Source organism: Alligator mississippiensis, chromosome 12, assembly GCF_030867095.1.
Source record: "Alligator mississippiensis isolate rAllMis1 chromosome 12, rAllMis1, whole genome shotgun sequence".
NCBI lineage: Eukaryota > Metazoa > Chordata > Crocodylia > Alligatoridae > Alligator > Alligator mississippiensis.
This window is the reverse complement of record NC_081835.1, coordinates 34,235,170-34,307,258: the sequence shown is the minus strand read 5'-3', so window position 1 is coordinate 34,307,258 and position 72,089 is coordinate 34,235,170. Positions and strand designations below refer to the sequence as shown.

The following is a 72,089-nucleotide window of genomic DNA, read 5'->3' as shown; positions in this document are numbered from 1 at the left end:
CAACTTGAAACCTGGCAGGCTTTGAGGCCTCACCAGTGGCCACCACCACTGCAGTTTTCACCCCTCTGTGGTGTAACACATGGATGTGACATGAGTTTTGCTTTCAAGAATGTGGAGTGCAGTTCCCCCTGAACTCCTAAACCAATCTTCTTGAAGCTTGGCACGCTTCATGATCTCAGCAGAGACTACCACTCCTGCAAGTTTCATCCAAATCAGACAAACAACAACGTTATAGATATTTCATTGATTTCCCATTATACCCTATGGCCGGATCTCCCAGGCGGCTCTGAAGCTTCGGAGCCGCTTTGGTCAGATCGAAGCAGAAACCCAGTCTGGAGCTCCAGATCGGATCCCTGGCATCCGAGGCAGCCAGATCTGAAGCCAGATCGAATAGCAGCCTACTCGCACAGGCCTAAAGTTCTTCTGGGCATGAATGGACTGATGATTGAAGTCAGTCACAGCCACCCACTGTGCCTGAAAGACCTTGGCCTTCATGTAACACTGTGGCCTCAAAAATGTGGGCAATGAAGTGCCTGCCCCATGCAAACTGCCTCTGGACATTGGCCCTACCCCAGAGTGCCATGGAGTCATGCACCTGGGTCCAGTTGCGGCCTCTGGAGCTCAGGAGGGATGGCATGGGCATGTGGGTGGGTCCAGGGCTCAATGGGGATGATGTGCTGGACATGTTCCTTGCATAAGCTCTCTGGGCCCCCACACAGCTATCCGTGCAATGCCAGCCCTGGAAGGCTGCCAGCCGCACCCAGGATGGTGGCACAGACAGGAACAGGGAGCTGCACGGCGGAGGTATTTGAGCACAGTGCAAAGAGACAGAGCTGGGCTTGAGCAGATCAGAGAGCAGGTGCTGGCCCTGCTACTGTAGAGTGCAAGGCCAGCAGCCTTGTGGGGAATCTGAGGGCTGGGCAATGGACACAGCAGGTTGCAGCCCTTTGTAACAGTCACCTGTGGCCAAGGAGCATGTCCTAGGGGACAGGATGGGCAGAGGCTGCCTGGGGCCTGTCCAGGGGAGCACACAGGGCCTAGTGGGCTCCAACAGAGAGCACTGGCTCCTCTAGACTCCCTGTGCTATGTGCCCCAAGGCACAAAGTGGATTGAGGCTTTTATAGCCTGTAGCTAAGGGCTGCCAGAGAGCAGCCCAGCCCTGGACAAGGAGAAGCAGCCATCCAGGATCCCTGGGGCTGGACTGAAGATCCAGCACTGAAGATCTAGCACTGAAGTCCCTTCATTAATGTGTCTATACATGCGTTAACGTGCTTTTGCTAAATGCATCTAAATTTTATACTTGCTTCATGCAGGTATCAAATTTAGGCATGATTAGCCTAAATATACCATTTTAAAGGTGAATTAAGGGTGTGCATGTGTAGACACAAACCCTTAATGTGCCTTAAATTGGGCTAATGCACATTAAGTGCCTACGTGTAGACATGCCCAGTGGGTGCATCTATATACATGCGTTACTGTGCAGCAGACTAATTTGCTGCATAGCAAAGCGTTACCACCTACACATGTTCAGCCAGTGTAGACTAATTTACTGTGCTGCCGGATAGTCCCACCAGACACAAGTACTACCTGATGGTGGGATAAATTACTGCACTTAAATGTATGTGTAGATGGTGATCTCCAGATTATTTATTTTACTCTGGCTCAAACTGTGCCAGAGTTTATTTAGTTGCATTAATTGCACATTAGGACATGCCCAGGGTGTACTGTAATCAATCTGCAATTCCAAATACAATACCAACCAAATTCTGAGGTCTTTACTTACCCTTTAATCAAGCTTTATTTCAATCTTGAAGTCCAGGGGGGGTTTCTTAAAAGTACATACTTCTGTATTTAGCCCTGTATAATAAGATGTAATAGATAGGTGACCAAAGATGACTTGGTATGAAGCTGTGACCAAAGCAATTCTCCTGCTTTGTCAAATGTTTCCTTTAGATTGAAAAGCAGATATGAGAAATACAGCAGTTTGATACAGACTTCCATGTCAGAGAAATGGTCCAAAATTACCATACCAGGTTATTTATTCCCTGTTAAATACAGAGATACTCACTCTTCCCTTATTTTGACGTTCTCAGCTTTTCACTAATAACTGAGGTGGTTCATCAAGGCAGATCTCCTCTGATTTGCTTCCCTCTGGTTTCCTCTTCTGACTTGAATGCAAGGGGGTAGTGTTATTGCTATCCATATTTGCAACTCTGTGCTTGGTTGATCGGTGATTACAAAAATCAAGCCAGAGCCTCTTAATACTGCAACAAAATCTACATTGTGTTAGCATTCCAACTGCAAAATTTAAGATAAAAGGTTAATGCAAAATCCACAGCAGAAATAGTAAAGAATATTAGAGGTGACATGTTGGCCATAAGCTCTGCTTTGGGCTTTGGAAAAAAAATATAACAAGGTTAGTTCTAACCTTGAAATTAAGCTTTTTTCTATTTTTTTCTTCAGCCTGCAGAAGGCCTAATGGCCAAAATGTCACCACACATTTTTTGTGTATATTTCAAACATATACTTTGACCCCATTTTTATTTTTTCAGTCTTTACAGTTATCAAATAGAAAGTGGCTATTGTGATGGGTATAATCTTTTTCACTGTTCTCACAGAAGATATTAAAGTATTTCTACTTGCTTTTAAAGTATTAGCTCTGTCTCTTGTATCAGTTGAACCAAATGCAGTGATCTGGCACTTGCCAATTTTTTTCTTGTTTTTCTCTTATTCCTTGTAATTTAAAGTAATCAGATTCTAGTTATTCAGATCTTGGCATGGCATCCTATCAAGTCAGCTGCAATGAATATTTGGAATTTTTGCAATCTGCCTAAATATCAACAGCCTATTGAACTTTGAGGCTGTGGCATACTTGCAATTAAGAAAACTCCTTGAGAGTTTGTCCAGCTATGGATTTAGATATACAAAAAGTGTGTGAGCATGTTGCATATGCACAGAGGAGCCAAATTAAGGTGGTGCAGATTATTTTAATTCTGGTATTTCCTAATTATTCAGTGCTTGGCTTTGCAAATATAAGTGTTCTTTTAGCATATTTTCTTGTCCATAACATCACTGAAAATAGAGATGCAGCATGATCTAGTGGATGCATCAGTGGATTACAAGTCAAGAGATGTGTGTTCTGTTTCCAGCTCTGCTACAGATCTGCTGTGTGATTTCAGGCAAATCACTTCAACTTTATGGGCCTCCACTTCCCTTCCAATATTTATCTGATTTGCCTGTTTAAAACAGTCAGCTCCTTGAAGCAGAAAATTTGTCAAGGTATTTGCTTGTGCAGTGCATAGCACAAAATGCAAGGCTCCCATTTTGATTGGGACCCCAATGTAACATTGCATAATGGGCACATATACACATGCTATTAATTTTAAGTAGGCTTACTGAGCAGTTAAAGTACTACACAGTAAACCTACCCGAGACCATGTCTACATGTGATCCTTCTTGGGAGCAGATTTGCTCCCAGTGAGAGCAACCCAGTACAGAGCTGCTCCTGCACTGCTCCGCCCCCCTGGAGCAGCCAGAAGGAGATCCAGGCTCCCCCTAGGTACTAGCCCAGGGGCAGTCAGGGAGCCCAGGGCCAGTCTGCATATGCACAGGGCGAAGAGAGCTCTGTTGGCTGCAGTGGCAACTGTCTCCTAGCCCCTTATACATTGGAAAGGATCCTGATGTGCACAGGCCTGGGAGAAAGCTGCCACTGCAGAGCTCTTCCACCCTGTGTACATGGGGAGAAGCCCTGTACCCAGCAGGGCTTCCCTGCACAACCCAGGGCTAGCCAGAACCTGTCCCAGTCTGTGATGGCTCCCAGCCAGCTCTGGGCTGCCTGGAGACTATTCCACACAGCCCAGGGCTGGCTGGGACCTGCCCCTGCCCTACAGTTTTTTTCCCCACAGGGCTGGGAAACAGTCCCCTCCCCACAGTTCTTTCCCAGCCCCATGCCTCAATTGGGTAATCAAAACATGGGACTGGGAAAGAGCTGCAGGAGAGGGGCAGGTCCTACCCCTGTGCCCTGATCTATTGTTGGGGCAGCTAGCAATGAGCCCCCAGCTGGGCAGGGAATCCCCACTCAGCCAGGGGTGGCTGGGAGCTGTCCCATTGGTGAATGAGAATGAGAATTCCGCACCCAGCTTGAAGCTCACTGCAGCTGCCCCACCGGTAGCTCCCCAGTCCTGGTGCTGCTCAGCTCCCTGCTTCTGTGGGGAGCCAGGAGCCCCACAGCACTGGGACAGGGGGAGCAGAGAGGGACCTGGTCCCCACACTGCTCAGCTCCTAACTCCCCCTGAGCAGCACCAGGAAAAGGCCCCCTGCTGGTGTGGATGAGTGGGATAAATTTGTTCTGTCAGCATCTACAGAAGCCCTACTGCTCAGTATCTACTGTGCAGTTAGTTTAGTGCCTGTATTTATAGGTACTAGCTCACTGTGACTAATTTACCACACAGTAGTTTATTAGCACAGTTACTTGATGACACTTTACTGTGCAGTAGATTAGTCTATTGTGCAGTAAAGCATCTCTTGCAGACACATCCAATGTAATGTAAAGTATAGAGGTGTTATACAACATAAGAAAAGGTCAGACTAAACATAATTTGAGTTGAGGGATAGAAAAGCAGGTGTCAAAAATAAAATACATGAAAATTCAAATGCTATGGCTAGGAACACAAAATGCAATGTTTGAAAATGTGTTCTTTTGAAACTGCCAAAAAGGAGCAAGTTCCAATTTTTCATGGTATCACTTTAGTACTAGCTAGCCCTTACAGAACAGTAGAAAGGAGTATAGGACTGAAATTACAAGTTATAATCTATGCAGTTTAAACCAAAAAAACTAAACTGAAAGAATGGAACTGGCAGACTAAATGAAATTAAATTTATGCTTAGGTGCCATAGAGGCTGAAATCATATTTATATAATTGATGTTTTTATGGGAAGGATGCTGGGCCACTGGTTCTGGAATACACTGGTAGATGTCTGCATTTACTCATAAGGATAGATAATAAGCCTGAAGACAGGTAGATGGAATGAGCTATGTTTAAAAATAAATATACAGCAGGCCACATAGAAATGAAGAAGTGTCATCTCTTGGATGTACATCATTCGCCTCTAATATTTGCCGGCATTTATGAACCTTTAGCAATAGTTGGCTGTAACAGACAGCCCAGGGCTCCTGTTACTTTGAGTAGGCAGTCAGGGATCCACAGATTAAGAGTGCTTATTGTGGGGATAGCTGCTCAGAACTAGTACAATATGGCAGAGCCCTCTTGGCTTGAGCAGTGAAGGCACTCTATGGCAGCTAGGATAGTAACTGTAAGCAGCCCATTAAAATGAAACAGAGGCAGCTATGCCAATGTTAGCAAGCCTTGGGAAGAGGAAGAGGCTGGTGACGCATATAAGACTAGGGCCTGAAACAGGGTGAGAAGTCCAGCCCTGCTGGCAACAGCGTGAAGAGCTTCTGACCAAGAAGGCTACAGAGGAGGACCTGGCTGACAGCTGAGCTGCCCTGGAGACTGCCAATGAAATACTAATGGCTTGTAGCAGAATACAACCAAGGGTAGGGAGAAGTGTTATTGCACAGCCAGAACTGGGTTTACTCTTTTGTTATAGTTAAACTGGCAGACTAGATTGGAACTATCAGGGATGCAGGAGATGCCAGTGATGCCCAAAGAACATAAATTCTGTTTTGAGCCCTGCCAGGTGGCCAGGGCTCAGGACACACAGTGGGCTTAAGTCAAAAGGGCCTGTAACCTAGTGAGAGGCTGAAGCCTAGCCTGGGCAGAAGCCATACACGGCCAGGGGCCCAGCACCTGAGAAGGCAAAACAGTAGCTGGAGCCCAGAAGCCTTGTCTGACACAGCGGGCCTGGGCTAGAAGGCCCAACAAGAGAAAAGGGACAAAGACCAGGAAGGCCGAGGCTCCTACACAGGACAGTGACTGAATGGCAACATTTGTGATGCATGCACAGGCCCTACCTAGTATCTGAGGGCAGGATGGGGGTCAAGGGGTTCAGGAGGAACAATTTGTATGATAGACAAAGACTCATTCTGGGATCCTGGGCATCTTCCCTTTGCACAAATCAACTAGTTATATATCAAGGTATGGCAGGAAGAGTAAAAGAAGGGGACCCAGTGAACTGGACTGAGGCAGGAACCATGTGGCCACCAGGGGGTGTCATGGTCACCCCTGGGTGTGATTCTTGCTACATAGACACATAGGTTTAATTTTGGGGGGGTCACTGCCAGAGACAGAAGGGGCCAAATTTTTGTTGAATGTTTCTGTGTCCCACAGCTGAGACTGTTAAAATTGAAGTAGTTGGACTTAAGAGTGTATTGTCCCTATTCTTGAGTCTGCTTTGTGGTCAAAGCGGCTGAAAACCTCGGAGCTTTGACACTGTGAGGTTTTCCTTTCTCTAGAAAAATACCGCCTGGTGGGTGTGTCTGCACATGTGCTTTAATGTGCAGTAAGCTATTTTTCTGTGCATTAGAGGGTCATGACAAAAACTGCTAATACACTGATGCACAGTAAAATTAGCCTACTGTGCTAATTAAGTTCACTTTCACTACTGTGCATTAGCACAGCCTAATGTGCATTTAATTAGTACCTCACATTAGAGGTACAAAATTTAATGCACAGTAGCAAAAGCACATTAATGAACATCTAGATGCACCTGGTGTAAACCTGATGTAGCTCTATGCCATCTACCCTCCAGCATCCACTTGGCTTAGGATTTTTACTAGGGTGCTCCTGGACCCTTGGTACACTAATTGCTGAAACAGCTATTTGGGGCCTTTGGACATGGGCATACATTACAGCACCCTGTTTTATTATAGGCTGAATAAGCTCCCAGCCAGCCCTAGCATTTGAGTGAGGTGGGGATGGAAGGTGAGGAATCTGCACATTTTTTCAGAGAAGCCCCACAGCATCGTATTTCATGGTGATATAAGTAGTTGTGGCACGTGGTTGCATCTGTAACATTAATTTTTTACCTTTTTTTTAATTACTCTTTAAAATATTGATGTAATTTCCTCTGTTCCTATTACACTACTGGGATAGAGTGGTTTCACCTTTGTGTCCTTGACCTCCTTCTCCCTACACATTCAGAACATGTCCAAATCTGGCTGCACATTCTTCTATGCTTACTTTATAATTGCACTCAGTGTCTTTTTCAGCATGCAGAAAATTGGTTCATACCATCATCAACACCTGTACACTATTATTGAATCCCTGGGCTAACAGTTTCTAATGCAGGGGAACATATGAAAATATGAGCAGTAAAATTTCTATGATCATTGCACAGACTCTATCAACATGCTCTTTGTGCCCCTGTAGTGGGCATATTTCTGGCAGGGAGCAGATCAGCTTTAATTTATACTCAGCTGTACATAGCCCCTACCAGTTGTTGCAGCAGCCAAAAACTGCAGGTGCATGATGGAGCTAGGGAGAGGCAATGGCAAAGAGCTAGCTATGCCATTTGGTTCCCAGCTAGAGAATTCTACCACTGGACTATCACTAGTAAGTATACCTGCCTTTACAAAGAATTTGTACTACCAGTAGCATACCCAGGCCTTAGGCCAAAAGAATCAGCTTCTTGAAACCCTAAAAGCTCATCTTTGCACTATTTATCTCACAGGCCCCTGACAGCTACCACATGTGACATGTTATATTCAAGTATCACAAAACAAATTGTTAACATGCCAGATGCTAAACCAGTTTATCCATGGATAAAAAATGGTGGATCAACCCCAAAGTAACTTCTGCGTGGCAGAAAAGTATTCCATGATAATTCTTAATGTGTAGCTTGTTATGATTTGTCATGCAACACTTGCATATAACTGCAACAAATGCAACATGTGCCCAGGGTCTAAAATAATTAATTCCCAGCCCTTTCCATTCTACCAGCTTCAGTGTCCCACATGTGGGGAGTTGGAAAAGGAGAGGAATGGGAGAAATCCTGGCCAGAAGTTTGTTGGGTGAGTAGAAGAGGCAAGAATAGGGTTAGTCAATCCTTTGAATTCAGGGAAAAAGCAATTAAACTCAAAATGGTAAAAAATGGCTGGGTTTCTAACGGTGCAGCACAGCTGCCTATGGAATCTTCATGCCTCCTAGATTGCTTTCTCTGGATTTCTTCTTCCTTCAAGCTACTTCCCATGCTGAAGAAGCATGTGGCAACAAACACTGACAGATAGCCAAGCTTACAGGTATCTTTCTCCCAACAGGCCAAAACTCACAGGAATCGCTGTAACATGGTTCAAGGGGTGGCCATGATGCCCCTGCAGCTCCCTCAGCCCTCATCCATATCCCTCTGGGCTGTCACTCCTCTTGTCCACCATGCCTAGACTTATTTAAGTTTCTAGATAAAGGGAGTCTGCCCCAGGGCTTTCCAAACTTGATTTTACTCTTATGACCACAGGTGTCCATGGTCATTGCCTTAAGGGACAATTACATGGCTCTGACCTCCCCTTCACACCACTTCCATGCCTCACAAGTGATACTTCTTTTTGTGGTCACAAACCCTTCCTGGGATATGGGGTCCCAGACCCAGTCTATGCCTCTCTTGGGCTACACGCTCATTGCCCCCCTTGGTCTCTGGCAGTGACCCCCAGTCTTTGGCCCCTCTCCCTGGGCACTGGTGCTGCTTATAGGCCACGTGAGACTCCAGGGCTTCTCTCGATCTGCCAGTCTCCAGTTTTGGACCCACTTGGTCTTCAACCCATCTCCGGGCCCTGACCCCACTCCTGGGCCAGTGACACCTTTGGGCTCCCTGGCCCTTCTGACATTTGCTCCTCCTGGGCTACAGATTTCTGGGTTCTCTGTCCCTGCTGACACTGCCTTCTCTTTGGGTTTGGGGCCTCTGGTTCCACACTCTGCCTTCTGGGCTCTCTGGCCCCAGGCTCTGCCCCTCTATCAGCTCTGGGCCCTCTGGCCCTCATGTTCTGCCCTTTTCCCAGGCTCTAGTCTTGCTCCCTGATCTCTGGCCCCCTCCTGGGCCTGCTGGGACCTCTTCCACCCCTTAGTCCCTTCCACAACACCCAGTTGTTATTCATCATGAACCATTTTGGGCCATGGCTTCAGCCCCCATGCTTGGCTACTCTTGAGTGTAGCTTCACTTAACTTGACTACGCTTGATTCATAGATTCATAGATTCATAGATGTTAGGGTCGGAAGGGACCTCAATAGATCATCGAGTCTGACCCCCTGCATAGGCAGGAAAGAGTGCTGGGTCTAGATGACCCCAGCTAAATGCCTATCCGACCTCCTCTTGAAGACCCCCAGGGTAGGGGAGAGCACCACCTCCCTTGGGAGCCCGTTCCAGACCTTGGCCACTCTAACTGTGAAGAAGTTCTTTCTAATGTCCAGTCTAAATCTGCTCTCTGCTAGCTTGTGGCCATTATTTCTTGTAACCCCCAGGGTCGCCTTGGTGAATAAAACCTCACCAATTCCCTTCTGTGCCCCTGTGATGAACTTATAGGCAGCCACAAGGTTGCCTCTCAATCTTCTCTTGCGGAGGCTGAAAAGGTCCAGGTTCTCTAGTCTCTCCTCATAGGGCTTGGTCTGCAAGCCCTTAACCATGCGAGTGGCCCTTCTCTGGACCCTCTCCAGGTTATCTGCATCCCTCTTGAAGTGCGGTGCCCAAAATTGCACGCAGTACTCCAACTGCGGTCTTACTAGCGCCCGATAGAGGGGAAGTATCACCTCTTTGGATCTATTCGTCATGCATCTGCTGATGCATGATAAAGTGCCATTAGCTTTTCTGATGGCTTCGTCACACTGCCGACTCATGTTCATCTTAGAGTCCATTAGGACTCCAAGATCCCTTTCCACTTCAGTGCCACCCAACAGGTCATTTCCTAGGCAGTAGGTGTGCTGTACATTTTTCCTCCCTAGGTGCAGCGCTTTGCATTTCTCCTTGTTGAACTGCATTCTGTTGTTTTCTGCCCACTTGTCCAACCTGTCCAGGTCTGCTTGCAGCTGTTCCCTGCCCTCCGGCGTGTCCACTTCTCCCCATAGCTTTGTGTCATCCGCAAACTTGGACAGAGTACACTTCACTCCCTCATCCAAGTCGCTGGTGAAGACATTAAAGAGTATTGCTCCAAGGACCAAACCCTGCGGGACCCCACTGCCCACACCCTTCCAGGTCGAAACTGACCCATCCACCACGACTCTCTGGGTGCGACCCCCTAACCAATTCGCCACCCACCGGACTGTGCAGTCATCCAAGTCACAGCCTTTTAACTTGTTCACCAGTATGGGGTGGGATACCATATCAAAGGCCTTCCTGAAGTCTAAGTATACGACATCCGCCCCTACTCCTGTGTCCAGGCGTTTAGTAACCTGGTCATAAAAAGAGACTATATTAGTCAGGCATGATCTGCCTGCTACGAACCCGTGCTGGTTTTCCCTCAGCATAATTTGTTCTGCCGGGGTTTAGCAAATCTAAGCCTTGATAATTTTTTCAAAGACTTTGCCAAGGATGGAGGTAAGACTGACTGGCCTATAGTTGTCCGGGTCCTCCTTCCTCCCCTTCTTGAAAATGGGGACCACACTGGCCCTTTTCCAGTCCTCTGGGACTTGACCCATGCGCCACGAGTGTTCAAATATTCCTGCCAGTGGCTGTGCAATGATGTTGGCCAGTGCCTTCAGTACCCTCAGATGGAGCTCATCTGGGCCTGCTGACTTAAAGGCATCCAGTTCTTCCAAGTGACTCTGCACCATCTCAGGGTCTATGCATGGTAGTCTGGCGCCTTGCTGCTGCCTCTCTACAACCCCAGTGAGAAAGTTGTCTTGCCCCTCTCTTAGGAACACTGAGGCAAAGAACTAGTTGAGGAGTTCAGCCTTGTCCCCCCTGTCCATCACCAGGTGCTTCTGCCCATTTAGTAGGGGTCCTATTCCTCCCTGGGCCTTCCTTTTACTCCCTATATATCTAAAAAACAATTTCTTGTTATCCTTTACTTGGGATGCCATCCTCAGCTCCATGGTAGCTTTGGCCCATTTAACTGCCTCCCTACAAGCGCGAGCAGAGAAGGTATACTCCTCTTTGGTGATCTCTCCCTGTTTCCACTTTTTATGTGCTCCCCTTTTGGCCCGTAGGCTGCCCTGGATTTCTCTGGTCAGCCAAGGAAGCCTCCTGGTCCCTTTTCCTCTTTTTCCTTGCATTGGGAACGTCTCCCTTTGTGCCCGAAAGATCAGTTCCTTAAGGCACAGCCACCCTTCTTGGGCTCCCATCACTTCAAAACTCCTACTCTGCAGTGCATCCTTGACTAATCGCCTGAGTTCATTGAAATCAGCTTTCCTAAAGTCTAGCACTTTCACCCTACTAGTTACCTTACCCACTCAACGTCTTATGAAGAATTCTATTTTTAGGTGATCACTGTCCCCCAGGTGTCCACCGATCTGGAGGTCCGCTACCATGTCATCCCCCATTGCCAATACCAGATCCAGTAAGGCATTCCCCCTAGTGGGACCGTGTACCTCCTGTGTGAGGTGGAGGTCCTGTACACAGGTTAGAAACCTGTGTGAATGGTGGGACTTTGCTGTCTGCGTCTCCCAGCAGATGTCTGGGTAGTTTAGGTCCCCCATGACTACTGCCTCCTTAGCTTTTATGGTCTCTCAGAGCTGCCTCAGGAGCCCCGAATCTAGTTCTTCCCCTTGGTGTGGGGGTCTGTAGCAGACCCCTACCACCAAATCCCTTTCTCCTTGCCCCCCATGTAACCTAACCCACAATCCTTCTACTTCCTCATCCTTCAATTCCGTCTTGATGAGGGTCGATGTATGTTGCTCATTCATATACAGCACAACCCCTCCCCCTTTCTTCCCCACCCTGTCCTTTCTGTACAGCCTATAACTGTCAATATGTACCGCCCAGTCATGGGATGAATCCCACCAGGTTTCTGTTAGCCCTACTAAGTCGTAGGTGTTTTCTGCAAGCAGGAGCGCTAGTTCATCCTGCTTGTTCCCCATGCTCCTAGCATTAGTATATAGGCACTTGAGCCCTGTGACTGGTGCCTTTGCTGCCCCCCCAGCTCCGAATCCCAAGGGGCCCCTTATTTCTTACCTGCTTATTGCTTACCTGTGCTGTACTGCTGGCCGCCCCATGGCTTCCAGGTTCCCAATGTTCTCCTTCTTCAGGCTGGGCTGTCCTTGTGGGTGCCACATGGTTTGGTGGTCCACAGCATCCCCCGCCCTCATCTTCCCCTCCCCACGACGAGCCTAGTTTAAAGCCCACCGGAGGAGATCTGCCAACCTAGAAGAAAACACACGGCTACCTTTGAGGGACAGGTGAAGCCCATCCCAACTAAGCATGTCCCTCCTCATGATGTGCGGGTCGTTGTCCAGGAAGCCGAAGCCTGCCTTGAGACACCACTGCCGAAGCCACTAGTTGGTCTCTCTAATGTAGTTCTCATGCCATCTTCCACATCCATTCACTAGTAGGATGGAAAAGAATACCACCTGTGCACTGAACTCCCTCAGCACGCTGCCCAGAGCACTGTAGTCCATCATCAGGTGATAGGGGGTTCTCCTGGCCGCATCATTAGTACCCACATGGACTAGCACCATGGGGTAGTAATCGGTGGGCTTAATCCTGGCCTGGATAACTTCCGTCACATCCCGAATCTTTGCTCCAGGCAGGCAGTAGACCTCTCGTGTTGAGGGGTCCTGGCAACAGATGGGCCCTTCCGTACCTCTCAGGATGGAGTCACCTATGACAAGCACTCATCGCCTCCTCCTCTGGGTCTGCTTGGATCTCTTGACCTGTTCAGAGTGTGGAGAATGTGGTGTTGCTTCCTGCCCAAGGGTTTCCTCCTCTCCTTCCATCTCCCGCAGGGTCGCCAGGGCTGCGTACCTGTTCTCCAGTCGGACTGGAGGAACTGGTACTAGTTTGCTGCGAGCAGCTCCAGTCCTGGATGTGACCGTCTGCCACTCTGCTGTGGAGGGCACTCCCCGGGATGCTTCTTTCTTAGGTGCCTGGTCCTGCAGGGAAAAGAGTATAGCTCCCAGGCTTGATGTGTCCACCCAGGCATTTCATTTCTCCCAGCTGCTCCTGAGCGTAGAGCCTATACCTGGGTCCCCAACTCAGACACTTCACCTCTCTGGCTCTCGGGGGCCAGAGAGGACACTTCTGGGCACCATGTCTTGGCCTCTCAGGCTCTGCTCTATTTCTTTGATGGGCTTCAGGAACCCTGGCCCCTGCTCTCTGCTGCCCCTCTCCAGACTATGGACTCACCTGACCTTATTCCCAGGCCTATCCATTTCACAGCATGCCTCTTCAGGCTATAGGCTTACCTGCCCTTGTTCCCATACCTTTCTGTTCCAAGGCCTGTGATATTCCTGGGTTCAGTGCTGCTTACCTCAGATCAGCTGTTATCCCAGGAGTCCTGCTGCCAGGAACTCCTTTCCCTGTGGCTCTCAGGGCTAGATTGCCTGACCAGCTCAGGCCATGGGCTTATATGGCTCACACCCAGGTCCTTCTGGTCAGGTGACTCTTTAATTGGTTCCTGCCACACCTGCAGGCTGCTTTTCCAGCATCCTCTTCTCTTAAAGTGACAGGCATACTAAGCGCCCTGTCACAACCACACATCACTAGCTTATGTTGGAACCTCAAGGACTTCTGCCAGTTGGAAGGTTTCAAAAGCAGACTGGGTAATTTGCCATAAATAAACCCACTTCTATAGCTACAGGATCACTTGAGTTGCTTAGCATTAGCATCTATTAGCTTGTACTTGCTCCAGCTGCTTCACCATTTCTGCCTTTTAGTGTAATAGCCTCAATTTAAAATACTTCAGTCCAGGAAGGTGTGATCAACTCCTCTCCAGCATCTGACATGCTCATTCTCTCCCCCTATTTCATGATTCAGTTTGTTTTCTAAATTCAGCTCTTCCATGAGAAGCTACTTCCTGCTTGTGATGGAGGAGCTGTGATGATAATTGTCTTTTGCAAAATAATTCAAGGTAACTAATCAGAAAAATGATGCTAGAAGCTCTGACTTCTAATGAAGTTAGAAACTGTCAAACTCAAGGTAATCATTGTCTTTAAAAAACCCACCCTGGCAAATTATCATAATCAGTGCATAATGGGCCATATATTCTTTACCACTTGGAGGTATATGAATATTAATGAATTTTTCAAGACTGTTAAGTCAGGGTGTTATTACTTGTAATTTTTACAAGTATTGTACGTGCATCACTAAAGACCCTGCAGTGAAATGCCCATTTTTACATAATTTTAAAGTAAAATGGCTCTGGTTATGCAAAAGGCAATATTCTAATATTATAAAAGCCTTAGTCTGTCTATCTGTCCCTAATGCTTTATTCACACTCTGATTGGTTATCTCAGCAGCTAATCACAATGTTTATTGAAACAACCAATCAGAGTGCTCTGCACAGGCAGAAGTGCCCCATGACAACAGGGACTGAGGGGTTGGAGTGGGGGGATGAGGCCAGTGGTGCTGGCTGGCCTGCCTGCCTCCCCCCCGCCCCCCGCCCCTACTCCTTGTAGGCAGAGGGGGACAGCGGGGATGGCGCTGCCATGCCAGCAGGTACTGACACCCCCCCAGCACCTCAATCCTCACTGTCATGGTGGCACCATCTCCACTGTCCCCCAGAAGGGCCAGAGTGAGGACATGAGGTCAGCAGTTATGGCCTCACCTCCCTCCCTGGCCCTGCTCCTTGGAGGCAGTGGAGAATGCGAAGGGGGGGAAATGGGCCCGGACCCAATGCAGTGGGGGTGGAAGAGGGAGTGGGGGAACAGGGCTAGATGAGAAGTGGGGGCCAGGCTGGATGTGGAGACAAAAAGGGACAGTGACGCCATGACAGTGGGGACTGAGGGCACTGGCCCCTCAGTCCCTACTATCATGTGAGTGCTGTCCCTGCTGTCCCCCAGGAGGGCCAGAGCGGGGTTGGGGGGAGTGAGGACAGTGGCACTGGCTTTGCCCCTGTCCCCAGCCCTGCTCCTTAGAGGCAGAGAGGGATGAAGGGGCAAGGAGGGGGACAGGCCCGGACCCAATGCAGCCAAATTCCATACCACTGAACATGTTCAGGATATATTATAAACTAGCTAATTGCCTATCAATAATGATGGGCGGGGGGAGGCCCACTCTATCCCCATCCCCCTTACCTTCCCCCTCCCCATTCTTGATGAGCAATTGGCTAGTATTTCATAGGCACAAAGGAGTGTCATTACAGGGGCACAGAAAAGCTTTATGTACTTTCAGTATGGTTATGTCAAATGCTCTATTGTGTTGTGGTCTAATTCCAGCTGAGATATAATGAAAAGGCTGGCAAGTAAAGAGTTAATTTTTTAGATCTGTTACTTTTCCAAGTGGGGAAATAAGTCTGCAAGCCACTGAAACTGCAAGTTTCAATGGCTGGCAGGAAGAACAAGTGAAAATCAAAGGGTAATTCAGCAGACAGCAGGCGATCAATAGCAGGTCTTAAAAGCTACCTTGAAAGCAGGCAGCCTCCTCCTCTCAGCTGAGCTGCAGTGGTCTGCATCTTTGTGTGGGTTTGATGCTGGAAACATCAGTGACCTTGAGATGTGTTATCCAAGTATTCTAAGTATGATGTTTCGGTTTCTATCTAGAAGAAGCATAATTGTTCAGAAAGTACCAAGTGTTTCCGTTCTGGAACTCAGGCTCCTTGCCTTAGTTGAAGAAACCAAAATAAGTAGCTGCTTTTAAAAACCATAGCATCTAGGCCTAGAGAGAAGGGTCACATTGCTAAGGAAAAATGTACACAAAAAAATTGAAATAGTGTTAAAGATGCACAGTATCGAATTAAGGAATGGGGCAAGGGCAGTGTGGCTCCCGAAGTTGGTTACCTATGTAGGCACTGAGATTACTGCGTAGATGACACAGGCTCAAGCTAGAGGTCTGAGCTCACCAGCTGTCCAGGGTGGGAGCTGGCCAAAGTCCTGGCTTTTGGGGATCCAGATCCCTGGGGATAAACACTGGTGCAGTTTCTCCTTGTCCTTCCCTTCTCCCCTCCCCCCCCCCCCAATTGGATTCAGCAGCAGGGGAAATGAAGGGGAACAATGGTGGAGGCATTATGCAACCCCTGGGCTCCAGAGCTGCAAAAGCAGCTGCACAAAAAGCTGCACCACTGCCCCCCCTCTGGATCCACCCCATAGATGCAGCACATGCTGAGAGAGCTGTGTTGCAGGTAACTGAAACCAATATTCCTGACCATCCTGTGGACCAAAAAGCTTGTTGAAACATAAGGTAATGTAACTTATGTTATGAAACTTTTGTTGACCCCAAACTAGTGAGTGAATGTAAAGCAGCAATAAGGCACAACAGCAGATGTTTAAGTTCCCCAGTACTGGATTACCAGAATGCAGCACTTCATCAGTAAAACTAACTTTAATGATTTGGATTTTTCTTTTATATTATGTATGTCAATATCTTTTGGCACGCTGGGCTGCATGGGAAAGGGAAAAAAATCTTTCTGGGCATTCCCAATTTATGATTGAATCTATTCAAATTTGGTCTCTTCTGTACCTTCACTCATTTCCTAGGGACCATCAGCTTTCTCTAAATCATTTTAAGTGTGTACCTGACAAAGAATGGTGGGGGACTAACAGGGAAGGGTTGTGAATGACAGATCAGAATATTTATCTGATAAAAATATATATTTTCAATTTTCAGTAAACAAACTTGATTTTTCATCAAAACCCCAAACTTACTTCATTCTGAGAGAAAGAAACATTTTTACTGAACACTGATAATATTTTGACCATAACATTTTGACTTCTGTGTGAAAAGCCAAACTTTATTAAGGAAACCATATATTTTCCAAGAAAAAAAACATGTAGTTGAAACCCCAGTATTATGTTGAATGTTTGATTGGCGAAAATGATGAGGTTTCACTAGCAGGCCCATATATGGGTACTAATGAAGAATGAGGAGGATAAGAAGCTTCTGTGGGTGGTAGATCACACACAGCCAGAACAAAGAGGAAATTCTTTCGATGCATAGAAAAAGAAAGTTTGTTCAGCATAAGAAAGCCTTGAGGGACTTTTTTCACATTGACTTGTCTACGGTGAATTTTCTTTTAAACACAAATGAGTCAGTTTCCAGTGTAAACAATCCAACTTAGCTGGAAATATGCACAAAAATGCTTTGAGGGAATTCCTATAGCTCTCAGAGGCTCTCAATGGGTGTATTTTATGCTGTTCCCAACAGATTTTACTGTTATTTGTGTAAGTATTTGCAATAAAGACAGTTCTGGGCTAGTGAAATAACCTTATTCCAAAACATGCTTAATATTCAAGAAGTGTCACATAAAGTCACTATCTGCCCTCTCCCTGCAAGTCTTTTCTTTTTCTTTCCCTCTTGGGAAAGTTCTGTATGAATCTGATTCCTAGATTTTTGTGTTGAAGAATATAGCACTTTGGTAAATACCCAAAGGGTCATAAAATTGTCTGTTTTTGTTGCATTACACCAACATATTGTTAGTGTGACAATATTTGGGTCTTGGGGAGCACTGGATTTGCAGCTGAATAAAAAGGCTTAGCAAAAGTTGCTGACCACAAGGCAGAATGATATATATTAAAAATAACTTTGCAAATGCTCAGGCAAGTAGTTTTTAACCATATAATAGTATTGTTGTGAGATATATAGCTTTTATGTATAAGATTTTGCTTATGAGTGCTTAAGTTAAGTAACCATCTTAATTGTGTCAACCATTTTCTGAGAGCAGCAAGTGAGTCTGTGTGAGTCTGTGTGTTGTGAATGAGGAGAAGCTTTAGGAATGTGGCGATGGTACAACTTGAGACAGAAAAACAGATTGGAATGTGAAAGATAACATGTAACATATGCAAAAAAGGTGAATGGTAATTGGTAAAGAAGCCTCCAAAGTCCGTCCATTGACCAAAGAAGTGGGGTGAAGGTCTTAGACATGCACTCATAGCAAAAAGGCATGTAAATGAGCAAAATGCATAGGCAATTCCATGCTAATGAAGCAAACAGTAAACAGAGGCGGAGCTTGAGATAGGAGGAGAGATGAGTGAAACATAGGAGGAGTGAGGGTGGAGTGAATGTTAATGAGCATGAATCAAGCTGTATAAAATGTGAAAAGAGCTATTGTTCACGGCAGCTCCCCGGTTTGTTGTTTTTTTGGGAGCTAGTCCGAAGCTGTCTCCATTCTGAATAAAGCTATTGCAAGCAATGCATGCTGATGTTTGCTCCCTGCTTGCTCTGGCTAATGAGTAACAGGATCCATGAGCAATTGGATCATAGTCGTTGGGCATCACATGGAATCGGGGTCTAACACATATGAAGCAGCTAGCTGTGCTAGATGCAGAGTGCCTGCCCCAAAGAAACTGAAGTTAAAAAATGCAAGTTAAGGAATGTGCAGGCAAAAGACAGCATTATCCTATCTTGAAAGATGGGGAAACTAAGGCAGGTACAGACATTACACATAAATTGGTACAAGTGCTCAGAAATAAGTCTATATCTATAACCAAACAGTTCAGTGCATATAGACTGGTTTAACAATGGCAGAACTTGATCTAAGATAGACCTAGATCTATATGGTATCAGACTTAAGCAATTTAGGTTAAACTGGTCTACGGAACTTCTGTACTAGATCTCCTAGTGACTCAAGTTATTTCACAGTCTTCCACCATCCTAGGCTGCTTCATAGGCTCCCTGCTAACCCTCTGTCACAGGGCAGTATACAAGCCTCTGCCCATGCTCAGCTGAGATGAGCCATAAAAGCCTCTGTCCCCAGCCCCACCTCCTGCCTGTGGCTGTCAATGAAGGCCAGGCAGTTGTGGGGAGAGCAGAGGCCCTTGTCACATGGCCCCAGCCGTGCCCCCCCTGAAGACTGACAGAGCCAGTCAGGGGTGGGGTTTGGGAGAGAAGCTGCACTGGCTAATCAGGGGTGGCCCAGCTTGGCTGGGTTTTAGCATTATTTGGCAGCCTGCTGGAAGACCTGCAGGAGAGCCCTACAACCAGCTGGCCTTGTCCAGTGCAGGCAGACTGTGCCACCCTTTCCCACTCTTGCATCAAAGAGTGAACATCTGTTCTCTTCACTCACAACCTAACCTAGGGTTCTTGGAATAAAGTGCAAAAGTTAGAGCACTTCCACCTTTGTCTTTTTTAATATCTGTTCTTAGTCTTAGGCACAGTTTCTGAAGCATTCTTCAGAAGATCAGGCACATTACATAGTGTACATTGGGAGAACCTTCACATCTAAGTATATTTTATTGTAGTCTTGTGTACAAAATGCTGCGGAGGAGCTAAACAACGTATCCTGGAGATTCTTATGTCTAATTCTATGTGAACTACACAGTATCTTGTGGACTGAAATAATATTCCAAACAGGAAAACCCATTTTTTCTTGAACCAAGAATTAATTGAAGTCAGGTTGTGCTTCTCTAATTCAATTGATTAGTTGAGTGAAAAATTAGATTGTCTCAAGTGTGGTGTAAGAATGGTGTTGTAACCATGATGGTCTACAAATTATGTGAAGGGCAAGGATTTCTTAGAGTGATCTCTTTTATTGAATCAATTATATAGTTTGGATAAAGGTAAACAAGTTTTCAAATGCAAGATATTCTTCCTCAAGTCTGATCAGAGTAAGTCAGGCAGAGCATAGTAAATTCTTTATTTTTATTTTACTTTTACTTTTTTACTATGCTGTGCCTGGCTTATTCTGATCAGACCTGAGGAAGAATTCCTTGCATTCTAAAGTTGTCTAACTCTATCTCAGCTACATAGTTGGTCCAATAAAAGAGATCACTCTAAGAAAACCTTGCCTCTTGCATTGTCTCAAAGGTGCATCCAGCTGAAGAACCAGTCTTTGGCATTTAACAATCAGGAGTCAGAGCCATCAAATCATGCAACTGGCTTACAAGTAAGATTTTGCAATAGCTTACTGGGTTCCATTTGACTGGTGGAAATGGTAGATGATATTTTCAGTTTGTACTTTTCAATCTGTGGGGTTCATTTTCATTTTTTTTCTTTCAATTATTTTTCATTAATGAAAGCTGAAATTCTTATGAAATCCCATGGTTCCAGGAGCTGAGACTTTTAGAAGTACAAGTATTGCAAGATTCATGGTAAAAACAAAATGACACTTAATAGAGTGAGAGATTCTATTGCTGTCTGAATATGAGCCAGCAGTGACAAGAAGGCTAATGGGATACTGGGCTGCATTGGTACGTGTGTTGGCAGTAGGTCAAAGGATGTGATTATTCCCCTCTATTCAGCACTGGGGAGGCCACATCTGGAGTACTGTGTTCAGTTTTGGGCCCCCCACTACAGAAAGGATGCAGAAAACTCAGAGAGACTCCAGTGGAGGATGACAAAAATGGTGAAGGGGTTGGGAGACGTGACTTATGGGGAAAGACTGAAGAACCTGGCCTCATTTAGTTTAGAAAAGAGGAGACTGAGAGGGGACTTAATAGCAGCCTTAATAGAAGCCTAATCAACTACCTGTCTATTTGTAACATTCAAATGCCATGGGACTTAAGTCTCACCTAGCTAAATAGTAGCCCCTATTGTATGGGGGCTAATGGGTGAATGCTACATCAAAATACTGGGGACAACTAATGAAAAAAACAGGATAGGAATGTCATGTGGGTTAAATGGTCAAAACGTGAAAATAAGTGAGCCTGAGGGGGACACCAAGCAGAGCCCCTGGGCCGCACCCACCAATCCTCAAAGTCATCCAAGGAAAACCTGTACAGATAAGTGAGAGGAAATTGGCATCACAATCTCTGGGCACCTTCCCAGCCACAGCCTACTTCCTGGTCAAGTATGGGGCCCACTTGGCCAGGGCCAGTGTAGCCTTTCGTGTCTCTCCTCTTCGTGGTCCTCTTGAGCCTCGTCGTTATTCTTAGGGATGAACAGCTTGGTTATTGGAATGACTTCGGGTCAGTTCCCCAGGGGGCCTCGCCTGCCATATCTTTGATGATGATTATTTTCATATTGGAAGGACGATGTTTGGTCCCGCCTCCCCTTGGAGTCTCACCTTGGTTGTTTCCGCTGTTCTACCTTTGTGGGGCTCTGCCTCCCCTACACCCTGCCAAATGCCAACCACAATGTCATCACCTACATTGTTGAGGCTGATGTCCTGTACCTTCTTGGTGCTCGGGTTCTTGGAATATTATGGCCGCCGGATAGGGGTAGTGTTACTATCCCGAGTGCTTCCCACGGCCCCCTTTTCTCTGATTGCATGTTGTCTGGCTTCAGTACCAGTGTGTCCCTCACCGCATCGCCTCTTTCCCAGGCTTGGTACTTGCCATCCATCAGCTGCATCTGTATTCTGGCACTGCTGAGTCCTGCCGGGCTCCAGTCTTCACTGCTGACTTCCTAGGTCCACATCGGTCCTATAAGTAAATCCTTGGGCCCTCTCTGGCCCTGTGCCTTCATGGAGACCACTTCCTGGGGTAACCACCAGGTCCCCTCACTGGGACTGCCTATGTGCTCTGACCCTTCCAGGACAGTTGGGGACTCCACTTCTGGTCCCCCCAACTCGTCTTCTGCCAGGTCTTTTATCCTGAACACAGAGTTCTGGCCTCCTGATCAGTCCCAGCGTGCTATGATAAAGCATGCCCACACTGACGTGGGACCCAATCTTGGCTCCTTTGGGCTCTGCTGCTTTTTTTCCTTTTGGTTTTTACCTGCTGTGGCTCCACCTGCCGCTGTTTCACTTTTGCTGCTTTCAATTTCTGGTGTGGTGTCCTGCTGCTTCCGTTCCTCATCAGGTAAGTCTTTTCCACAGCCAGGAGGAGGTTGAATAGGAGGTCCCAGGACTTGGTGGGGCCATGGATGAGGTGGCCAAAAACAAAAAGGTAGAGGGTGAAATTCAACCAGAACCTCAGAAGGAGGTTCTGGAGGTGGAGGTCTAATCAACTACCTGAAGGGTAGACAAAGCTTTCACTAGGATGATCTAGTTGGGGATGGTCCTGCTTTAAGCAGGGGGTTGGATTAGATGACCTCCTGAGGTTCCTTCCAATCCTAACTTTCTATGATTCTATCTCCAAAGTTAATGCAATATGGTAGGGTTTTTTCCTGATGTTTTTTTCCCCCTTTTTTATGTGGCCCTGCATGACTCCTTTGCAGGGGGAAAGGAATTCTTTGGCATGTTATTTTGACCCTGTATTTCTTCCTTTCCTTTCTCTTTCTACTTGGGCTAGATCCAACTCTGACTGAAGCCTAAGGAAAAGAAAACATCCTGTTCAGTTCAATAGAGGTTTGACTGGATTCCAAGTGAAAGCTCTTTTCTTCTCCAAGGTCCTTCTGTCTTGCAAATCACCCTCGGTCTCTCTCTCACTGTTGTAAAAACAGCAAACACCTATTCATTCTGGTCTCTTCTCTATGCACTTATGAGGCCATATGCTATAAGATGTGGGAAACAGTTTAGATAACTAACATACCTTTTTCTATTACTGGTATCTGTGATTCTTTTTATCTTCTTTCAAATTCCAATCGAATTCCCCTATGACAGCATCGCTGTTAGGATGAAGGTTGTTTAAGTATTCTGACATGTTCCCAAGCCTGCTGAATAGCTTTAATAATTAGGCAGTATGTTTCTTTTTTTCCTCCTGCTATTGCTTGTGCTTCTATTATTATCTGGTATATTCCAGGCAATGCTCTCCTTATAGATCTTTGAAGAGGATGACGGAACACCAAAGAGACTCACAATAAGTAAATAGATAAATGAATAAATATAGAGAATGTGTACATAAAAAACAAAACAGAAATGTAATAACCTTATATTCATTTCTGCCTCCACATGACCATGAAGCACTTAAACTTCACAAGAGAAAGCCACACATTCCAGAGCCATAATAGTCTCTGTAGTAAAGAACAAGAGCTGTTTAACAATGTGCAGCAGTGTTACCTGGCAGTTTAAGACAGGACATGAAGTATATCTGTCTCATTTCAACTTGTAAGTTGAACTAAAGCAGGAATAATGATCAGAACCCCATTGTGGAGCCACTAATTTATATTCACCCTCCAATCCTGTGGACTCACTAACTTCCATGTGACTCCACTTGGAGGGGGTGCTCACAGAATCATAGAAAAGGAGAGCAACCAGGTCAGAGAAAATTGGAGGGTCAACTAATCTGGGCTGGCCGCTCTGGTGCCAGTGAGTGGGCAAAGGGCTAGGCCAGGGAGCAATAACAGTGTTAATTGGCATACCTCGTAGTCATGGTAGTTAATGGTGCCACTGCTTCCCTGCTCACAAATTTCCAGACCCATGGGAAACCACATTTCTCACATATGACAAGCATTGTAAATTTAACCATCAAATTTTGTGAAGAAGGTCTGGGTTATATGTGATGAAATACAGTATTATATAAAATTACATTGTATTTGATCGTAGTGAGGTATAGCTGCGCAATTGTAAACAGTATGGTTCTACAAGCTGCTTACAGTAGTGTCATAAATACTGCCACTTAGTTAATATAATATGTTTGATCCACAAGTCTCTACTTAATACATTTTGAGTAAAAATTATACTGGGTTACTTCCACAGAATGTTAAACAAAACAGTGGGGAAATACTTAATGATTATGAATCCTTGAAGTACTTGTGGATTTTTTTTTTCAAATTTGAACAAAAAATAGCAGATGAAGTTCAGTGTTGATATGTGAAAAATGATACGCACGGGGAAAAATAGCTCTGGATGCACATACATTATGATGGGTATATTCCTTTATATTCCTCATCATACATTAGCTGTCAGCTGTTGCTACTCAGAAAAGAGACCTTATAATTATTGTGAATGTTTTTTTAAACATCACCCAGTGTCCAGCAGTAGTCTGAAAGACACATAGAATGTTAAGAATTATTAAGAAAAGAACTGAAAATAAAACAAAATGTCATTATGTAACTTTCTAAATCAATGATTTCTTGGGAAATCCCACCCCTTGAATACTGTGTGCACTTCTGGTCCAACCACCTCAAAATGTATATAGTAGAGGTAGAAGAGGCATAGAGAAAGATGAGTACGTATTTTGCACCTTTATAGAACAACTAAATCAGAGATGTCTCTGCCTTCCGTCTGACTCCAGCATAATGTCATAGAATCATGGAAAGTTAGGGTTGGAAGGTTGCTTAGGAGATCATCTAGTCCAACCCCTTGCTCAAAGCAGGACCGTCCTCAACTAGATCATTCCAGCCAAGGCTTTGTTTAGCCTGGTCTCAAAAACCTCCAAGGATGGAGATTCCACAATCTCTTTGGGTAATCTCCAGTGTTTTCCAGGGATCCTGGTTTTTGTTTAAAAATCACAAATTCCCTAATTAAAACCCCCCAAAATCTGCATTTTTCTGCAATTAAAATTAAATGCCACTATACATATAGGTATCAGTTGAACACAATGTTTTATTGATATATTTATAATCTTAAACCAGTTTGGAAGCCTACCAGTGCCTCAATCACTATAATAAAATACATTCTAAATACTTATAAATTTGGGCGTTTGGTTCTGGTATTTTTATAATGGAAAATCAGAGCTCCCCTGCCCACTTTGCTCACCTAGATGTGGGTCCAGCTGCTGCTATCCCTCCCCACTTATTTGTGATGCTGAGCAGCCTTGATATGCTGATACCCTGCCCATGCCATTGCCCCTCATTCCCAAGCCACAGCCCCCCCCAACCCTAACAATCCCCCTCCCTCCCCACTCACAGCCCCTTGGCCCTGCTGGTGTCCCTCACTCCCCATCCACAGCCCTCTACTCCCCCCAGCCCTGCCAGATGGGGACCCCAGATGCCAGGGTTATGGGGTCAGGGACTCAGGTCTGCAGCCCCCTGCCCCTATAGGTGGTGCCCAAGCCCTGGTTACCACCTGTGGGAGGAAGCAGCTGCTGCAGTGGAGTGGAAAATGGATCCAAGATTCCCCTCCCCAACATATGGCACAGCCAGAGCAAAGCCCATGGTGGGGGCGGGGGGGAGGGGGGCAGTACAGGCTGTCCGTTGTGTACTTGGACTCCTTATTCTGTTGCCTTCCTTCTGCGGGCTTTCATGGCCCAGCAGGCAAAATCTGATATGGTACGGCAGAGTGGGGTGGGGAGACTCACACTGCCACTGGGAGCTCCATATTGCCATGGTAAGGTGGCACCTGCCCACCCAGCAGCAGCAAGGGCAACAACTCTGCCACCACCCCTGCTGCAGATGGGTGGGCAAGGGGCATTTCACCAGAATAACACAGGGCTCCCAGACCTGGCACTGATCTTCCCTGTCCTGCTCTGCCCTACTGTTCTGGGTCCTGCCCACTGCGCCATGGAAGCCCTGGGGGGGAGGGCAGCAGGGCAGCCCCAAACCCACAGTGAGAAGCCCACACCCACCCCTGCCCCATGCACAAATCTGGGTGGCATGTGTCCCTCATTCTGCCTGGTAGTACATGCAGTGGTGGGGAGCCAGGCCCCCTGCCACCCCCTGGACCAGCCACCCACAGCTATGTCCCACTCCTTGCCTGGGTTTTGCAGTCACACATGGCCTCAGGCCTCAAGACCCATGCACCGCCCCAGCTGGCCAGCAACCCCAGCCCTGCCCAACTCCCTCCCTCACTATGGGGGCCTCAATACCCCCTACCCAATCTTACCTGCAGAGAGCTGCTCTCCAGGCTGCCCAGTAGACATGTGCATTTGTATGTGTGAACATGCACATGGTGCCCTTGCCTGATCACCCTCCTTCCACTCTCCCTAGGCCCTTGTAAGCAGGAACTCTGCCACCCTGTAAGGGGAAACCCACCTTTATGGCATTTTTTCTCCTCTTGAGGAGAAAATCCAGGTTTTACTGCATTTTTCCATGGCAGACAGATAATCCAGATCCCTGTTTAATTACCCTTCTACTGAGAAAGTTTTTCCTAATATCTAACCTAAACTTCCTTTGCTACAATTGGAGACAATATCTCCTTGTTTTCTCATCTACTACCACTGAGAACAGTCTAGCTCTATCTTCTTTGGAACTGCTCCAACTACTTTTTAGGTAGCTGAAGCAGTAATGCCAGCTCTCATGACATTATCTTCATAGTCATGGTTTCTAAGTAAAATTGAATCCGACTCATGATCTCATGACCGAACACTCAAATCTCAGGATTTTTTCTTCTGGATCATGTAGAGCAGCCTCCAACCAGTAATTCTGTGGAAGGGAAGGGGCAGGGGGAGAGGGAAGGGGTGGGGGTGCTAATCGAGGCCTTCATGTTGAGAGAGAGAGTGGGGCAGGGGCAGGGACAGGGGCTGGGGTGAATGGGGCACCAAGGTCAGGTTAAGTCATGCAAGAGATCTGTGGGGGGTAGGGTGCAGCTCCCCACCACTGTGTGCACCCCTGGGGGAGGCCTGTGGGGGCATGTAACCCCCCCACCCTGATCTGTGCATGGGGCAAAGGCAGGCTGCCCACTATGGGCTGCACCCTACTGCCTTTGCCCCAGGAGCTGTACACTAGCCATATTGCATGCCCCTTGCTCACCCAGCAGCAGGAGGTACAATATAATATGTGGCAGAAGCGGGGGACTAATGGGGCTTATCCCCCCTCCAATGTGGGGCAGTGGTAGGGCCACAAGGCCTCCAAGCTGAGGGCTTCCAGTGGCTGCAGCAGGGGTGGGGAGGGAGTGGGACTGGGGCTGGGGTTGGGGCTAGGGCCAGGGGAGGAGCAGGCACTGCATAGCCAGAGAGGCACAGGACTGGGGGTTCAGCTCCTGCTGCTATGTGCACCCCAGGAGGCATTGAGGGGGGGGTGTGCCCACGGATCTGTGTGGGGCAGGGCAGGCTGCCACTGCTGCTGGAGGCTGGGGCTTGGGTTGCACTGGGCTCTTTCTGGGGATGAATCGGAGCAGGGCAGGGAGGGTACAGGGGTTCTGGGGGATCCATCTCATCTGGCCCAGTGCTGGGCCTGCTCTGGCTCCTGGGTCTGGGCCACTCCAGGTGGTGTGGGATCAGGGCCAATGTAGGTTTGAGGGTTGTGGCAGATTCATTGGTGTGTGGGGTGCCAGCATGGGGCAATGACCCAGGGCATAGGGGAAGGGGTGGCTGTATGGGCACAACAGGCCCTGGCCCTGGCCCCAATCCCAGACACAGCTTGGTTCCGCTCTGTCCCAGTCCCTGCTCAGCCCCAGTCCCTCCCAGCCATGGCCCTTTCCCCTGCCCCTTCCCCTGCAAACTTTCCCACGGGGGGAGGGGGCATTGGTGCGTGCATGCTCACACATGCTCAGCCCCCCAATTTTTTTGTGCCTCTCTGCCTATGCACAACATGACATCATGCGGCTCATGGGGCAAAGGCAGCAGGGAACAGAGCCCCATCCTGCAGCAGGCACCCCGCCTCTGTCCTGCACACAAATCTGGGGGGAGGCACACGCCCCCCATGACTCTGTCCAGGGGTGTGAACAGTGGCAGGGAGCAACATGGCCCCACACCTGTGTCTCTGGATAAGCCTTCTGTGGCTCTGTCACACAGCCTGCCTTGGCCCTGGGGCTCCATTCACCCCAGTCTCTGCCCCAGTCCCGCCCTCACTGTGGGGGCCTCAATCTGCCCACTCTGCCCCTTCCCTCTCCCCATCACTGACTTACCTGCTGAACACTTCCTGTGTCTGTGTGTCTGTGTCTACAAAGTGCTAAATGTGCAACAGTCCAGCAGATGTCATCGCAATCATGCAAGCAGGTAGGATTTTTTTCCCCTCAAACATTATCAGTTGTGGTACTATAGTTTTTGTATAAATCTCTGACCTATTAGAAGTTAAATAAGTGACTACCGATATTTATAAACCATATATATTAGAGAGAGAGAGAGATATCCATCCATCTATCTATTAGTTTATTCTTCCAAAATAGCATCTTGTGATTTACATACCAAATCTCTTGATTTTTAAGAGTTTGTCTCTTGATTTTTGACATGGTGATATTGGCAATACTGTTGAAGGCTGCTACTAAATCCCCTCTCAATTTTCTTTTCTCTAGACTATATAAACTCAGTTCCCTCAGCCTCTCCTCAGAAGTCATGTACCCCAGCCCCCTATTTCTACTCCCACCCACTGGACCCTCTCCAATTTGTCCACATCCTTTCTGTAGCGGGGGGCCCAAACAAGAATGCAGTACTCCAGATGTGGCCTCATCAGTGTTGACTATAGGGGAATAATCGCTTCCCTTGATCTTCTGACAACACTCCTACCAATGCAGCCCAGTATTCCATTACCCTTCTTTGTAACAAAGGCAAACTGTTGGCTCATATTCAGCATATTGTTCACTGTAACCCCCAGGTCCTTTTCTACAGAGCTGCTGCTTATCCAGTTAGTCCCCAGCCTGTAATACTGCCTGGGACTTTTCCATCCTAAGTGCAAGACCTTGCTTTTGTCCTTATTGAATCTCATGAGTTTTCCTTTGGTCCAATCCTCCAATTGGTTGAGGTCTCTATGAATTCTAACACTACCCTCTAGTGTATCCACTACTCCCCCCCAGTTTCGTGTCATCTGCAAACTTGTGGACGGTGAACTCTTTGCCATCCTCCAGATAATTGATGAATATATTTAAAAAAAAACTGGCCCCAAAACTGACCCCTGGGGCACTCCACTGGATGCCAACTAGACTTTGAGATATTGACTATTACCCTCAGAGCCCAATGATCCAGCAAGTTTTCTATCCATCTTACAGTCCATTCATCCAACCCATACTTCCTTGGCGTGCCTGCGAGAATATTGTGGGAGACCATATCAAAAGCCTTGCTAAAATCAAGGTATACCACAACCACTGTCCCCCTGCATCCACAGAGCCAATCACCTCATCATAGAAAGCAATCAGGTTGATCAGGCATAACTTCCCCTTAGTGAATCTATGCAGACTATTCCTAATCATGTTCTCCTCCAAGTGCTTAAAAATTGATTTCTTGAGGATCTGCTCCATGATTATTTTAGCAATTGAGAAAACTTCTTGGATTGCCTGTGCCCTGCTGTATTGTCCTCCCAGCAGATATCAGGGTGATTGAAGTCCCTCATCTGAACCAGGGCCTATGATCAGGAAACTTCTGCTAGCTGTTTGAAGAAAGCCTCATCTACCACTTCCTCCTGGTCTGGTGCTCTAAAGCAGATACCCACCATAACATCACCCTTGGTAATCTCCCATTTGACCTTAACCCAGAGACTTCCAATAGGCCAGTTTTTTACTAGAGCTCTGACCAATCATATGGCTCTTTTATATAAAGTGCAACCTCTCCTCCTCTTCTTCTCTTTCTGTCTTTCCTGAACAATTTATGGCTACTCATGACAGTGCTCCAGTCATGCTATCCCACCAAGTCTCTGTTATTCCAATCAAGTCATAGTTCCATGGCTGTGCAAAGACTTCCAATTCTTCCAGCTTGTTTTCCAGGCTCCATGAATTCATGTACAGGCATCTAAGACAGTGGTTCTCAACCTTTTTTTGTGCCAGGACCCAGCTGTGAACATTGATGGCCAGTCCTGACCCAGTAAATAGTTTAAGTAGAAAACAGCCCCCTGGCCCTTTCTGTTCCCCTCACCACCAATCCACAGCCCTGACACCTCCTAGCCCTGCTGGTACCCCTCACACCTGACCACTCCCCCCCAGTCCTCCACTGTGTGAGGCAGGGAGGGTAAAGGGCAGGGGTGTGTGTGTGGGGAATAGTGAGGCACATTCCCCCCCCCCCCCCCCGATTTGTGCATCCACCCCAGGCATTGGGTTGCAGCCTGGCCAGACCAGCACAAGCAGGAGCTTCCTCTATGACCCAGCAGGCAGGACCCAACATGGATGGAGTGGGAAGTAAGACTCGTTGCTGCTGCCACTGCTGAGATCTGTGCCAGCTGTGATGCCAGCAGCACAAGAAGTAAAGGATAGGGAGAGTGGGCATGCTGGTCCCACCTCCTCCCACTGCCAGCCACTCATATACCAGGCCATGAATATGTAGCAAACCCCCCGGTTTTTCTTTTTTTTTTAATTCATTCCCTCCCCTTCCTCCACCATTTCTGACTTTCGAACCACCCTCAGCATTCAAGAAACAAAAAATGAGGCAACCCACCATTGTGTCAAGGCTGCACATGCTCAGTAAAAACACCTGGAACCCTCTGGAACAGGACCGACATTGCCTGGACATGCCCACCCCATAGGAGATCATAGGTAGTCTGCCCCATAAAAAGGGGTAGTGAAGACTGACTCCTTGGGACACCCTCTCCATCTGGACCACACCACCAATCCACCCAGAGGCTCTGCTGGCAACCCCCCTCCGGACCACACCTGCTGGACAAAGACCCCTTTCCAGCCTGGATAGGTAGCTATCACCCCCACCCCCTCTTCAACCAAGGACTTGGACTCTGTTTTTCTTCCCTACCTAGATGCCAACCCTTCCACTGAGTTTTTTTTTTTCCTGCTGCCATTGTGTGTGTGTGTGTGTGTGTGTGTGTGTGTGTGTGTGTGTGTGTGTGTGTGTGTGTGTGTGTGTGAACCAATAACTGCATGGGGCTGTGTAGCGTGTTGTCCATTTAATAAACCTGTTATTTTGGAACCCCAAGTTGGGTTTCTCTGTTTCCTGACTGTTTCCTTCTTGCCACCACTTATCTGCACGCCCCCCCCCCCAAATATCTCAGCTGTCTGCCTCAGTTTCCAGCCCCAAGCTTCCAGGTTTCTGTCTCTCTCTCTTTCCTGGCTGTCTCCTCCTTACCACCAGGCTTTTTCCCCTCGCACCAGTGACCTCGAGTAACCCCGGGGCCACTTGACCTTAAGTAACCCCAAGCCTCAGTTCTTCAGCCAGCTTCTCTCTAATCCTGGTTCTGGCAAATTTCACTCCCTACACTTTAACTCTTTCTCTCACCTTCACCTCCACCCAGGTACCCCAAGCACACACATATACACTGTGCCATCCATGTTAGGAATTTGCCTCTGTGTGTGTGTGTGTGTGTGTGTGTGTGTGTGTGTGTGTGTGAGAGAGAGATTGTGTGCATGATATACAAATTAGTGATCTGTGTATGTGTACTGAGTGTGCAGGTATGGACAATTGTTTTATCTAATTTTTGAGGTGATGCACAGTGTATGTGCTTGAATTGGTGATAGGTATGCATGTGCCTAGGCTAGTTTGGATTTGTATGTGTATGAGTTGGTAGTGTGTGTGTGTGTGTGTGTGTGTGTGCGCGCACCTAATTGATTTGTGTTTGTATATGTGCAATTGTGTCACACCCTCTTGTCTAACTGCAATATTGAGATCCTGAGAGTTGGCCTGACCCCACAGGGCAACAACTCTACCCCATGACCCAGCTACCATCACTGCCTCTCCCCTCAGGCCATCTTCACTGCCTGCCATTCTACCTCCCCTCCGAGGTACAGCCACTGCCTGATGGGAGTGGTGGAGGTGTCTGGGCCATGGCGGCAGTAAAGAGTCATGGCTTGGCACGTGAGCAGCTAGTGGCAGGAGGTGGTGAGGGAAGCACTTCCCCCCCCCCATCCACTACTCATCAGTATGTTGGTGGCGTGGGGGGAGTTGGGGCAGCAGTAGCAATGAGTTTCACAGCAGCAGCCTTCCCACACTGGGTCCTGCCTGCTGGACTGCAGATTCAGCTCCTGCCCCTGCTGGTCTGGCCAGGCTGAAGCCCTCACTGTAGGCACGCATATATGGGGGGGGGAGACATACCCTTCCCACCTGTCACCTGTGCCCCCCACACCGCCAATGCATCTGTAGCATCATCTATGCCCCCCTTGCCCCATAGACCTACCTGCAGAGAGCTGTTAGAGCTGTTCTTCACACTTCCTGGCTGCCACGTGCATGTGTGCATTTACACATACACTTGTTGCTTCCTACCTGATTGCCCTCCTTCCACTCCCCCCAGCATCAAACATCCACTTGCATGCTGGAACTCTTCTTTGAAGGAGAAAATCTGCATTTTTTCTGAGGCAACCCCCGCCCCCCCCCCCCCCTTAATCCCTGTTTATTAGTATGCACAACATTAACAAATGGTGAAGCAGAAGCTGCATCTATTTTTTCAAAAGCATATGCAAAATATGCTTCATTTTTAAAGTTTGTTCATTATCCTTTCATATATTCTTGTGACCCACTTCAGGGTCATGACCCATGGATTGAAAAATGCTGATGTAAGTTAACTATCCAATTGCCCTGATTTCTCAGGAAGAATGCGAATGCCTCCCCTGTTGTCCACTCCTGCTTGCACTTTCTCCAAGTCACCCACTTCACCACTCACTGGGGGATGAGCTTTGGTTTTCATCCTCCAGCGAACCTAGTCTAAAGTCCTCTTCACTAGGTTAGTGAGCTTGTGTGTGAAGATGCTTTTTCCTCTGTCAGTTGGATCCTGTCTCCCTAGGAATCCTTCCTCTTGGAACAGCATCCCATAATCAAAGAAGCCAAAGCCGTGCTGGCAACACCACCTAAGCAGATCATGCATTGATCTGCAGGATGTGCCCACTCCTGCCTGGACCCTTTCCCTGACTGGAAGAATCAAAAAGAATTCCACCTGAGCCCCTGTCCCCTTCACCCTTGCATCCAGAGCCCTGTAGTTATACTTGATCTGATCAGGGTCTCCCCTGGCAATATGATTGGTGCCCACATAAGTGAGCCACCTGGGGTAGTAGTCAGATGACTAGACAAGTCTCAGTAATCCCTCTGTGACATCTCAGATCCGGGCTCTAGGCAAAAAGCAGAAATCCTAAGTCAATAGGTCAGGCCGGAAGATGGATGGCTCTGTTCCCCACAGAAGGGAGTTTCCAACCACCACCACCCTTCGCTTCTTTTTAATGGTGGTGGTTTTGATCCTTCCCATCTTGGGGAGGCTTGGCTTGTCCTCCTCCACCAATGGAACATGCTCTTTCTCCTCTGGTGCTAGTGCTCCATATCTGTTCTCCAGGAAAACTGCTGCAGGTGGATATGAAAATTTCTGCTTGTGGCCAGAGATCACAAACTTCCAGCTTCCATCTTCTTCCAAGTCCATGTTCTCTCCCTTATCTAACACTGCCTTTGGCAGTTCTTCCTCCACAATCCTGAAGGTTACCTCTAGCATTGAATTGATTAACTCCTCATGGCAGAGGGTGCATCAGAGCCTCACCATATCCTCCTCTCTCTCTCTTGCCTGCTTCCTGAGGGACTCCACCAGGAGGCACCTCTCGCATCACAGGCACTCCCCCAACCTGGCCATCACTGGAAGGAATCTGCAAGCTGCAGTCTCCACAGCATCAAAACCAGACCTGGGTGAAAGCCTTGATGGTTAGCAGTCCTGCCTGAACAGACACTTCACAGCTGCAGGCAGAGGTAGTGGCTCTGACACTGTAACATCCTCCAGCCATTTCCCTGTGTCTCTTAAATCTTCCTCCTCTCTGTTACTGCCCTCCTTCCAAGCACGCTTTCCCTAGCAAACTCACTTATTTACAGGTCCTTGGCCCCAAAAGGTTCCTTTATCCTTGCTTCTTTTCACCAAGCTTAAACATTCCCCCTGCAAAGAGTTGTGGGGCAAACTGACCTGTGAACTGACCAGTGAACTACTTGAAAACTGCTGCCCTTGTTTGCTCACTCTGTGGTTACTCAGGGACTCTCCTAATATGACTAACTACCTTTCTTTCTCAATAAAGAAGGATAACAGATCAGGGATATGGAGAGTTTCCATATAAAGAGAGATTAAATCAGATAAGGATTTTCATGTTAGGGCAAAAGGGCCATAGAATGAAATTAGTAGGGCTGTATGAAGCTTTGGTCTGCAATTCTATTTGGCAGAGATTCGGCCCGATTCAGTGGCTGAATCTCTGAATCTGAATTAAATCACAAGAATGCTGCGATACTGGGGTGCATGGCGTGTCCTACAGAAGCGTGGGGGGAGGGGGCGTTCTCCCCAGCGTGCTCAGCAGCAGACCCAGAAGTGGACCAGAAGCACTTCTGGTCCACTTCCAAGTCTGCCAGGAAGGATACAGGGGTGGGGCCTCAGCAACTGATGCCTCCTGGGTCTGTGGGGTGGGGGGGAGGAGCACCCAGGGTCCCCCTGCGGCCAACTACCAAGTCCGGGAGGTGTGGGAGGGGCAGCACACTCCCCGGTGGACCTCCACTTCTTGGTTCCCCACCAAGTACGTGGAGAGCCCCCCAGCACTCCTGTGGGATGCAGCATCCACCCCACCATCACAGCATTCACAAGCCACACTGGTACCTTGAGACATGTAGAAAAAACTTTTAAACCTGTGTTTATGTCCGAATTGCTGATTCTCCAAATCAGCATCAAATCTTCACATTCAAATTTGGCCAAATCAAATCAGGGGCAGTAATCTAGATCAATTAATGAAATCACTGTCCCTGATTCAGGCCATATCTGAATTGAATAGGGCTTGCTTCGCACGCCCCTGGAAATTAGAAACAAACCAAAGGAAGTTCTTATTCCATACTGTAACAAGGCCCTGCCCTGTTACTAGGGGTTGGGGGGGGGGGGGGTGAACAGCCCCACACCCCAGAAGCACCTCTGCACACCCACCACAGACCTGGGAGAACTCACAGGAGGCTGGGGAACCAGGTCCTGGGACATAGCGAGTCCTACAGCAAGGAAGCTTGTTTGTTTGCTTGCTCGATCATTTGCTTTATTGTACAAGCCTGCAGGCTCTGCAAAGCCTCTGAAAAATAAGAGGCAGCCAGGGGGTGAAGCCTGGAAGAACCACTGGAAAACAGCTAAGTGCCAACTTATTTGTTTCACTTCTTTTGTTTGTTTTGCATCACTAACAAGGTTGAGGTGGCCTCTGGGTATTATCCACTAGCCTGGGTGCAGCAGAGGCAAGGGCCCTGAACAGTGGGTCCTTGGCCACAGCCAGCAACAAAAAAAAAAACTTGTCAAATCAACTAACTTGACGAAACATACCCTGCTGTGATCTGCCCAGACTCTGCCCATAGCAGCCTACACATACAGAATGTAATTAACTTGTGTAATCCACTGCTACAAAATATTGGAGAGGGTGAAAAGTTAACCAGGTTCAAAAGAAGATTAGACAAATGCATATAGAATAGTGGGTATTAAACATGGTTGGCCTGCAGCTTCCAAACTTGTAATGCATATTATTTTTAGTACCTGCAATGTGAGGTACTAAATAAGTGTGCATTAGGTTTCTGTAATGGGCAGTAGAGAAAGAACATGCTTTTTAGTGATGCTTAAAGCACAGTAGTCTATTTCACCTTCCATTAGCATATTTGCACAGTTTAAAAAAAAATGTAAAATAGGCTACTGAGCATTAAAACTCATGTATAGACATGCCCACTGTGCAGTAGTGGGTGTCAAGCTTCCCGCTTTAAGGTGTAAATGGAATGGTGCAAAATTTAGAGAGGCATGTAGTATCAGGCAATATGCATCATTGGAAATGCTCTTTCTTTGTGCTTGTCCAGTGACAACTTCCATGGGTATTAACTTTATCCTTATATTACTAAAATCATTTACTCTTTTGTTTTGATTTATTTCGTGAGGTTGTATAGTTCTCCCAAATTCCCTAAAATAAATATTCTCTTTCATATTTTGCTTTCATCATTAAAACCTTTGCTGTGGTCATTGTAACAGGGGCTCAGGCGAGAGCCCTGTTACTGTGATGGTTTCAGGCAAGGGTGACCTGAGAATGTACCCCACCAGATGAAGGAAGTTTCACATCAGGGGAGGGGCAGGATGATTAGCCCACCACAGCTGGTATAAATCTGGTGATGGGACAAACACATTTTACCTTCGTGCACCTGAAGACAGATGAGGAATCATCAGGACTCTGGAAGAGGAAGAAGAGAAGCCTTATCTGTGATCCAGAGGGAAGTTGGGACCTCTGGACTCCAGATGACAACAGGTTGGCTATAAATTGAAATAATCCCCTGGGAACCACAACTACTCTGGTGAATGAGGGGAAAGACTACGGGGCTCTGGGAAGCTGCCCTGCAGGGAACCCCAAGGAGGCAGAGAGCGAGGCTCTGGGATGGGGCTTGGGTGGCAGGAGCTAGATGGAGCTGCTGGCTCATCAAGATAACCCAGACACCAAATCAGTGATTCAAATGGTGGGGAAATGGCAGTGGCAGCTCCCAGCATAAGTCACAAAAAGCAGAGAACACACTCTGCTCGCAAGACTTTTAGTACCAGAGAGTATAGTAATTACAAAGTATCCCTCAGGCATCCCGTGCTTAAGAGTCCTTATCGGTGGCTTGGAATGCCCTAACTAAGAGTTAATTAGTGAGGATATTGTTGCAATACAGACTCCTGCTGTGCAAATAAAGGCTACTCAGTGAGAGTTTACTACCTGGATGGCATTAGTGATTCCTTGTTCTGATACCATCACTGAATCCCTTTCTTTTTCCTTTCTATCTAAGTCATGGCAGGTGAGTTCAAAGGGAGACAGAGCTAGGATTGACCCCCCTCTCACAGTCATGTAGCTGTAGCAAAATAGTGCTCTACGAAGGCCATCCTGTCTTATACCTGCTTAATTCAGGAACAACCTTATCAGAAGAAATTACTAATTCATTTGGAATTGTCCACTAATAAAACTAAATCCTTTCAAACATGAAGGCCTTCTGGTCTCTAATTTGAAGTTTTATTATTAGAAAAGCTATGCAAGACATATGAGACATTGTCTCCCTCTAAGATAACAACCCAGCATGACTACAAATGAAACCAAGCTCTCTACCAAAACTAGCTCTGTAAAATGCCTCAGTATGAAGCATTCTATAAATCTCTCTCACATACTGTTAAGCTATCATCTCTGACCACCTTTGTAGGATATTTTATATAAAACTCTCATTTTTTTTTAAGGTTTCAGATTCAAGTTGAGGAGTGCAAAGGCTTTTTGTAAGACTTTTCAGCTGGTGTAGATAACCCATTTGTAGTGTTTGAGGATTTAAAGGAAAAAGGCACAAACAACTGCTTTATACTCATTTTGTGAAACACAGCATTTACAAATGTCACTTTAATCAGCTGCTTTCAAGGTGGCTAAATATATAAACACACTATGTTTGAATGGTCTATTTGCACTCATATTTGGGCTATGTTTGCATTATGCTTTTTGTAGTTTGTGGGCTTGTCTACACATTCATTAATGCATCCATGCTACTGCGCATTAAGTTTAGTGCCTCTAATATGAGGTACTAGGTAAAGGTTCAGTAGCTGTACTAATGCACGGTAGAGTAATTTTACTGTGCATTAGCAGTTTTTGCTGTGACATGCACAGCTGAACAGTCCACTGCCCATTTAAGCTGTCTCATGTAGACATGCCCTGTTTCCCTGATGACCTGTATTAGACTCTTTTTATTTGATCTGAGATTGGAATCTTTTCTTGCCAAGAAAGTACTGAGTTTCAAGAGCATACTGAGAGACAGGGTTCTTTGGGTGAATCTGATATCTTTTATTAGATGGACTTAAACAGTTGGGGGAGGGGGGGAATTTAGTAAGCTTTTCGGTTTAAAAATTCTCCATCAGGTTTAAGTTGGTCTAATAAAAGATACCAGATTAACCCAAAGAATCTTGTCTGCATATGTCTTTAAACCAACATGGCTACAACCTACACCCCAAGAACATACTGAGCTCTTTTAAGCTTCAGTTTTTTAACTCTCTCTGGTCTGAGGGTTTGTAAATGTATAGTTCATTGTAGGATTGGCTTCTATAGTGCCATATGACCCAACCCCTTAGCATATATACATATATTTCCTAGGTCCTATGCAGGTACCTCTGGAAACATACTCTGTCTGGTCTCTCCGGAGGTACACTGAACAGTGCAGATGACTGAAGAAGCTATACCTTACAAAAGGAGCTTGTTTACTATTGATACTTCAGTAAGTTTTATGCATTTTTGTACTTTTACACGCATACATTAACCTTGTTGCATTGACTGAAAAGTGCAGCTCAGTATAGAATAACAGTGCATGCTATGCTAAGAGAAATGTTCTGACTTTTCCTATCAAACTGGTTTTGGAGTTTCACCAGATAGGGCTGTGCAAAGCTTCAGGTGCTAATTTTGATTCGGAGGAGATTTGGCCTAATTTGGTGGCCAAATCTCCAAATCTGAATCTAATCAGGGGACCAATAAAAAGGTCTGAATTGATTCAAAGCTCTCTGAATCTTCAGAAAAAAATTCAAAGAGCTTTGACGATTTGGCCAGTCCCTGCCTGCTGCAGCAGGGACCTGGAGCCAGACTCCAAGCTGGTAAGTAGGGGGTGGGGGAGGGGGAATGAAAGAGGGTAATGGGGACCATAGGAAGAGCCCCACCTGCTCTCCCAGCCCCCTCCATGGCTGCCCCACCCACCCTAGCTTCCAGACTTAAAAAACCCCCAAAAGCCCCTACTTACCAGGTGCTGCTGGGTGGGGGAGGCAATCCCCACTGCCCCATAATGCATGGGGGGGCTCTGCCACAAACCTCCTGACCCCCCCCCCCAGCCCTCCCATGGCTGCCTCACCCACCCCATCTCCAGCCCTTTAAGAAAAAAATATGAACACCCCCCTGAGACTCACCAGCTCCTGCAGTGGCCTCAGGGCTTTGGGGGGGCTCATGCAGAGCTCCCCTCCCCCCCCCAGCAGTGGGGATTGCCCCCTGCTGGGGAGGAATCAATGAGTCTGGGATTTGGGTTTTTTTCTCCTTTAAAGGGCTGGAGCTGAGCTGGGCTGGGCGGGGCAGCCATGAGGGGGGGATGGGACAGTGTGGTGGGGGGGGTCAGGGGGCTTCTGGCAGAGCCCCCCCACTCAGCATGGGCCGGGGGGGGGGCAGCAGGGATCACCTTGCTGCTAGGCAGCACCCAGTGAGCCAGGGCTCCCCCCCCCCCCCCCCCAAGTTCTGGGAGCTGGGGTAGGCGATGCAGCCATTGCTGGTCTGGGAGAGTGGGCAGGGGATGGGCCTGGATGAGAGATGTTTCCATTGCTCTCCCTGGCTCCTATGCCTGGGCAGGGCAGCACAGAGCTGCCTCTGCTGTGGCAGGGTAGGGATTATTGCTGCCAAATCTCTGAATCAGATTTGGCTGAATCAATTCAGGACAGTGATTCGAATCGTTGTCCCCCAAATCGGCCAAATCTGCATCCAAAGCGAATACTACTAGTCGCTTTGCACAGGCCTACCGAATATACAATGGTACCTAAAATTAGGATTATGCTCTGTAGCACTATTTGAGATGAAATAAAATTCAGCCACAGCCTTCTTTCCAAACTAAACTCATACTCAATTCAGAGCCTGATCTTTTGAGAAATGCAGACTAAAGAATAGCAGGTAAGTTTGTCATGCTTTTAACTGGCATTGAAATGTCAGCAGTTAAACTATGGCAGGATGAGGGGAGCATCTGCCCTGGGCGCTGACTATGAGGGGCCTTCAAGATCCCTACCCTGCCACAGCAGAGGAGGCTCTGGGCTGCCCTGTCCAGCCATGGGAGCCAGGGAGAGCAGTGCATTTGAGGGGTAGGGGAGAAGTGAGGAGAGAGGATGCTGCAGATGCTGAGCAGCAGCCACTATTAGGGAAGTAAGACTTCCCTTTGCCTCACCCATGCCCTTGGGTATCCATATCAGGCACACAATGAACACCTTATGCCACTGCTTCTTATGGTTCATTCCATTTACACTGCTTAGAGGTTCGCACTTTACTAGTGCTTGTCAATCAGTGCAGCATACTTGGAAGCATTAATGAAGTCCAGAAATGGACGTAAAGGAAAAAAAAAAAAAGAGAGTCTCTTCACGAAGAATTTGATTCTTAATTAAGGCATATTTTTTCCAGGCCTAGGGTCTAAAGAAAATATGGTGCATTACATAAGCATTCTTACCAATTCAAACTCTTGATAACTCTTCCAAAGCAGGTGTCTCAATCCCCCAAAGTAGAAATATTAATTTTCTTCTCCCTGTCAAAAGCATTTAACAGGTGTTTGTTTGGTGACATGTTATTGCAAGCATCAAGTATTTCCCAAGTCTTCAAGTCAGTATTAAGGAGAAAAAAAAAATATAGGGAGAGAACTGATTTCCTGGCTACTTCTCTATGTGTGCATATAAAGTACATTTTTATGATGCTTAGTAATTGGCAAACATACATAAAAACATATATGGTGTGGTTTGTTCTGAACTTTACCGTATCTGCTGAATGGATGAGATTTGGTTATTTTCCACTAATAGTGGGTTTCAAAGATATTTCTCACTATTCAGTTACTGTCATATTATCAAAGCAAAAAAGGACAACAGGCATCATTCTCTGAAGAATAAGGAAATTCTTAACAGATTTCTCACAATAGTAATGTTTTACTCTCATGCATCTAAATACCATTAAGTCATAATATGTGCTTACTGAGAGATTTAACAATGATATTAATAAGCATTTTAGTACTCGCACATTGGGGGTTTTTTTTCCCTTTGACTAACAAATAAGCCTTATTTTTTAATAGAAGGATTCAGTTTTTCGGGTTACTTGGATAGTTTCTTGAATTAAACACACATTAATAAGGGGAAACTGTCCTAAAATATTGAACAATACTCCTGAATGCAAATTATTTAATGAATATGTAAATCATGCCTCCATGTGACACTTGGGCTGCCTGAAAAACACTGATAGAGTAAAGAAATTAGACTCTATCAAGGATGATGAAAATTTAATACTTTTCTGATGTTCAAGAGGAAAGTCTGAATTTTAATTGCCACATAATATGCTTCAGTACATAGCTAAAACAAAATACCCTTAACTTCCAATAAACACAGGTATGGACATATCCATCACAAAGTAAAGCTATTTTCACTTTATATGGGTACCAAAAATCAGGAGCCTGTTGGGTCTACTTTTGATGTACCATCACCAATTGCCTTTGATTCTGCATTCCACACAGTATTCCATGGGTGTCCAACACTTACAGTGACACTTTATAAGTAGACTTAGTCATTGCCTGAATTTCTCTGCTTTGCAGGGCTGTTTCCCTTTATATAAGCTTAGATTCCACCAACTTGCCATGCATCAGTTGGTACCAGGAAGTTCTACTTCTGGAACTGCTTCAGGGGATTATTTATACATAAGGAACATAACAGAAGCTGGTTTAGGCACTATGACACTAAGCATTTGTTTTCTTGAAGCTGAATATAGTCGGTGTAGCTTGACACTGGACACATGTTCTTCAGAAAGTTCTCTCTCTTTCCAGAACTATTTAAGGTTCCTATATTACAGAAGTACCAACCAAAAAGCAAAGATGCAAAATTAGATGTTGAAACATCATTGACCTAAGAATAGGCCTCAAACAATTGCTGGTAACAAAACTTTCCAGCATCTGGAGAGCACAGATAAGCATTGCTTTACTGGAGGAAGATTGTTATTAAATGATCTCAACTGACAGGAGTTCCACTGACTACATTGCCATAAATGTTTTGAAGCCTGTGTCACTCTTCTGCTCAGAATTTGTAGTAAGTCAGGAGAAGATAATGTATCACTGCATAATGCTAATATGAGAGGAAATCCTTCTGTATGCAAGTCTTTTCAGACATTCTGATTCCATCTCTATTTATTATTTCTCTTTATTCCCTTCCTTAGTGCAAGTTACAGGTTTGTTTGTTTGTTTTTTTTTCCATAGAGTGAAATATAAATCTTGTATGAACTCAAGTGTTCTAGAGAAAAAGAGGTAAAAATAAGAGTAGTGGGGCTGTGATCAAGCTCAATTGAATTGAAATATGATGGATTGAAATCTCTTTCTTGCATAACAGCAGCTTCTAATGACATTAAAGCAGTTTTGTACTGTAACAGGGTGGCCTCCTTGTCAGGTCTTTGCCAATCGCCCTGCTCCTGGGGTAACTGCCTGCTTCACTTCCCTGCCATGACTTAATGGAAAAAATATGAGAGTTGTTACTAAGGTGGGATGGTACCCATTACTTGGCCTGCTGATAAGGGCCTAATACCCACTCTGACCTTCCCTCCATGGGTCCCATGCTTCACAGATGTTACTCTGGTGCTACTTCTCCAGCCTATGGATGGAGCAAATGGGGCACACAGTTGTAGCTCTTCTCTACAGCCCTGGAGGGCCACTCACATGCCACCCCTCTCTCATTGGTGTCCCATCTACTCCATTGTCTCTCACCCAGCCTCTTTCATCCTGCCCTTGTCTCAGGGGCCACACTCATCCTACCCAGCCTCACCTGGCTTTGTGCTTAGCTCTCCTCTCCTCAGTCAGCCCCAGTGCAATCTGTTGGATGTCTCCCGCTGCCCTCACCTGAGCGTTGACTGAGCAATTGTACCCTCACCTGAGCATTGACTGATTGACTAGGCTTATTTTGCTCCTAGCCTCTCACTGGGCCACTATGCCCCCGCTGGGTCTCCTCACTCACCCACACTCATGGGGCCACTCTGTTAATCACTCCACTCACTCAGGGCTGCTCTGCTCATCACCCCTCTCACACTGGGTCTGACTTGTACCCCCAGGCTTAACCCTACCACCTGGGTGCAGCCCCAGGTCCCTCCTCTGGCCTGAGCTCTGCCTCAAGGCTCCTTAACAAGCCCTGTGCTCCCCCTGCATGTTAGAACACCACCAGGGATGTGGGGCTGGGGTTATAAGGTGTCCCAACCTGCCTTTTGCTGGGGAGGTAACTGGCCTGGCATTTTCTGAGGGATCCCATGCCACTAGGAGCCCCAACAGACCACCCTTCCTTGACAAGGTACAGTTTTACATCTTACTGAGGACAAGGGGTCACCTCCACCCCATAGCTCCTGCCCTTACCTTCTGACTCTAGTCAGAGCAGCATCTCAGCTGGACATTACATCTTTCCTCCTGCAGCAAGCTGCAGCCCAGCTTATATCCCTAGGTCCAAAAAGGCGGCCCTCATCAGGCACCTGGCTGCTGCCTGTTTTCTGCCCTTAAAGTGGCAGGCACCAAAGGTTCTCTGCCACACCTAAACTACTAGTTGACAGGCATATGCCTATTAAAGTGAATGAAGACTAAATAGCTCTTTAACTTAAAAAAAAAAAAATGGCCACTGCCAGGGATCAGCATGAACTTCAGACTTTTGAGAATGCCACTCTATGGGTTACCTTCTTTACCTCCAGCCTTCTGGGGAATAGTTTTCTGTTGCTATCTCCAGCCCATTTACTTTTTCATGCTCTGACCCACTATGGAGGGCTTGGATGGCTCTGCACTTCAACTTGGCTAAGTCTTAAACCTTAGGCCCTAATGGCTAGATATTTAGACATTTCAGAGACTAAAATTGCAAACAGTAGTCTAGTAGGATATTCAAAAGCCCCTCCATGTCTAAAGCATGGAATGTAATGAGAAACAGGGAAACTTCAAAGAGTTAAACATCTTAGTGCTCTGAAATATTCTACTGTCTTCTATTTCCATCTTTAGACACAACCCTACTATGACGATCTGATTTTTATGACTACATAAGAATCAGGTTATAACTGTACCTGTAGCTTTAGAAATGGGCTATTTCAGTTGACTGACATAAATCACAGTTTAAATGTTTTGAAGTAACTCTAATATGACTAATTAAAAAGGGGAATTGTGAATTTCCCTTCCCCTGCATTGAATAGTGATCAAGTTCTATCTGACAAATGAAAATTGGAAATCAAATTTCTAATGAAATTTTTACACCGACCACTGTGATTCAAGCTGTGGAAACATTTTCTTCAATCTCCCTGAGGAAGGTCTCTTCTGGCATTGCTGTTGCCCATTGGTGTTTTATATTCCACATATCATCAAGCTTTAAAATTTGATGGGGTCAGTACTACGTTTCTTCAGGCAGCGTTAGAAGCTGCTTTAGCGTTAAGCTGGAGCCGCACAGATATACTTCTCTCTCTCTCTCTCTCAAGTGATTTATTTTGTTTGTTTTAATTACAAATTTTTGTATCACAGTTTGTGAAATGCATTAACGCTTATGGGAGGTGGGGGGGCAGAGAGCAAATTTTAAAATGCTATGCTAAAGATGCAAAACAGTGTGTTACTCTGCCCTGTCCTAATATCCAAGACATTTATGCAGACATTTTAGAGAGAACTTTAAAGACAAAAACAGCTGGAACAATGAATTGAGTTTGAAAGAAAATGCCATACTGTGATACTAACATAATCAAATAAAGCATCTATGTGACCAGAATGACTAAATTATAGTCCATGTTTGTTTAGGTGGGAAAACATTCTGAGGTGTATAACAGAAATAAAACCAGGGTAAAGTCAGGTCAAGATGAATTTGTTTTAGAAAATTCCTAAGGGAAAACAGTAGGAGCCTTCCATTGCCTCTTACTGTGGGGACTGTATTTTGTCCCTTGTTCCAATACAATAAGGGGAATCTTAAACTCTGCTCCAACAAATTTTAAAGAGCATGCATCATTTTTACCATGTGAGTAATCCCCTTGCAATCAAGTCCTTTACTGGAACAAGGCCATAGTGATAGCTTGTAAGGCTGTAATTTAGTGCAACAGATATTAAACAAAATTATAATTTACTTGTACCACAGAGACCTTATAAATATTATATATAGCTAGCTAGCTATAATTTTTGACAACTAGGTAGAGTACCTATGCTGGCCCCAGCAGTATAAAAAACAGCCCTGGCCAGCAGCTCAGAGCTTCTTGCCCTCAGGAGCTTCTGCAGGAGGAACTTGTAGTAGGTCAGGGGTAGGCAACGTTTTTTGGCTGGAGTGCCAACAAAAAACACGTCTACCTTGTAAGGTGCCACAAAAACAAAACTGGGGTGGAGGGGGTACATGGCAGGATGCACTGCATATTTCATACAATTAATAATCATTAATGTTGTTTTTTGGGTTTTTTTCTTTTACAGTAAATAGAGACCTGGTGTCAGGCAGGGAGCAAGGGTTGCCCCAGGGTTGCCCCACAGTGGGGGCCCAGCAGCACTGGAGGTAGGGCCCAGCCAGCCTGCACAACTCCGTAGGGATGGGGCACAGTCACCCTGTCCATGAAGGGATGTTGCCTGGCTGGGGCAGGACGCTGGGCCCAGGAGCCTGCTTGGTCTCTGTGTCAGCTGAGTATAATGTGAGTGGGAACTGCAGCTGCAGTTGCAGGCTGTTCCCCAGGCTCTGCAAACAGCCACCACAGCTGGTGCTCAGGGCTGAGCCAGCCAGGAGCCTGCAGTGCTGTGGCTCTGTACAGTGCCTGCCCCAGCCCTGGCCCCTTGAGGGGAGCTGCGGGTGGGCAAGACCAGAACCCAGGCAGGCTGCAGCAGCCGCGGTGGCTGTTCTCAGGCTTCAGGGGGCTCCAGTGGCCAGGCCTCTGCACCAGGGATGGCTCTGCCCTGCCTGCACTGCACCCAGCATGCAGGGAGGCTGATCTGGGGAAGGGAAGCCCTGCCAAGCCTGGCATTCTGCCCCAGCCAGGCAGCGTTCCCACATGTGCCGGGTGGCTGCAGCCCATCCCTGAGGAGCTGTGCAGGCCAGGCCATGCCCTACCATGGGTGCCGTGGGGAACCCCTGCTTGGCCGCCCACCACAGCTCAAGCCTGCAGGGCTGCCCCGCTTCCTGAGTAGCCCCCACCTTCCCAGGGACCCAACCAGGCTGGCCCACCCATGGCGCCTCCCTCCACGCTGCCCAGACCCTGTTCCAACTGCCCTGCCCCAGCACTCAGCACCCTAGTGCTGCCCTGCCTGGGTGGGACAGGGTGTCTGCCTGCCTGGGCAGCTCCCTCCAGGAGCCAGCTGGACTGGAGAGTGCACCCTGGGAGCAAGGGGCAGGGACAGTAGAGCACAGACAGCGCCACTGCCTGCATTCTTGTGGCTCCACCCCAGTGCCTGCAGTGGTACTGGGACTTGTGGCTGCACAGCCTGAAGCAGCAACTTAAACCTTGCCCCCAAAAAAACAATTTATTTGCGTGCCTCCCAGCGTGTCGGGGAAAAATGTCCCCATGTGCCACTAATGGTACACATGCCAGGGGTTGCCAACCCCAGTAGTAGATAGTTGGCCATGCCCCTTCCTGAACCAGGCTGCTGCTGTTGCTGCCCCCCAGCATGCTGCATGCCACTGCATTCCCTTTGGGGTGGGGGCCACCACGCTGCACCCCGGTACCACACCCCAGCTGCTGCACTCTTGTTCTGGCCTGCTGCCCAGCCCATCACAAAGCCATGGTGGGGGACAGCTTGGGGAAGGGGCCTGCACTGCCTGTGGGCCCCTGCCCCACCATCACTGCCAGAGTCTGGTGGCTTGCCTGTCCCAGCTGCCTTGGCAGGCCACCCCCTGCCTTCAACTCCACTTTTACCTGAAGCATACCCCGAGTGGCTGACCTGGACCACTACTGCTGCTGCCTGTACTGCTGCTGTCCACTCTCAGGAGAGAGGGAGATTCCCTGCTGCACCACCTCGCACCATACCTGCACTGGATTGTTGCTCCTGCACTTCCTTACAGCTGCCTCACCGTGCCTGCCCCTGTGCTTGTTTCCTGCCTACTGCCCTGCTGCTGAGTGCCTGGCTGGAGGCCTGAGGGGCTCCTTGACTGACTTCAACAAACAAAGCCCCTCCACCACTCCAGCCATCTTTTACGTCTGCCTCAGCAGCTCTTCTGTGTGTTTTGCCCTTGTGTGGTAAGTCCTATGGTCCATTTCCCCCTGCCCTGGTTTTTGTTATGTAGCTGAGTAAACCAGCTCAAGTCTGCCCAGCCCTTGTGTGTGTGTTCCCCTTCCCCAAGCATAGCCCACATAGTTTCCTGTGGGGCTGTAGCTCAGTGAGTATCAGCCCACTTCCTCTCCCCCACTTCTCCCACAGCCCCAGCCTGATCCTATTTGATTGACTAGCCCCACTGTATTTTGTTTTTATTTTCTTCATTGGTTTTCTCTCCCTTATGTAAAACCATGGCAGGGAACTAACCTTCTGGAGGGGCAGATGCTCCAATAAAACTTCCTGCAGACCCCAATATGAGGGCAGGTCCCAGCCAAGCCCCCAAGTGGACGCATTCCCCTGCAACCACACCACAGAGGCATAGTCCAATCGACCTCCTCCTAGAGTAGAGAAGCCTGAAACTTCCACTGTGTGGGTAGGTGGGACTCCAGCATGGAGCCAGAAGGCCCAGGGGGTCTCCCCTGGCCAGGTTCCCCTGGAAGGAGTTCCCAAGCCCCCTTCACCACCATCAGGGACCAAGGGCATGGGCAGTGGGAAGGGGTCCTCTTCAGCCTCCTCCAAAGCTGTGGGTGGGAAGGGCAAGGGCCCCACCGACAAGCCTGAACCACAGGTGCCTGAGGGGACCAGGTGCAAGGCAACAGCCAGCACACCCACTCAGCCTATCCCTGACCCTAGCTCTGACCCCACCAGGGTGACCCCCAGTGGGAGAACTGCATTTATGCACAAGCAGCCATAGGGCAACCTGAAGCTGTGGGGCCTGGACCCTCCACTGCTGGCCCTTCCAGCGTGGGTGGCAGGGCCCCCTTTCTGGCACTCACCCACGTGGTGCAGTGTCGACTACCCAAATGGGAGATCCTGCAGTTTGAGACCTGGGTGCAGGCCCTGACTTGGGTAGTGGGGGCCCCCAAGATTGTGGCAGCCTCAAAATGTTCTTCCTTGCCTCAGAGGCTGCCACACAAAAGGTGGTGGAGAGGGGGCTCGTGGTAGAGGGCAAGTACATCCCCCATAAGCCCCTAGAAGAGCTAGGGACCTGGGTGGTCCTCAGATCCATCCCACTATATATCCCTATTGGGCCATGTTCCCCTAGGTCCAAACCCTGGGGAGGGTTATCTCTCTGGTGGTGACTCTCTCACTGGGGTGCTGAGACCCCTGTTTTCACCACATGTGTCCATTCCATTGCTAGCTCATGATCCAGCTGGCAGTGGGAGCATGGCTGGAGACTGAGGGGTGCCTCATGATTCCTTTTCAGGGGGTACTGGTGAGGGTGTTCTATACACTGGGGGACCTGCAGTGCTTCCGGTACCATGCCCCGAGGCACTTGTGGGCCAAGAGGAGAGGGCATCTGCATGTCCCACTGCGAGAGGGGTGCCCCTGCCACTGGAGGCAGGGGAGAGAGTGTATGTGTGTATTTATAGGGCGAGTCCCACACATACACCCCACCATACACATGCACCCACACCCCTCCTTGCATTGCCATAGATACAGACCCCCACACTCCACATATCCACACACACACCCACATCCTCCCTCACCCCACATACCCACAAACCCACTTCCCCCCACAAACCTATACCCACCCTCCCGTACAATATACACGTGTAAGACTTCAGTTTAAGCTATTATATAATCACATCTATGTACACTACACAAACGCATGTAAACCGGGACAAAAAATATTTTTTGAAATCAAGTTAATTAATGTTTTAGATGTTTGCTTTTTAGAATATAATTTGGTATTTTTCTGATTCCAAGATGACAAACCCCCTTGCTGAAAGGAGCACTTCTGGGGGCAAGGGGAGGGACTTCCAGTGGCAAAGATCAGGGTTTAGGGAGCGGGACTTCTGGTCCCAAGATGACGACCAGATGGCGGGGCACCTGTCAAGGGGACCATGCGGCCCTTGACAGCTTGCAAAACTTGGTAAGTGGCCCTTTGCCCAAAATAATTGACTGCCCCTGGTCTAATGTCCGAGAGTACAGGGAGTACGTCTGTGTATGTGTAAATCACCCTGATCAATTGATCTGGTCTAAGGATGTACTTTCTTCAGAACTCGTCTTACACTGGGAAGGCTGGATATACAATAATGGAACTGTGGACATTGCTTATATAGAATGTAAAAAAACATGGGCCTGGTTCGCATTTATTTAATCATTTAGCTAATAACTTTTTCATTCCAATATGATAGTGTAAAGAAGCCTGAAGGAGAAGGTATATTTACATTCACTTTATTGTCCACTTCATTTTTCTAGAGTGAAGTAAAGTATCTTTAGTATTAATATGATTGAGTCCTGTCTTTCACTGCTACTCAACTAAAAGAGTTTGAAGTTGGTTACTAATTAAGCCATTAGCTACATCATCCCCTTTAACGAGCTTAAATTTAATTATTTCATAAGTTAGTAAGTCTGAAAAGTAGCTAGTTCAAAAGCTCATTATAAAAATATCTACATAGGTGTATGCGTATAAATAAAAAAACAAACAAATATGGGAACTTGTATATATCACTGAAGTCCACCCAATATCCAGCTAATGTATTTTCTTATTCCCATTGAATAATCCTCTTTTAAACCTCAAAAGTCCAGAAGCCTGTACATGAACCACTAAGCTGATTTACTTGTGTTACAGGGTCCTCCACCATTTCCAAGCAAAGTGAAAAATGAGGTTTATAATAGGGCATTCCAGTAGCATCAATCTTAACTATGGAAGCACAATTTTAGCCAAATTGTTTTTACATAATCTTAATGACTTCTGAATTTTGGTTTTGCTTCAGCACCTGAGTGCCCTAGACACTAGGAGATATGAGCAGTAAAAGTTCTTGATCTGCAGTAGTGTAAGAACTATTATTGTGCACTCAGTAAAGTACACTAAGGGTGTGTCTACACAAGATATTTTACTGCAAAGTAGCATAGTTTACTGCACAGTAAGCATGTGAATCTACATTTGCATATGCTTAATGCACAGTAGCCCTTGCTAATTGTGAGTAAATTTGCTACCTGCAAATGCAAGGGTAGTAACAGTGCGGTAGTGCTCACGTAGGCGCCTGCCCAGGAGGAAATCTGCTCCCGGTTAGCCAGCTACCAGGGGATGGGAGATTGCTCCCTGCCCCTGGGAGCTGCTTGCTGCCAGGGTTGGATCTGCCACTGGACCCTAGGTAGAGACTATGTCCCTTTTCCCCAGCAGCAGGAAGCTCTAAGCCCCCACTCCAAGATTTTGAGTGGGAAGCTGGGATATCCTTATCTACCTATGCAGCTCCATGATCATGGGGCTGCTGCTGGGAGAATCTTATCTCCCAGCCCAAGCTCAGTGGTTGTGGGGGTCAGGCTGTGAGACCCTTATCTCTCAATGCCAGCCCCGTGGTTGGGAAGCTAGTGAGATTCCTATTTACCAGCCCAAGACAAGCCCACAACTGCTGAACTCAGGCTTGGAGATGAGGATCTCTCAGCATCAGCCCCTTGAGGGGGAGCTGGTGCTAGGAACTGCCTGATGATGGAGGATGGGGAGCCTGCCCTACTCTGTGCTCATGGAGCTGAGCACGAAACAGGCTCCCCAGTCTCTGCCATGCAGTTATGGAGCAGGGGCTGGGAGCTGTTCCAGTCAGGGGCAGGTCCCAGCCCAGTGCCCTGATTGGGTGATTGAAGCATGGAGCTTGGAAAGAGCTGCAGGGATGAGGTAGGTCCCAGCCCTCAGTCCTGATTCATTGGTGGAGCAGCTAGCAGCCAGCTAACTGCTAGCTACCCCATTAGCAGATTGGGCAGGGGGCTGGGACCTGTCCCTTCCCTGCAGCCCTTTCCAAGTTCCCTGCCTCTAGTTGTGGAACTGGGGCCAGGAGCTCCCTGCTGCTAGGGCAGGGGGGCATTGTCCCTACCCTGGCAGCAGGCATCCCCCCCACCCCAAGGCAGGGTGCAATGTCCAAACCCAGTGCTCCCTGCCAGCACCTGGGCCAGCACTGACAGGGAACCTAGCGCTCCCCCCAGTGTCAGCAGGGGCCACTGAAAGGCCCCAGGAAGTGGGAGCCGTTTGTTGCCATTAGCAGCAAATCTGCTCCCACATCTCTGCATATGTAGATGCCTGGCCAGGAGCGTTTATTTGTGAGTAATTTAGATCCTAGATTAAATGCACGTGTAGATGCGCCCTAAGGATATACTACAGCATGCTCTTGACTGATCAGTAAATTCTGACTTGGGCAACAGGAAGTTCGTATACTGTAAGCTGTTTGCATCTACAGAGAATAGTGCAAAATTAGTGTTAGAATAACTGGTGGGCATGACATTGTTCCCACAAAATCTGAGGTTATTTCAGTAAATCTGAATATTAATGTTAAAATGTTAGGCAGCTGACAGAATTGCTGAAGGAAAGTCTGGTTTGTGGGATAGCTGCTTTTTTATTTCTGAGGCAGTTCCTTGAATTTAATATGAATATTAAATAAATACTAATTTTAGTTACAAAACAGCATTGAGGGTTTGTGGGGTTTTTTCTTGCTTAAGCTGTTGCCATAGAAACAAATTCTGTTGAAGGCTAAAATCTTTTAGTATTAAAGTGTGGTCTGTTAGTGCCAGGTTAACTGGAGAATTTACTGACCCACAGTGGCCTCTCAGTAATTCTGTACTGATTAAAGCTATTAATCTGCTCTCCACTAATTAGCAGTTGATCTTTCTGAAAGATATTAAATAGCTTAGGGTGTTCTGTTTGTGCCTAGAAGCACTGTTAACAAAGTGTTAAAGAAATGTTAGCACTGTAAGATTCTTTGAGCCATTCATTGAGCTTTCACTGACTTCAACTGGTGTAAGATCAGAATCAGGCCATTTGTTTATATATTGACAAAAGGGGAATGGTTGGAACATTTTTCTAACATGGAAAAGAGCTGAAACCTAAAGTTCAATGGACTGAAGAAAGAAAGGACTTGAGAAGGAATCAGAGAATCTTATCAGATGTGGAGGTAAACACCTGTTCGAATGGGAAATGGATGACACTGCACTGGCACTGGGTGCTGGCAGAAATTAGTGGTTCTGGACAAATCACACTCAGGAGTAACACTGCATGGAAAATATCATTACTATGACATAATCAGAGGATACAATCTATATGTTAAATAGAAGTATTCATGTGATACAGAATCTGAGACCAGTGAGGAGCCAAGTTTCATGACTACACTATAGAGAAATTGCATTGTCTCTAAAGGGCTCTCCTTGAAATGGAGTATCATTTTCTATAAGGGGTAAGCTGTCTAAGTATATTTATTTATGCTTTTTGTATTGGTTAAGAAGACTTATGTGGATCTTAGTTTGTGGAATTTTAAACCCTTGATTCTCCTGGTGAATTGTACTACACTTCTAGTAGACTGCTCCTATATTCTGGTTTGGTGCTTTGAGTTTGGGTTTTTTGTTGGTTTGTAATTTTAGGGACCTGATTTTCCTCTCATTTAAAGTGATACAAATCAGGAGTTATTTCATAGAAACTAATGAAATAACAGAAGTGTAAAACTGGTGTGAGAGGAGAGTCAGGGAATAGGTGTGCCTATAGAGTCAAACTGGGTATTGGGAGTGCACACATTTTCCCTAAAATGCAGTTACAGTGACTCTCCACACATATCAGGCAGCTGTGCAGACATACAACTAAAATCAGTTATTTGTAGTATCAGTGACTCAATTTGCATGTGCAGTCATGGTTATCATGTATGCAAATGAAGTCCCTGTTTTGCACACCCACTTGCATGCCTTCTTCCTTAAATAGGCCCTTTCTTCTTGGATGATTTAAGTAGAACTTTGCAATAGGGCTTTACTCCCCCCCCCTCCCCCCCCAAACCCCATCAAACAACATTCAGAACATATCTACATGACTGACAGAAAATGTCATTTGCTTTCAAAAGCAGGTTAGTATCACAGAAAGAAATTGACAACAATAAAGCCTCTTAAGAGCTCTTTATTTGGTTGTCTTCCAAGCTACAACAGCTGCAGTGGGTGATTAGCTTCATGTGGTGTCAGATGCATTTTTATCCAACATGACTGCTGTGTTTGTATTTCTTTTTCAGCCATTTGTCCTTGTTGCTGTTACAGCTGTGTAGACCATTCAGACCAAAATTCCAGGAAATCAGCTGTGGGTAAGAGAAGTTAACTGACCACAAGAAGGTAATTCTATCTTTCTCCGCTTCTCAGTGTGCACTGCATCATTCACATTCTTGTGAATATTTAGGTCTGTTAAAATTTAACATGGAAATCTCCACTTTTCTCTCTCAAAGAGACCAGCTTGGGAACCTTTTTAGCAATGCTTTGAACTCAGACTGTAAGTAGGGTGGGAGAAGAGGAGAGATGATAAAATTTACTTTCACTCTTACACACTTGCACCTGCATTGCAGTCCATGTGACTGAGTAGGCAGGTGTCATTTGGTTCAGTCTCTGATTTAGATTTCCAGATGGCTATACCAGATGACAAAGGCTCCATATTATCACCTCAGGGAGAGTAATAGAATCAGACTATTCCTTTTCACTACTGGCTGAATTGGACTTTTTTATCTTGCTTCTATTTGGCTCACAACTATTCCCTTATTAGTCCAACACTTTTATCCACAGAGCTTAGTGTGGACTTGAACCCTAACTACAGACAACGAATCCCTGTCATCTAGGAGCATCTGTGACCTAGTCCTATCTCCTATGTATTTGACATCAGATGACTTGGTTTTATCACTGATTCTGTCACTGTTTTTCCTTGTGACATTAGAGGGGACTCTTAGCTTTTTTCTGTGTCTCTGTTTTGCCCTCTCTAAAATGGAGAAGGAATTTAACTATGGTTGTGAAATGTGCTGGGATCTTTAGATATAACAAGCTGTTTCAATGCTAAGTATTTGTATGAGAAGATCAAACTGAAGTGACAGGGTAAAGACAGCACTACTGGTCACAGGATGCTTGTTGGTTACTGAAAATACGAAACAAAACTGTTGGCCTCCATGGAGTGAGCCGCAAGTTTGTCTGGCACCTCCCCAGGTATGAAGCTATGGCTCATTTATACACATATTCACAGTTTCATCTCCCTGCTGAAACTACCTATAGGATCCAGTTTGGATGGGGAAGATAGATGGTGTGAATGAACTCTAGTGTGTCTAATTGGTCATGTCCATGCATGTTTTTATTACACAGTTTGATGGAAATAGTATCAAAATGGCATAAAAATTGTACAAAAACAAACCAGCCAATCAAGTCCTTTCCATTTTAGTATTGACTTACTAAAAATATTATACAAGTTTTAATAACGTCATAATTTATTTTCCAATCCCAGTCTCTTTTTTTTTTTCTACCATAGACTTAATCCATGGATCAGTTCACATTTCTTATTTGTTCTTGTGCAACCTATCAAACAGTCATGGCTGCAGAAAGGGCTTTTAGAATTATCCCATTCTCCACAGTAAGTACATGTTGAAAAATCTGGCTGATTAATAAGATCTTCAGTACAAGAATTTAGTTTGACTCTTCAGATTATAGAGTTATACATCCATATTGTTTTCTTATTAACAGAACACTATAACACATCCCACTGTGTCTCCATTTATGTTCATCTGCTACCCTGCAAACACTCCATTAAAATGCACTGCCTTTTCCATAGGACTGGAGAGACAAGCATTCCAATAACAACAGTAACAATGTATATTTACATAGTGAGAGTCAAGGATTTTTTAGTGATATGTTTTATTGGACTAACTATATAGATGGGAGATGTGTTAGACAAGTTTGGGGACACAATATACCCTTCTTGAGGTGTAAAGAAGGGCATTTTGTGCACCCAAATTTATCTAACTTATCTTCCCATCTGTCCCAACCATATGTTTCCTGGACTAACTTTGACTCCAATATCACTCCAATCTGACTATTTACATAGTGTTACTCATGCACAGATCTGAGGAGAGAACTGTTCAAAGTAATATGTCACATCTGACTGAAATAGGAGGAGGAAACTACAGCTACATGTACATGTTGGCATGACCTGGGAGAATTCTCCCAGGTTTGTTTTTCCTGGTAGGAAAAATATACCCAGAGTCACTTGAAAGAACACTTGAATACTAAGCCCTAAAAAGCAGAGAGCTTGCAGTGCTGATGCAGGGCTCCTTGGCTGCACAGCACCTGCATCTCAGCATGTTCTTCAGATGACTTAAGTCTGCATACTGACAGATGGCAGCAGTGCACAGGAAAGCCCAGATTGGTTGATCCAGATTGCTCAGACTCAGCCTTTGTTTCTACAGCACAATGTGGGGATTACGAAAGGGAGCAGGAGAGTCCCATGAGCAACATGCTGTCCCCCCTGGGGGTTCAGGAGCAAAGCAAGCTGGAATGCTGGAGGACAATGGTATGACTTCTCTAAGAAGAGAATGCATACAGATATTTGCTTTTGCAGAAGAAACTCTCCTGGGAGTGAATTAATTCTGGTTGCTCCCAGGTTATTTTTCTGGGCTGCTTTTGCTCTGGGAGAAAAATCATGAACATCTGAAGCAATTTATGGCTTCTCCTGGGAAAACAGCATCTCTCCCAGAAAAAAATGAATCTATGTGGCCTGAAGTGGGCAGAATGTATGAATGAAGGCTGACAGATGGCAAGGAAACTGGGCCTAACATTTACTACTTTGCAAGAAGTGTCACCATATGATTTTTAATTACTATTGTTGTTGCCCCTGCCACTTCAGTTATGTTATTGATGGATTTATCCTGACAAATTCTTACACACATTGTGACTCTTTAGTACTTTATCAACACAGCATCTTTTGGCTTTCTGGAGTATCTGTAGTCTAACTGGCTCCTTGTGAGTCCAACAACTTATTTTTGAAAGATGTGTGGCAATAGAATCAATTGATACATTTAAAACTATTATGCATAGCACTTGAGAAAATTGCTGGAAACAAAAACCCCTGAGATGACCTAATCAGAACTTTCAACTGCTAGCTTCTTACTAATAAGAGCTTAGTTTCCAAAGTTCTTCAGGCTGTCTTCTAAGCAGTGTTCATTTGCTCCCAGCATTTATGCCATGATACTTTTGGTTCCTACTAATTCTTGCTTTCTTTATGATGATTTCCCTTTCTTTAAGGCAGTAAAGAAGACCCCAAACCCTGGCAACTTTTATTCCTAAAGGATGAGGCATTTTAATTAATTGATTAACTTGACTCACTAGTATGGCCGCTAGGCCTGTGCAAAGCAGCTAGTATTTGCTTCAGATTCAGCCGATTCGGGGGACAGTGATTCCATTTGGTGATTCGAATCACTGTCCAGAATTGATTTGGCAAAATCTGATTCAGAGACTCAGCTGAATCTCTGAATCACCCAGGCCCATCCCTCCAGCCAGGCAATGGCTGCCCCACCTGCCCCAGTTCCCGGCTCTTTGGGAAAAAACGCCCCGGTTCACCGGGTGCTGCCGGGTCATGGGGGGAGCAATCCCTGCTGCCCTGCACTGTGTGGGGGGCTCTGCATGAGTCCTCCAACTTCCCCTTGCTCTCCCAGCCCACTTATGGGTGCCCCACTCGGGCCAACTCCAGCCCTTTAAGAAAAAAAAAATGAGAAAAGCTCCCACTCACCATAGCATTCCAGTTGGGGGGGGGGGGGGGGGGGGGAGATCCCCACTGCTCCCCGCTGCCCCATGCCACAAGGGGGCTCTGCATGAGCCCTCCAAAACCCTGAAGTTGTTGCAGGAGCAGTGAATCCCAGGGCTTTTTTCTTTCTTTTTTTTTTTTTTTTTTTTTTCCTTAAAGGGCTGGAGCTGGTTTGGGTGGGGCAGCCATGGGGGGGCTGGGGGAGCAAGGAGGGGTTGTACAGAGTCCCCCACACAGCATGGGGCAGTGGGGATTGCCCCCCCCTACACCTGTCAGCACCCAGTGAACATTAGGGCTTTTCTTTAAAGGGCTGGGAGCTGCGGGAGGGGGGTCAGGGTGACTGGGGGAGTGGGGAGGGTTAGAAGGGTCCTCATCATCCTCCCTCCCTCCTCCCCTCCCCCATAATTTACCAGCTTAAGAGTCAGCTGCAGTTCCCCGCTGCAGCCACCAGGGACTGCCTGAATCGTCAAAGCTCTCCAAATCTTTTCAGAGCTCTCCAAATCTTTGGAATCAATTCAGACATTTTAATTGGTCCCCTGATTCAGTTTGGATCCAGGGATTTGGGCACTAAATCGGGCTGAATCTCCTCCAAATCGAATCACCACGCAACGCTTTGCACAGCCCTAATGACTGCTGTCAGAAATTCATGAGGTGGTTTTCTTCATAGGCTAGTTCTAGGATCGTTGAAACTAAGCAAAACCAACCAAAAGTCAATATTTTAGGTACGGCCTATGGCAGAAGGCCACCTGTCTCTCCCCAAAGACTCTGCTCTGTGACAATTTGGTTAATATGGGCCCTGCAGAAAACAGACGTCCCATTGCTTTAGGTAACCTTAGTTGAATACATTCCTGAGAGAGGGGAGAACCTACTCCCTCTGCCTACATGACTAGCATCACATACCTGGGTGAGGGGCTTATACTCCCTATTGTTCTAAGCAATGCCAACCTGACTGGGAGGGGGGTAGAGACCCTGCCAGTCTGCCCAGCAACCAGTGATGCATTTCAAATTGGTTTGCTGGGAGCCAACATGTGAGAGAGGGGGAGGGGGAGGGGAGGAGGGAGGGAGAGGATCTTCTTGCTCTTTCTCTTGAAACTCATGATCCATGAACTGCCTGCCTCCAGAGGGAGTCTCCACCTGCCTCTGGATGATACATTTGAGTAAGCTACCTGAGATTCAGCTAGATAGCTAGCTTGCAATAACTCAGATGTGCAATCAAAGGCTACACAGCCACCCTGTTTACTCTATGGGATTTCTCTGATATTGCTCTACCCTGTACCCTATTCCATACCTACTCCTTGTAACCAGTAAAGTTCTCCTTTGTATCTAGCATGGGAGACTTATTGGGAGGGGGCTAGATTAGTCCTTGGGGTCCCCTTGGTTTGGCTGATTAAGGGAGACCACTATTTGTGCTTCAGTCTGGGGGGAAGCACTCCAAATTCTTGAAGTGGGTCAAGTACCCTCACGGACTACTAGGATTGTGTTTCCCAGGGGGCACATAGCCAGGATAAGGCACTACCCCCAGGTTAGAGGGTGTGCTCCAGGGTGAGAGTCGGCCAGATGTGAGGCACCCCCAGGGAGGCACCCAGAGCCTGAAAGGTGGTCAGGCATAGTGAGGTGGGTGGCTCAGCACAGAAGCACCGCCTACTGGGCCACCACATAGCCAGCCCTAGGGGGGAGAATTGGGGTGACCACCCCAGGCTCCACACTTTGGGGGCCCCTGCAGTGCTGGGTAGAGCAGCCATGACAACTCTGTGCTGTTGTCAGGTTTATATCCAGCTACTTAGCACCCTGCCACCAAATCCGGTGGTGATTCTGGTACATCCAGCCTCTCAGCACCACCCTACCCTGCCGCCAAATCCATTGCCAGCTTCCTCGTGTCCAGGGGCAGGGCCCTGCAAAGACTGATTTGCCCCGGGCCCTGCACCCTGCTCAGGTCATCTCTGATTTTAGGTATAGACATCTGTACCATCTTCACAGGTTACTTAAAATAACCAAAATGTGTTCTTCACCAGTCAAAAAGCAGTCAGTATTTTCTCCTGCCTCAGACAGCTACTACCTGGCACTTTGGCTGGGGGTGTGTAAGTCACTCTCTGAGGAGCAAGGCTGCTGTTTACAACTTGTTTACTTAAGGTAACCTGAGTTGGATACATTCCTGAGGGAGGGGGGAAACCTGCTTACCACCCGAAGCTTGTTTCTCCATTGAAGTTTGCGTAAACTTGTTTCTCTATTGAATGTAACTGGTCTTCCTTAAGAGCTGCAAAAGTTCTAAATATTTATATTTGGCTTCTCACAATAATGATAATTTATTCTTACAGTGTTATTTCAGCCAAAGGCATCAGAGTATAATCCCTCTATTGAAATCCTTCAAGATCCATATGGTGAATCAATAAACTATGGGTAGAGTCCAATTCTGCTGGGTGGGCATGCTAGGTGTAGAAATGTCCTAAATCTCAGGTATGTGGCCAAAATGTAGGCACCATTCTAATTCCCCTCAGGTGCAAGTAAGTCCTCTTGTAAGAGAAGGGGGATGTATGCACATCTACAGAGGTTATAGAAGAGGAGCACAGAGACAGCTTCGGCAGCTGCAACTCACATGGGGAAGGTGCTTATAGCCAACCAGAGACCCACAGCCTAGGCACACCCAGGTGGGCCTGAGGGGAGGATGAAGCAAATGTCAGAGTCGGCTGAGAGGGCGACACACACTCTGTCAGGGCTGTACTTCTCCAGTCAGCCTTTTTATTTGCACAAATCTCACTAGCTAGCTTACCAATACATCTCCTGGTCCTGAAAGCTGTTCCATGTCCCAAAAGTCTCTGAAAGCTGCCCCAGGATCCCAGTCTCACTGTGCACAACCAGCTAAACAAGGCATTCAAAACAGGACTGGATATGTGCCTGGAGGCTCAGCCAATGCTAATTAATTTTGGTTATGTAGCCTGGGGATGAGTAAATCACCCCTTCCATCTAACCAAGGGGTGCAATCTTCCCCACATTCTTGACTTAGCTGAGTAGCTTCACACTCCCCTGAAAGTGGCATGGATGTATACTGGCCACTGTTGGAAATGCTATCAGAACAGTACTGCTGCTGTTATGCAAGTTATTCCTGAAGATAGGAGACAGAAGTGGTGACGTGGTGTTCCATTGTATTGTTCCAAATTCACCCCCAAAAGCTGCAAGCCATTAATGATTTTATGGCCCACTGCATGGGGGAGCTGGTTGGGGAGGGGATCCTGTGCACTACTCTTGTCAAGTGTGACTGCCTGTAGTGAGAGCTGTAGCTACAGGTCAGTGTGGTGGGGCCAGAGATGAACCATCAAGCCTATCAAAAAAAAATGGAAGTACATGAGACAGTGAACAAAGATGACTTTCTAGTTGGGCATACTGGAATAATGGGACAACTTTGACCAGGAGATTTTCATCAGGCTCATGCTTCTCTACCTTGTGGCCTCCATAGTTACTGTGACTGTGGTCAGTGGTGTCCCCAGAGAGTTGATAAATTAAAGATCTGGATTGAGAAACCGAATACATGCAGCAGGTGCCTAGCAATAGTATCCTGCTGCACTTGGCTAAAGAGGCAGAGGGCAGAGGACCCAGTATGTGTCATGGCCAGAGTAGGATTAGAATGCCCCACCAGGAGAGATGGCCCCAGGAGATGTGGTCCACAGGTACAATCCACAGCCTGGAAAAGGTCCTACCAACCCCCACCCATGATATTTCTGGTCCTGAGCCCCTGTACCAGGAGAGCAGCAGTGCCACTTGCCCCACAGTGCTAAGGGAAAGACACATCTACTACACTGGATGGTGACTGGGTGCAGCCTGGAGTGTCTAGTTCAGGAGCCTTTGGAATAAACATTTTTTTGCTTTCACTTCACAGCCACCAAGTTTAGATCAGAGGAACACAATCCTGAGGCATCCAGGCCAGTGACTGAACTAATTTTTTTAAGACAAAGCAAATATAAAGCATGAGAAAAATGTGTGTGTTCACTGTGGCCTGATGGGAGGAAAATAGACAGCTGGAGGACCAGGGCCAGACAGAGGCATGGGTGAACCAGGCTGCCTGGGATCTGGACAGAAAGGGGCCCCAAAAATGGTAATTTATTTTATTATTATCGTCATTATCTCTGGCAAAGGGGGTGCCAATACTAAAAGTTCTCCTGGAGCCAGCAGGAGTCTAGGTACAGTGCTGTGGAGGACCTTGTGGATGCTGGATTAATGACATCAAAAATTGCACTGGAAACAATGTTGTTTGGAAAGTTGTAAAGCATTCAGAATGACAAGAGTGGGTATTAGGCATAATTGTCTGATAAAATTATTTGATTTATACATACACACAAGCAGAAGCAGTGAAAGTTCAGGCAGAAAGTGAGTTGCAAAGCTATGATTTTAACTTAGGAGTCCTGCTTGCCCAGCTTTATAACATGATTCTAAGCATAACTTTTTAATGTTTCTGCAAAGCACAGAAAATGGAGTTGGGGGATGAAAACCCCATTTTACTTAGTGGTTTGGTACCTGCAGTATCATATTAAAGAACACTAATAATGGAATGCTACACTGTTGATTCATAAAAGCATAAGACACTGAGCAATAGAACTATCTTGACACCAAACCCCCCTCCCCAGAGTAATCTTTCCCTGCTTCTTCATTTTTATCTTGATTTTATGACTTTGTTTCATCTGATTTGTCCTGGTACAACATTAGTTACAAAGACCCATGTAAAATGCACATTTTGTTTACGGGAGTTCATATTCCTAGGATTTGTTTTCAGCTGCAGGGATTTCCTAAAGTGCCTGAATTGCCATTGCAAAACCTCCTAATTAAACCAGAAATTTAGTGTCTTTAATATGTGTGTGTTTTTTTAGTGTTCCACTTGACTGGGCATTATCAAATGCTGTCTTTCTGTCAGTCACATTTCATTTCATCTACATACCACTAGCCCTGGGCCTTGGAATCATTTTCTCACTGCTTTTAAGCAGAAATTTTGGGATTTCTGAAACTGTATGAACTTCCTATAGTTTTATACAGTAGTAGCATAAGTGGTGCTGCTGATTTTTAAATGTAAAAAAAAATATTTCAATTTGTTATGTAAATTTGTGTTTCATTATACTAAAACTAGCCCTTGGCCAAGTGTAATAGTGATTTGTGTGATAGCTAACACTTTACATTTCTATCCTATCTTTCATCTGAAGAGCCAAAGTAAATTCACTACAAAAGCTATCTTGCAGCAATAAAGCACACAGCCATGACTTAGAAATGGGGTAACATAACACTTCATTTCCTACTGAAATGTACCCAGTTCCTTATTATAATGCACAATATGCTTTTCACCATCATAAACACTTTCTAAAGGTTTGGGAGAGGAAGGGAAAACAAAATACCTGAAATGTCTTGGGAAACGATGTAGGTTAATGAAATGCAGTAACAGGGGGATCAGGCTTTCAACCATTATAGTTAAAGGGGCCTACACCATAGTGGCTTTCACACAGAGGGATCTATTCAAGGCCTTTGAGTTGAGGGGTGTATGTAGAACCCGATTGTTGAGGGGCCTATGTGGAACTTATTTTAGGAGAAAGACTTTATATTGGGATTGGACTGGTACTCACAGTTTACGACATTCCATGAGATCTTTAAGTCTGGAAGTGGGATAAGTCAGAATGTTCTGTGTTCTATGGAAACTCTGATTTAATTTTTCAAAAGTATAAAATGGCTAAAGAAAAGGAAATTCAGTTCTTTTTCCAATGCAAATGTCTACCTCCATATGGAACTTCACACAATAGTACCTTGAGGACATAATTTCCTGTAGTGAAACAAAGGATAGCTATGCACAATAGCACAAAGGATTGAGGAAGAATCAGTGATTCAGGCTCAGGTATACACCCCCCCCCCCCCAACTCCTTCCTGGGAAATATTTCATACATGTGTCTAATTTTTAGACAACAGCATTGTGCACAGATACCCTTCAACCTGTGTTTTATTTGGGATAATAGTCTGTACCTTGTTTGAATTTTGCCTCTGAATAAATAAAAGGAAAAGTGGGAAAATAGGTCAGAAGTGCATCCTCTTGTTACTGATACTCACTGGGCACGTCTATACATGCAGTTAAGGTACATGAATAAACTCGGAGCTTATTGCTCTGGAGTTTATTCATGCACAGCACGTGGAGCCCAGTTGGAGCAGCCCAGGCTGGCAGGGGACCCAGAGGGTCAGCCTGCCAGCTCAGGGCTGGTCTGACCAGGCTTCATGTGCTGTGGAGGGGCTGGCTGGGGCATAAGGGTGTTTTGGGGTGGGCTGCTCTTGCCTCAGTCAGCTGCTCTGCAGCACGTGGACCCTGGTCGGACCAGCCCTGGGATGACAAGCTGACCCCCCCCCAGGTCGTCTGACAGCCCAGGGCTGCTCTGACTGGGCTCCATGTACTGTGGAGGGGGCTGGCTGAGGTACAAGGGTGCCTCAGCTCAGGGGCTGCCTACTAGCTAACCCCTCACTGAAGCACCCTCATTCCCCAACCAGCCCTTTCACCATCTACATGTGCGCTGCAGCACGCAAAACAAAGCCACTGCAGGGTAGCACTTGTGTTTAGCCAGACTACCCTGTGGTTCCACTCATTAGTTTACTGCAACCTAATAGGGTCTCAAGTGTGGAGGGTGATGTTTTACTGTGGAACTAATTAGTCAGCTCTGCAGTAAGCATCTTATGTAGATGTGCCCACTGCTGCACAGAACACAGGTAATCATAAGGAAAAAAAGAAAGCAGAAATCTCTCTCTCTCTCTCTCTCTCTCTCTCTCTCTCTCTCTCTCCAGTAATTTACAGTGATTTTTTCACTGTCATACAATGTCTTGCAAAGAAACGTAGTAGCCATGCCTTGAGCTTCAAAGGCCTGTCTTGTTTCTCCTGTCAGAAGCAATTACGGCCCATTCCAACTTGGTGCTAATTTAGGCCCTCTAGCTACAGTAACTGTGGTGGAAAGGGTAGCTCCTGGCTAGACTATCAACTCTGTATGTATATCCATGACACACACACACGCGCACACACACACACACACACACACACAAACTAGAAATGCCTTACAGAACCTGCCAACTTCACCATTCCTAACAGAGTGTACACATATCTTTACTAACATGGCACTGAAGCAAACACAACTAGGATCTCACTGAATCCATAGATAAGGCAGGTTTTAGAGAGGTTGTGTGATTTCATGCTAATAAGAAATGTTTGGTATAATTGGTGGCTGATGTACCTATTGCCCAGAGTCTGACTGCAGAAATTTGAGTAAAAACATGTTCCTCTATGTTTGCATTAATCTTTAACCTTTTGGTACACAATAGTTCCTTTACATGGTGTGTGAGTTTTTCATTTGGCAATGAGTGAGGGTTTATGTGGGTTTCTTCAGGGTCAGTGGAGAGACATATATATGACAAGGCATAATTTTTCTTCAGTAGCTGTTTATTACTGCTTAGTATCGTAACATGGATGTGCTGGGCAGTGGCATAGGATTATTATAGCCTCTCCAGAAAATGTACCTAAAGAGCATGAACATTGAGGACAAGATTAGAGCTGGTCAAAAAATTGCCAACAACTTTTATTCTGTAATTCAAAATTTGTTTAAAAAAAAGAAGAACAAGAACATAAAAATTGCCACTTACTGGGCCATCTACATGTGCACATAATGCAGGATCAGTTTACTTTAGAGGAAACTACTCTAAACTGTCCCAGGATGGTATCTATATGTGCAGGGGTGCAGGACCAAATTAACAGCTCCTAGCAGCAGGCTCCTTCTGCTCCCTGCAGCCCTGCATGAGGCTTCTGCAGCAGCTAGGGGTAGCTCTAGGCTCCCCTTGCGTCCTAGCCCAGGGGCTGGCAGGGAGCACGAGCCAGGAGACAGCTGTCTCCTGGTAGGGCCTGGAACATTGTTCCCTGCCCCAGGGAGCTTTCTTCTGGTGCGGCAGGCTCTGCCATTGGAGCCTTGGTGGGTACAATGTCCCTCTTCCCTTGCAGCAGGGAACTCTCAGTCCCCACTTTCCAATTGTGATCAGGGAGCAGGGGCAGGGAAATCATTAAGAATAAGATAAAAATATCCCAGCCTGGGCCCTGTAACTGCCAGGCGGGGGCTCAGAGATAATAATCTCCCATCCCCTATGCCCTGATAATGATTGGGAAGTGTGGGCTGGGAGCTCCTTGCTGCCAGGGCAGGGGGACATTGTTCCTGCCCAGGCTTCAGTGGTGGAGCCTGCCTCGGCAGCAGGCAGTTCCCAGGGGAAGGGAGCAATCTCCCACCCCCTGCTGCCCTGCTGACCAGAAGCACATTTGCTCCTGGTTGGCAGTCTACACATGCCATATTGTGCAGTAAGTAATGAAGAGTAAATTTGCTACTTGTATTTACAGGTAGCAAATGTACTTGCAACTAGAGCACATTACTGCATGGTAAGCGTTTGCATGTGTAGACAGTGATGCTTACTGTGCAGTAATTAGCTCTAATCTTGAGTAAAATGTCTCATGTAGACTCACCTACTGGGTCAGACCATAGGTCCTTCTTGCCCAGTATCTTTTGTCACATGAGGGTAGAGAGCGGATGCAGATGACTACCTGGTTTTTTTCCCCTACTATTTCTCTCTCACTTGTAGCTTCCAGTGCTTTTTTAGTGCTATAATTGATCAGAAACTGGTCTATACCCATAACAGAACATAAATCTGGTGCATACAGACTGGTTTAAAAATGGCAGAACATGGACTAAGGTCTAGGAAGTTCTGATTCAGAGGCTGTACCCCTAACTCCCTTGCTTAATATTTACTAATGTCCCTTTCATCCAAGAATTTGTCCAACCCCCTTTTTTCAATCTGGCTAAACTGTCAGCTTCCACAACATCTAGTGGCAGTGAGTTCCACACATCAATACACACTGTGTGAATGAATTTTTTTAGCAGTTTAAAACGTATTACCTGCTCATTTCACTTTGTGACCCCTAGTTCTTGTATTGTGAGAAATCATGAATAATAAATCTTTCTCTTCACCGTTTAGTATTTTGTAAACCCACACCATGTCCTCCCTCAAGCACCTCTCTTCTAAACTGAATAGGTCTAGACTCTTTAGTCTTTCCTCATATGGAAGCCCCTGCATACCATGAAACATCTTTGTTGCCCTTCTCCATAGGTGGCAACTTTGTTTTTTTGATGGTGGGTGCTTGCAGACACAAACTAAAAACAAAACAAGTGCTTGACTTTTAACTTGGTGCATGCCCATGCCAAAACCCTCATGTGCCCAGAAGAATCCATCTGTTACTTCATCCCAGCTCTGCATCATCTGTAAAAATCATATGCTTTGGTGGAGCTTTTTGATGCTTTTATTTAATAGCTGATTGAATCAGCTTCAGCTAAAAGTGCCAAAAAGCCCCGTTGAGGGGCCTGATCTATACAGATGCTGAGGAGCTGGGTTGAAGTAACACACTGCTTCTTTTGGTAAAGTGTTTGTTGTTGTTTCAGATGTCTGCAAGCATGACTCTGTGGGTGCTGAGCACATGCTAATTTTTTTGGAGGGTGCTTGAGCCCTGGAGCACCCATTGAGTCAGTGCCTATGGTCTTCTCTGTACCTTAAGTAGTTCTTCTATATCCTTTTTGAGGTGTGGGGACCAGAACTGGGCACAGCATTCAAGGTGTGGATGCAGCATGGATGTATAAAGGAGCAAAATGATACCTTCAGTTATGTTTACCATTCCCTTCTTAATAATCCCTAACATTTTGTTTGCCTTTTTGACAGCTGCTGAGCCCTGAGCTGATGTTTTTAGCAAACTGCTCACGATGACTTCCAAATCTTTCCTGTGTGGTAACAGCTAATGTAGAGCCCATAGGTGGAGGTACAGTTTAGGTTATTTTTGCCCAGGTGCATCATTTTACACGTATCTACACTCATTGCATCTGCCGCTTAGTTGCCCATTTGCTGCCAGATCCTTTTGTAGTTCCTCACAGTCTGCCGTAGTCTTTACCATTATGAATAATTTTGTATTATCTGCAAAATTGGCCATCCTCTTTCCCAGATCATTTATGAATAGGGTAAACAGCACTTGTCCCCATACAGATCCCTGAGGGACCCTGATTTTTACTTCTTTCCATCCTGAAAACTGACCATTTATACTCATTCTTGGTTTTCTATGTTTTAGTCAATTTCTAATCTACAAGGGAGGACATTCCTGTGACTACCTAATTTATAGGGCTGTGTGAAACAGCACCATTTCTTTTTTACTTCTGTTGTTCCATTTTGATGAGACTATTTCATTTTGAGTTTCATTTCACTTCAAAAGCACTGTTCTATTTCATTTTGTCAAAACTGTTTTGCTGTTTTGATGCTATTTCCAAGTTTCGCCCATAGGCTATAAAGGGGAAGCATGAAAATGCCTATAACTTAGTCATTTTATGGCAGATTTGGATTTAAACAGCATGGATGGTAGCCCTTTATGAGGGCATAAAGCCTGCTAAGCATCAAGGAGATAGATACAGGGGTTTCTGGCAAACTGCACCTCAAAGTCTTGAAAGCAAAACTTGTGTCACTTGCAAGTGTGAAGGCACAGGGGAGTGAAAACAGAAGGCATGGTAGACTCTGATGAAGCAACAAAGCTTGCCAAGTTTCAAGAAGATAGGTGCAGGGTTTTCTGGGAAACTGCACCTCAAGATTCTGACACGCAAACACATGACATGTGACTGTGTGTGTGTTAAGGTGCAGTGAGGTCAAAACTACAGGTGTGATAGCCCATGCTGGGACCATAAAGCTTGTCAGGTTTCAAGGAGATAGGTAAATGGGTTCCTGGGAAACTGCACCTCAAGCACTTGACAAGCAAAACTCATGCCACGTGGGTGTGTTAAGGCACAGCGGAGTGAAAACTGCAGGTATGGTAACCCCTGCTGAGGTCATGAAATCTGCCAGGTATCAATGAGATAGGTGCAGTGGTTTCTGGGAAACTGCACTTCAAGCTGCTGACAAGCAAAACTTATGACATGGTTGACTGTGTGTGTGTTAAGGCACCCTCACTGGTGCTGGGGCCTCTACACGACACAGTAGTGCACCCCAGTGAGGCCTCGTCCTCTCCTACAGCCTGAGTCTGGTCCACCACTTTAAATAACAACAGGTAATAGTAACTTAGTGAGAAGCACAGTAGCACCAGCAGCATCTCAGGCAGCCAAACTGTCACAAAGCCTTTCTTTCCTTTCCTGCAGGAGCTTCTTCTCCAGCAGCTGCCAGAGAACTCTCCCTGCCAGCCCCAGACCTGGGGCTTATACCAGATTAGATTGAACCAAACAACCTTGCCTGCCAGTGCCATGTCCTTAGACCAACACCCCTAGCACCTGTCCCCGGTGTGGAATCAGAAAAAAAATTAAATGCCTTAAACTTTGATCATACGAGTTATAAGATGACATAACTGCTTTGTGGGGAATTGCTGGCTCTGTATAGTAGAACAGATAAGGGAAAGTGTTTGTTCTTCGTAACTCCTCTGCAACTGCTTTGCTCACTGCGGCCTTGAAGATAACAGAAAAAAAAGTATGTACAACTCTGATTTCCAGGTGCAAGAAGGAAGTGTTATTTCTCGTTTTGTCTCCCCCATAGTTCCCATCCTGATAACAGCAAAGCATTAATGAGGTAGTGTTTGTAGCTGCTTTCCTAGCAAACTCCACTGTATGATCACGTGAGTTGTAAGCGACTGTTAAAAAGTACATAAGCCTCCTGATTTTGCTTTTGGGGGGGAACCCCTTCCAAGTGCTTGGGAAATCCATGCCACTTTGGAGTCCCCCCTACAGCTGTAGTTTTATTTGAATAAAAGCTTCTGCTGACCTGACCCAAAAGTATGCTGCATGTGTTTCCACGACACCGGCCAGCTGACCAGAAAGACTCAGGCCCCTGGGCATGAACCACTTTTCACAGATGAGCCTATGAACTGCACTTTGTCAACCTCCATGGTACAGAAACTCATGGACTCAATATAGACATTGGAATTCTGACACACCACAACCTGCCAGACATCTGACTCCCCAGGTACCTCTCCACTTTCACCTGTGCTGCTACATCCCCCTACCCCCCACCACTACCCCATTGTGTACCTCACCCTCTGATGCCTCCATTTCCAATTTCAGTGACTGGCTTTCTTGCCTGCATTCCATGCCAGCCTCTGGCTTCTTTACTATTCTTTCCATCGAGGAACAGCACACACATCAACTGCAGGTATTTCCTCAGCCTGAAAAAGGGTTTTTCAACCCAAAAGTTGGCATCCCAGGCAGCTAAGCTGAGCTCACCTGGAGCCTCACAACTCCACTGCAACCAGCAAGCCTCAGGCCTGTCAAAGACGTGACAGGTCTGGGCTTTTCCCAGCCAGGATTGTGTGCATGTGTGTGGTGGCTGGAGGTTACCCGCCTTTCACCAGGGAGATCCTCATTCCTGGCATTTCTTGGGGCTACTGTGCTACCAGCAGTCCCAACAGGCCTCCTAACCATGGTGGAGTGCAGTTTCAGTAGTCATGCCCAGGACCTGGGGCCTCCTCCTTCCCCAAAGCCCCAGCTCATACCTCTAAGTTCATCCTGGCATGAGAGCTCAGCAGGGACATGTTCTTCCCCTGTTGGCTGGTGATGCAGTAAGTGTTCCTCCAGCTTTGAGAGCAGGGCATTAAATGGTTTTTAAAAAATGAAAAAAGGAAATAGGTGCGGGTGGAGTGAGGAGGCTGGCATTCACTCCATCTGCACCTGGAGCTTGGGGAACTCCAGCAGCTGGAGGTTCACCTTCAGAAACACCAGCTGCTCCACCAAACCAGTATCCAAGCAGCTGCAGTGGGGTGTCAGTACATCCCCAGGAATGCTGGACACCCTCTCACTTGGGCAGTGGTCACTGGGCAGGACAGGTGTTCCTGGGCAACTATGGCCAGATTCGGCCACACGTGGCTGCGGCTTGTTCAGTAGGTCAAACAGCAGCAGTTCCACATCCTCGGTAAGATACGCATCCACCAAGGCCTGAGTGCTACCTACCTGAGTGTGGGGTCTGGTACCTCTGGACCCCACAATGGAAGCCATGCACTTGGCCCACATTGGCAGTGCCTATGGTGGAGGAGGAGACTGGCTGGTGGATAGCATGCTAGCATGGGACAGTGAATCCCCCCCCGCTTCCACATCCCCCACCTCCACTGTTCTGCCTCCCTGACTCTTTTCACCAGCACCTCCATCCATGGATTCAGGCTCTGGCTGCCCAAGGCCTGCTTCCCCAAAGTCCCTGCCCCACTGGAGCTTTGCAACAGGTATGAACCTCTTGCAGCCCCAGCAGAGCCTGCCAAGCTGCCAGCTCCTGCAGACAACACAGGCTCAACTGTAGCTACCGCCTCCACTCTCCCTAAGACAAAAAGCAGTGTCTGTCATGGGAAACTCCATCCTGAGGGGGACTGAAGGGCAATCTGCTGCCCTGACCCCTAAGCCCAGGAAGACTGCTGCTTCCCAGGAGCCTGAATCTGAGACATTGTGGAGAAGATCCCTGAGCTCCTCCAGCCCACTGACCACTACCCGATTCTCCTTATCCATGTGTACACAAATGACATGGCTTGGAGCGCTCCCAGCTGGGTCATGAAGCACTACAGGGATTTGGGAGCGGGGCTTAAGGGGTTGGGGGTACAGGTGGTGTTTTCATTGATCCTCCCAGTTTTGGGCTATGGGCTGAGGAGGGAGAGGAGGATTGAGGTAGTGAACCAAAGACTGCGGTGCTGGAGTCACCAGGAAGGCTTTGGCTTCCATAACCATAGTCTACTCTTTGGTGAGAGAGGCAGTGAGCTGCTGGGAAGGGACAGCCTCCACCTCTCTCTGCTAGGGAGGAGGCTCTTCTCAGCCAGACTGACTGACCTGCTTTAAAATAAGTGCACTGGGGGATGGGGGGACTAGAGCCACTGCTGTCTCGCTGAGCAACTCTTACAAAGCCAGCAGGCCAAGGCACTTAAGGGAGCCCACCCCTGCCACAGCCCTGGAATGATCTGTAGGCAAGGCAAGGGCCCCCAAAGGGACACTTGCGTGCCTGTACACAAATGCCAGGAGCTTGGGGAATAAACAGGAGGAACTTGTCCTCCTGCTAAATACAAATAATTATGATGTCATAGGAATAACAGAGACAAGGTGGGACTCCACCCATAACTGAGCCACAGGTATACATGGCTATACCCTGTACAGGAGAGATTGAGTAGACAAAAGGGGCGGGGGTGTAGCTCTCTATGTCAAGGAAAGCTGTGCGTCCCTGCAAGCTGACATTGGTTCCCAGGGTGAATGACTGGAGACCTTCTGGGTTAAAATCCATGGGGAACATGGCACAGCAGACACAATAGTGGGAGTCTACTACAGACCCCCTACCCAGGATCAAGTGCTTGGCCAGGAGTTCACCAGGGAATTGGCTGAGGCTGCATGCTCCCAGTGCATGGTTGTCATGGGATACTTCAACTACCAGACATCTCATGGGAAGAGCCCTCAGCCAAATCCGAGCAGTCGCAAAGCTTTCTCTAGTGTGTGGACAAGTTTTATCTGATGCAGGAAGTATACAGGCCAATGAGAGGTAAAGCGCTGCTCAACCTGGTACTGGCAATGGGGGATAACCTAATCAGCAAACTAATGATCGAAGGGAAGCTGGGTGAAAGCGACCATGAGCTGATCACCTTCACCATCCACTATAAAGTTGGCAAGTCAGTCAGCAATACAGAAGTCCTCGACTTCAGGAAAGATGACTTTAACAGCCTAAGGAGGCTTGTCAGTGAGGCCCTAATGGGCCACAACCAAAAGGGGAGGGGAATTCAGGACGAGTGGTTGCTCCTCAAGGGAACAATCCTGGATGTGCAAGCAAAGTCTATCCCATCTCGGAGGAAAGGCATCAAAAAGGCACAGCAGCCCCCTTGGCTCTCCAGGGAACTAGTGGACCTCCTGCATCTAAAAAGAAACACCTACAAAGGATGGAGGACTGGAACACCTCCAAAGGAGGAATACTCTGCACTGGTCCAGACCTGCAGGGAGCAAATGAGGAAAGTCCTTTTCTAGGTATGTGGGGAGCTGGAAGAAAAGCAAGGGCAATATTGGACCTCTGCTAAGCCAGATGGGACAACAAACAACCAACGCCCAGGAAAAAGCCAACTTTCTAAATGGGTACTTTGCACTGTTTTTCCACCAGTCCCATTCCTTACCCTCCATCAATGCTGACCTTGGGAGGGAACATCTTGAGAGGCTGAATACCTTCATACAGCCAACCCTGACAGTTTACACCCCAGGGTACTCAAGGAACTGGCTAGCATCATAGCTCAGCCCCTGGCACAGATCTTTGAGAACTCCTGATGCTCTGGTGAAGTGCCCAAAGATTGGAAGAAGGCCAATGTGGTGCCTATCTTCAAGAAAGGGAGGAAAGTGGATCCAGCAAACTACAGGTCCATCAGCCTGACCTCTATACTAGGGAAGATCTTAGAAAACATTATCAAAGAGGACATTCTTAACAGACTGGCTTATGGCAACATCCTGAGTGATAGCCAGCATGGGTTATTTGAGGGTAGGTCCTGCTTGACCAATCTTTCCTTCTACGACCAAGTGACCTATCACCTGGACAAGGGAGAAGAGATTGATGTCATATAACTTGACTTTAAAAAGCCTTTGATTTGGTATCCCATGATCACCTCTTAGCAAAACTGGCTAACTGCAGCCTTGGCCTCACCACAATCTGCTGGCTGGGGAATTGGCTCCATGGTAGGACCCAGAGGGTGGTGGTTGACAGAAGTCAATCATCATGGTGCGCTGTGACCAGTGGGGTCCCTCAAAGCTCTGTCCTAGGGCCTATACTATTTAACATCTTCATTAATGAGGTAGACTTTGGTGTCAGAAGGGGTCTGGCCAAGTTTGCCAAAGACACCAAACTCTGGGGTAAAGCATCCACACCTGAGGACAGGAAAGTGATCCAGGCAGACCTTGACAGGCTCATGAAATGGGTGGATGAGAACCTCATGAAGTTTAACACCAAAAAATGCAAGGTTCTCCACCTTGGGAAGAAAAACCTGCAGCACGCTTATAGGCTTGGCAATGCTAAGCTGTCTAGCACCATGGACGAAAGGGACTTGGTGGTTATGACTGACCACAAGATGAACATGAGCC

General features: G+C 46.8%; 1 long non-coding RNA gene across 1 annotated transcript; it reads left to right on the top strand.

The window, feature by feature from the left end:
* Nucleotides 1-35,610: 35,610 nt before the first annotated feature.
* Nucleotides 35,611-53,802, top strand: LOC109280555 (uncharacterized). The gene is made up of 3 exons (XR_009456025.1): nucleotides 35,611-35,734; nucleotides 52,442-52,538; nucleotides 53,707-53,802. It is a non-coding gene; the product is annotated as an uncharacterized LOC109280555 (long non-coding RNA).
* Nucleotides 53,803-72,089: the final 18,287 nt, after the last annotated feature.